The following is a 72,089-nucleotide window of genomic DNA, read 5'->3' as shown; positions in this document are numbered from 1 at the left end:
AAACGAACTTGAACTCAGTGCTGCCTCAGAAAATGCACCTTCTAATGAAGCCACTGAATCAGATAGGGGGTTTCATGAAATTCACGAAACAGAGACAAAAGAAGATGATAAAAACAGCACGAAAGAAAAAGCAGAAGTTTTTGATGTATCTCAAGGGAACAATATCAATGGGATAGCGTCTATGGAATTGGATGGCAGAGACGACTATCAGGACAGTGAAAAGGTCACGGGACATAGTGAGATATATAACTCGAAAGGAGAAGAAAAAATAGATGTTTCAGATAAGCCGGAAGTAACACTTGATCCTCTTCAAGCGATGTTGTTAAATATGATACCGAGCCTTGGAGTGAAATCTGAAGCATATCAATCTGCATCTGGAAGTGAGGTACCGGTAAGAATAGATCCAAGCATTGGAGTGAAGAAAACTGAGGCATCATCAAAACCTGCCCTCGAAGATGAGGTACCACCAGTAAGAGTAGATCCTGATGCAGGGCCTGTTCAAAAGAAGAAGAAAGTCAGTTACAAGGATGTTGCTGGCGAGCTGCTTAAGGATTGGTAACAGGTCATATCCTTCTCATGCTTTATTACATGTATTACTAGTTACTCATTCATGACTGTGAAACTGTGTTTATATATATCCCAGGCTTTTTTTGGTTTTTCTAGGTTAAGTTGCTTTCTGTACAAACCTTAGACTTTTATGTGCATATGTTCCTAACTTGTCAAGTACATACACAAAGAAGAAACATAAACACACACTAGAAAACCCTAGAAAGCGAATGGCCAGAAGGACGCTGACAATGTAAAATTTTCTTTTTACAGACATCATTACATTATTTGGTAGATTATCTGGACCTGAAAAGTTTATGCTCAACATAATCTCGCTAATCTTTTGCCATTGAGCCAAAACTTTTCAGGTAACCTGGACGAGTGGTTACTCTCCATGTTATCAAGCATTCCTATATGTCTCGAAATAAATACTTTATGATTTAAAAAAAATACTTTATGACTTGATAAAGAGACTTCTACTGAGCACATTGAGGATCTCCATTGAGATGACAAAATTGAAAGTTGTCTTAGCTGAGAAATAAGACATCTCTTTTGAGAAATAGCCTCTGTATTATTAAAGTGTTTGTGGTGTCGATAGTCTAGTGCACTTTGTTTTAGGCATATAGTTATATTAGCTTACTTTATGTCTTTCTGCTTACAGTCAATTCCTAGACAGTCTTTATTTGGAGGACAATTCTATCCTATTAGTAGTAACTGGTCTCTCTTCTAGCCTTATACATATCCCAGATTTTCCATGGAACATTTATGAGAAAACAGGTGTAGAAGTTACGCTAGCTAAAAACATTATCTTTCTTCTTTCAATAGGATTTCACCTCTAAAAGTCAGTAAGAAGGGAAATAACAATCATGCTCAAAAGCTCGACAGTAATCATGATAAGTAGTTGAATTGCGAACAACTGGTACATCTATATCGTTTGTCCAATCACTGACATCATACAATTATCAGGTTGTTGTTACTTGTTAGTGGGTAATGAGTCGATTCTTTTTCTGGATAGGGCTAGTATTTCTCTCTTACTATTCCTCCTAGATTCTCTTTTTTGATGAACCACAAAAGCAAAGAAACACAGGCAGTAACATGCTTCAAAAAAAGAAAAAAAAGAACGATTTTGTAGGGATCATAGTTTTTTTCGGGGGACCATGGTCTTATTAGGCCAACCTCCCTATATTTATAAGGGGTGTCCCAAAGTTAGGTTAATACCCATTTACCTTTTATTTTAATTTAAATTAAAACTAACTTAATAACTATATAAATCTAATCATATACATCTAATCTAAATGAATTTGTTAACCAAAATCAAAATCAAATCAAAATCAAAAGAGCAATCGAAAATTTTTAGTTTTGAAAAAAAGTTTATTCTCTTTTTCTTCTCTCTTTCCTTGACGTTCCTCGTTCGATTGAAAAACCCATCAATCTTTTTAATTCGTTTTTGGATAGGAAAATTGAGTAGAAATCATCAAAATATGGTTTAAATGGATGTTAAAGTGGCATGTTCGGTTAGGAATAGTTTTAAAAAACTAGTTTTGTAACCGAACATTCTGAAACCAAGAACACGAAGAACACTTCGGTTATCACGAATTTAATTTTTCATAACCGAACTCCGAGTTCGGTTGGTTCGCAAAAAATTCTAAAACTAGTTAGTAACCGAACTCTACCCATAATACAAAAAAAAAAAATGTAACCGAACTGTGTTATTTTTCCTACTATGTTGAGTTATGATATAACCGAACTTTACCTACCTTGTTCGGTTGGTTCGCAAAAATTTCTAAAACTATCTAGTAACTGAACTCTACTTATATTCCAAAAAGAATTTTTTTTTCCAATGTAACCGAACTGTGTTATTTTGCCTACTATGTTGAGTTTCAATTTAACCGAACTTGTTCCACTATGTTCGGTTTGTTACCAAAAAATCTTGACAAACCGAACTCTTCACTAATTGCATACATGTGGAGTTCGGTTAGATATGTTGTTGGGTTAAAGTTTGCGAACCAACCGAACATTACTCTGTAAGTCCTATAAACAAAGTTCGGTAACCTGTGTGTATGGAAAAGGTAACCGAACAACTAAAAACCTCCATTAAAGAACGAGTTCGGTAACCTGCGTATATGGAAAAGGTAACCGAACTACACTTTCAGATGAGTTCGGTAACCTGTTCTTCACATAAGGTAACCGAACAAGCCCAAATCTACCCTAAAAATTTACAGTTTTTTGAAAATTTGGAGCAATTCAACCAACATTATCTAAGTTTGAAACATACCTGGGTACCCAAATACTCTTCCTTCGGTTGTGGTTGGTAAAATCCTTTGTTTTTCATGTTTTCCTTCTTCATCTTCTCCAACTTTACTCTCTCAATAATTCTGCTTAATCATTTTACTAATCACTACGCTAACTATTATTAACACTAACACTAACCAATCATTACCAAAAAATTAATCAAGAGGGTAATTTAGGTATTAATATAAATATCTAGATAAGGGGTGACCTAGATTTACTTCTAATGTCTTTACCCAAAATAAAACCATGGTCCCCAAAAAACCGTTCAAAAAAAAAAAGCAGTGGGCTAGCCCAGATATAAAAAGAAGGTTAAAAAGCACACCCTGTGGAACTCGAACCCAAACAAAGGCTTCAAAAAAAAGGTTAACATGCTTCAAAAAAGAACCCTGATTTTGGGCAAACCTAAATCTTTCTAGGCATACAAAACAATAGTCCCATCTTGGGTGACCTTATAAGGGGTACCCTATGGGTAGTTCAATTACCTATATACCCGTAATACAAAAATCTAAAATCGGTTTTCTAAAAAATCAAAATCAGTTTCCCTTACCATCTCTTCTTCTTCCTCCTCCTCTAGCCGAACTCTTCCCCCTCCTGCGAAAAAAAAATTTCATCATCGTGATTAATTGTCGATTCGTAAAAATTTGATCGTCGGTTAAACTCAACCACATAATGACTCGTTCAAAGAAAAGCAGGGACTAGGCAAACCAAATCGTCTTCTAATCCATCAATTGAAGAAGAAGAACCAATTGAAGATGAAGGTGTAGAAACTGAAAATCAACCACCAATTGAACCAGAAATTGAACCAACTGCATCTCCAACTCCGGAAATGAGGATAAGAAAGCAAGTTTTACAAACCCAATCTTCTATTTGTTGTTTTTCATCGATTAAATGACGGTTACAGTGTTGGGTTCGGCTCAAAATTGAGTTGCGTTTTTAGCCGAGCTGTTCTTCACAAAAGCTTCCTGTAAGTGTATATGAACAGTTCGACATGAAATTTCAAGCCGAACCTAGTCACAGGTAGAGATGCATAGGGGTTCGGCGTATTCGATAATCATAATATGTGCCGAAACTAGCACATTTACGAGGTTCGGCTATTACGATATTCTCAATATGTGCCGAACCAATAACAATATTTTAACCCAAAAAATAACAAATTGATGTTCGGCTCATACGATTTTCGAAATATAAGCCGAACCAGTAATTATTTTTTTTCCGAGCTATTCAGGATGTTGTTCGGATTACTATGAAACTTTCATATAAGCCGAACTAGTGTCTAGCAAAAGGGTTGGAATTGAAAATTATAGGTTCAGCGCATGCAATAAACAGATTCAGTGAGCCGAACTGTTCATCAATTGGTAGATTCGGCTCATAGATGTGAGCCGAACCTCAACCTGTTTCGCCGAACCATGATCCAAAAAATCATCTAAACAACCTTTATAATTCTGAAAATTATCTTAATCACTAAACAAAATATTTAATCACTAATCAATATTACTAACACTAATACGTAAAGTGCAGATTTGCCATTAAAAAAATTTGAGTTAAGGGGTAATCTGATTTTGTTATTTCACACCTTTTTTTGTCTTTATGCAGTATGCCTAGTAAGATTTCAGTATGCCCAAAATCAGGGTTCTCAAAAAAAGAAAAAAAAAATAGTAGGCTAGCCCAGATATAAAAAAAAGGTTAAAAAGCACACCCGGTGGGACTCAGAACCCACAATCGCCTGATTAGAAGTCAGACGCCTTATCCATTAGGCCACGGGTGCTTGTTTGTTTTGAGAAATGAAGAAACATATCTGTACATTAATACCCTTCCGCACCTTAGCTGAGAAGCCATTTTGCGGTGAGAATGAAAGGGGATGTGTCTCAGGACCAATCAGGGCGAGAATTCTCGTCGTAATCTCCGGGCTGAGAAAATGAGTTACATGTGACCCCAGTGTGCCAAGAATCATTAGTTGAGATGCGTTACTAAAAAATAGAAAAGGTAACCTTAATATTTGGAAGAAGTCGCCAGAGGAAGGATGGATGTTGCTGGTGCAAAGTGTGAGTTCCTGAAAACGAACATCATGTGATTAGACAATTCAAATGTCCTCAAGAATCTCCATTATTTACAATCATTTTCATTCCAGTCAGATCCACGGCTGAAATATTCTTTTACTCTATTTAACATAAAATGTGAGTCATCAATGTCACTACGTACTTGACCATCAAAAGAAATGGGAAGTGCATGTTCAATGCATCTTTTGGCTGTACGGTTTGGCGTTTTATTCAAGTGGGCAATAGAAAACACAAAAACCCAAATAATGCGCTCAAATAAAACCATTGTATCAGCTCAGTGATGACACTGAATGTCGTTGCTTTCTTGATGATCAAGGAAACCAATATCATCTAGTCCTTTTTAGTCTTCCGGTCTTCTTGTCATCTTGTTTCAATAAGTGGCGTTTTCGCAAATTTGGATAAAGTTATGGGCCTGTTTAAAGAAGTAAACAAAGCCAACTTGCATATATGATACTGATAGATGAGGTTTGGCAAGGAACCATCGATTTTAGGCATACCAAAAACTTTCAAGGCATATAAAATAGTTTTCCCATCCTAGGTGACCTTATAAGGGATGTCTATTGGATAATTATCTATATACCCTTGAACCTAAAATCAAAAAATAAACTATCCTAAACATCTCTTCTTCTTTCTCTAGCCAAACCACCTTCCTTTTCTCTCGGATTTTTTTTTTTTGCATCACCGTAATTAATTATCAATTCGTGAAAATTCGATCATCAGTTAAATTGAACTATATAATAGATCGTACAAAGAAAAAAGCAAACGTCAGGTGTTCTAAATCCTCTTCCAATCCATGAATTAAAGAAGAAGAACCAATTGAAGATGAAGGTGTAAAAACTATAATTGAACAAGAAATTGAATCGGAAATTCAACCATTTGAAGCTCCAAATACTGAAATGAGGATAAGAAGGCATTCCCTACAAACCCAATCTTTTATTTGTTGTTTTTCATGGATTGAATGGGTTAAATTGCTAAAAACTTAGGGTTTTTGACGGTTACAGTAGAGGGTTCGGCTGATAATTGAGTTGAGTTTTGAGTTGAACTGTTCTTGAAATTTCACCCTGAAAGTGTCTATGAACAGTTCGGCTAAACCGCAAATGTCAATTTTTAGCCGAACCCCAAAATGTGTATTGAATACGTCCCAGAACAGTGTCAGGTTCGGCTAATACTTTGCAAACCTTCCCGGCCGAACCTGAGAAGTGAAATTTACCCCAGGTGGTTGTCAGGTTCGGCTGACTCGATTAGATCACTTTCAAGCCGAACCTCTCTCTGTAAACACTACGAAAATATTTATTTGCAGGATCTAGGTTCGGCTAGCTCGTGTTGTTGAGTTATCAGCCGAACCTTTTCTTTGCACACTCAAGTTTTTCGATCTTGTTTTGGCCATAACTTTTTCGTCCGATGTCGGAATGACCTCATTCTTTTTGCATTGTGTTTGTCTTTTCATTCTCTTGAATTTGAATATAAGATCTCATTGATTTTGATGAGTTTAATATGGACCTTGGTAATCTCCATCATTAGACTTCACTTTCTTAACACTTTTAGTAATTTCCACTTTTTTTGTTTGGTTCATCCTATGAAAAGGCTGCACAATAGAAAACATATGTAATAAAAATCCTAACCCCTAAATGTGTATGAATTTAAGTGTTTCATGGAAAATCAGTATCATGTTCGGCTGATGTGATTTTTTGAATATGAACCGAACTTGGAAAAATATATAGTTCGGCTGACACGATATTTAGAGTGAAAACCGAACCTAACTCTCAGGAATAGGTTCGGCTTGTTATTAGACTTTGATATAAGCCGAACTAGGATCTTGCAAATAGGTTGGAAGTTGGAAAATGAAGGTTCGGCGTATAATGTTAACAAATTCAGCTAGCCGAATTGTTCATCAATTTAGTGGGTTCAGCTTATATTTTTAAGCCGAACATAGTCCTGGTTCTCCGAACCATGATGAAAAATACAATTTTTTTGATGATTTCAAGCTACAAAAGTGAGATTAAACATAAAATAGAAGTGTACATGTGCGTTAGAAGCATTGGGTTCCTAATCTATGTATTCATCATCTGGATTTGGCTCATAAAAACCATCATCTTGAGTTTGAGTTTGAGTTGGAATTTGTGTAAAATCATTCTCATAATCTAAGAAATCAACCATTTCTAGATCATTGTTGTAGTTGATATGTATTTTCCTAAGTTTTTTAGATGAATGATGACCCTCCTCATCCTCCATTGAATCAAGAAGAAATTTTTTCTCACTTTTTCCTTCTCTCCTTCTCAATAAAAACTTTGATTTTTTTTCCCCAAATTTTTTCATCTAAACAAACCTTTATAATTCTGAAAATTATCTTAATCACTAAATAAAAGTTTTAATCACTAATCCAGATTACTAACACTAATACGTAAAGGGTAGATTTGCCATTAAAAAAATTGGTTAATGGGATTTCTGATTTTGTTATTTCACATCCTTTTTTTGTCTTTATTCAGTATGCCTAATAAGATTTCAGTATGCCCAAAATCATGGTTCTTGGCAAGTTTTAAGTGATAAAAGTGTGCAACTTTTAAGCTGAGAGTGGGATTCTTCACTGTGTTTGTAAGAGAGAGATCACAAGAGAGTTAAATGGAGAGCATGGTATGAACACATAAATCACGAAGCCATCCACGTGTTCACAAACAATATTCGCATACATTCTAATTCTAGAATTGTACGTCGCATGCGTAAAGGGGATGATTATATCGATTCATCGACTCGAAGCCTTCGAGCTTGTCATTGTCTAGTCGAATATTATCATAAATAATGTTCGTATAAAGGAATAAACCGAGAATCAAGTATAAATGTAAAGCACATGAAGTTCAACGCTGAATGTAAGGTGCTGAAATGTAAATAAGACAGATTTACGTGGTTCGGCACTAAGGCCTACATCCACGGGGCTGGTGTTTCACTATGTATTGAATGATTACAAAGATATTCGAATGACTTTAGAGTATATCTAGGTCCGCGGAAGTAGGGGGATTACTTACTCTTCATATTTCTCTCTCCTATATTCTCCTATAATTGCTCTGGATTGGTCAACCTCCTCTCTCTTAGTGGAGAGGGGTATTTATAGGGTTGGAACGTGGGTCCCACTTCTGAGGCGTCGTTGTAATCTTATCTTCTTGTGCTTTGTGCCCATTACGCAGATGTTTTCGGCATATGCTGCAGCTTGAATACGAAGGATTATCCTCGCCTCTTCCACGAGCTGATTGACACGTGTATATCTCTTTGGTATTTAATGCGGGTAGATGGATGTCTGCTCGTGTCAGACGAGTGTCTCTTTGTCTGGTCACATCTGTGTCAGCCAAACTTCCTCTCGGCCGTTGATCTGGGATCTTCCTCTGGATTGGGTGTATTAACACCCAAGGGGTATTATCTGGTGCTCCTCTGAGCCATCATACCTCTGTGATCCTCTGTCCCTGACCGTCAAATCTGCTGACCGGTGGCATCTTCTGATGAGATGCTTGCTATCATGTTTTGATATCTTATTTTGCATGTCTTCCACGTGTCACTTTCTGCACACGTGGTGGATGATGAAAGGTGTACATACAATTTGCCCCTCTTCTTCTGACTTGGGCGTATTTTGCAATTTAGAAGAAGAAAGGTCGTCCTACATGTTTCCCACTTTGCATTAACTTTCCCCGTAACTGCTCCTTGGTACGAGGAACAATTATTGTCTTCTCTAGCTTCATAAATAGGAAAGAGAATGTGAAAAAAAACTTTTATCATCTTCTTGTCAGTGTTCATCCTCTTCTTGTTTTCTATTCTTGTTCTTTAGTCATTTATTATCGTCATTCTTGTGAGGAAGATAACAACATTCAATTTTCTGTCTCTTTCGCTCTCGATTGTTGTTGGCCCTGTATCGCAGACAACTAGCTTTTGATATCTCCGATCCTCCTTCCTTCGACTGTGGTTGGTGCTTGTCGTCCTCTTCTATACAGGTATGGGGTTTTTCATTAGCTGCTCATCATTTATTTATCTATGTATCTACCTGTTTGTTTCCTGCTGTTGTATTCTTGGCTTTGTGATGAAGAACACACATGTCGAAGCATATATGCTTTCCCCTGTTCTTTGTTACAACGTCTGTGAGTCTGTATCTAAGTATTATCCCTGGAGTTGGATGTAGTATTTTTAGTTCTTAGGGTTTTTAATGTTTATCCGGATGAACCATCAATTATGGGTTTTTTGATCTTTAGTGATCTCCTCGTATTCTTCTCTAAACTGTTTTTGTGTTTCCTTGTAGATATGTCTGATCGTCCGCGAGCTCCTTACCAAACCCCGCCGTCTAGTCCGCCAAGATCCCCTCCGCGTCGAGATTCCGACAGATCTCCACTTGGGGAAGGTCCTTACAAGTCTTCACAATCGGATCCTCGGGGTCATAGGGTTTCATCTTCCTCTGGTGCGAAGGTTGTGCCTACTAAGAAAGGGGATGTGCCGAAGGGTCCTTCTGGATCTAGGTATGATGTTAACCGCGCCCCTTCTCGTCCTCGTGAAGATTCTAGGAGTACGCAGGCTCCTCCTCGATATGACTCTAGGAGTACGCGGTCTCCTCCTCCTCGTACCGAAACACTGGATGTTCCGCCCCTTCGTTCAATGACTCCTCTTTCAGTGCCTCCGCAGAAATCTTTACCGCCTCCTCCCTCGGTTTCTTTCAAAGGGAAGTACTCCAAGGGTACTATGTCGAGAGATGATCCGTCTAAAAAATTTCCTTCTAAAAGGAAAGCTTCGGAATTGAGTCCTACTTCTGATTCCGCAGACGAAGAAGAAACTGTCCCCGTGATACGCAACATTTCAGTTGGTAAGAAGAAGGTCACTTTCAAGCATATTGATCTTGAGATGTTCAAGGAAAAACATGAACTTCAAGCTTTTGAGGTTCGCTTCTATGCCCCTGACGATGATATCACTTACGAGCTCCTTGTTAAGTATCAGTTTGACGAGTTTCATCTGTTGACTACGGTTGGAGCCTTCGAGGAGGGTCTCATGTTTCCCCTATATAAGTCGGGTGACTCCTTTTATTATGACGTGTTGGCTAGTCGCGAAGGCTCTTCCACGAACACTCATAATCGTTCCGTGTCACAACTATCTGGGAATTATCTTCGTTCACTGAAGGAATGTTACCTGCGAAGCAAGGGAGAGACTATGATGACCTGCTATGTTCCAAATCCTGCTGAGAGAGAGTGGTACACTCCTCAGAATTTTAACAGTTCTTTTGGGGATTATGTCAACAGTAGAAACCGTAAGCCGTGGAGTGTTAGTCTTCGTAATATTGCTGCTTCCCGTGGTGAAATTCGTCTTTTGAGTGAGGTGAGTGATGCCAAGCTGAAGTATGTTCCTGGTACTGAGGGATCTGCTAAACGGAAACTCTTTCCTGCTCGTGAAAGGATTAAGCGTGACCATAATTATGAATGGCATGCTACTGTTATTGAGGTAGTTGGTCCTTGGGCTTATGGATGGATTACGGGTCCGCGCGGTTGGCGTCCTTCTGAAAATAGCAAGCCTCGTGAAACTCCTCCTGCTCGTTATGGAGATTTCTGTCCTTGGCGTCCGAATTTCGCGGGCATGAATTTTCCTTATGCTCTTGATGTCGTTGATGGAGATGAGGAGCAGGGTTCTGGTGCTACCCATCCAAAGAAGAGTGCTGCTGCTGCCAAGGTATAGTTTCTTCTTATATTCTCTATTCTATTTGCCCCTTTTTCCTTGCTTGAAATAATTTTCATTTTTGAAGTGAGGGAAAAAATGAGCCTTTGTGGGGATGTGTACTGGTTTGTAGGTGTCGAAGAAGAAGAAACTTGGACCCAACCAATCTTCTACTGTGGTTACCGGTGAGGCTGAGGTCTATGAGGAGGCTATGAGTCCTATAAACGAAGGGTATGCTGAGGATGAAGAAATGTCCGATGGAGAAGAGCGTACCGACACTTCTCACCCTGATGACGAAGGTGGTAATGGTGAAGAAGAAGTTGCCGCGGGTGGTGATGGTGAGTCTGAGGGTAATATTACCGTTGGTGGTACTGGCGGGGGTGGATCTGCCCCTGTTGGCGATGATATTGTTGGTGTGGGTACTCTGCCCGTTATTTCCCTTGAATTTTCTTTCGATAGGATATATTCCGCGGGGGAATCCTTTGATGTGAATGCTGTCATGGGTCTTGCCGAAGACTTATCATTTCTTTCCCTAAATGATGATTGGGATGTGCTTGGGGATATTGGTAAAGAAGATGCCACCGGTCAGCAGGCTGAAAACGCCGGTGGTCATACTGAGGATGGTGATGTCGAGACTTGCGTGAGTGAGGGGAGAACAGCCAAAAGGAAGTCTGCGATTGAATCTCCTTCAGATGATTTCCCTTACTCGCTAATGCCTGAAGGCAAAGATGCCATTTTGTCTTGGCTTAAGAAGAAAAATCTTATGTTCGTCCCCAACCCTGCCCCAGTGGTCCCCGGTGAGAAGAATTCTGACGCTTATACTCGTCAGATGATGCAAGTGTCTTCTGAAGTCCGCGTTGCTGAGATGTGGGAGAAGAATCTGAGAGCTTCAGAAGCTAACCTAGTGGTTGACCCTCCCTCCTCTGTTGCTGATATGATGTCCATAGCTGATGGGTATCAATACGGTTTTCCCCAGCAGCGTGTCTTAGAGGTAAATCCTTGTACTGATTCCCTCATGATGTACGAACATTGTATTCTTCGCGATATCCGATCCCTTGGGTATAATAATGTTTGTCGTTTGTGACATAGATGATGAGGAGCGAACATTGTAACCATTTTCTATACCAATTCTTTAAAGCAAAGTCTTTAAAGTTGGAGGCTAAGCTTCGTCATAGAGAAGAAGAACTATCTGCGGCTGAGATGGAAATAAGTGAACTGAAGGATCGCCTGAAGGAAAAGGAGCGGCTGGGTAATGCCGAGGAGAGTCTCCGTTCGGAACTTGCTATAGTCCACAACGAATTGGAGCAAGCTCGCATAAATGTACCGTCCCTCACAGGTTCGTATTTTTTATTGGTCTTTTACTCCTCGTGATTCCCTATTTGTACTCTGGTGTTCTGTCTCAGTCTCCCCACCCTATCTTCAGTTGGTGGAGTCCCAGAGCTCATATGGCTTCGGAAAGAAAGGGAACGATAGAAATCCCGCATTGCATAGTTGGTGGGTAAGTTGAAAAACGAAGCCGTAAAGTGGAATGCTCGTGCTGATGAGCACAACGCCTTAACAGCTGAGTGGCGTGAAAAGCGAACACTGATGGTTGATATGCAAAATAAGTACAATCATGACCGTTGTCTATTTAATGGTACGCTGCTATGGACGCGTGACAACCTGCGTGATGCTCGAGGACATGCTTCGGACTTAGAGGCTAGAGTGCGCTTTTTGGAAGGAGAGTTACAACAGGATCGTTCTTTCTTAGGCCTCGGGGTTAGGGATAGTATGCTGCGTCTTTCCGAGGAAAGAGATAATGCTAGGCCTGAGGTTGGTGCTCTTAGTAAATCCCTAGCAGCGTCTCGAGCTGATGTTGCTCGCCAAGTGGAGTCTGAAAGAGATCTTGAAGTGAATGTGTATCGACTCCATAAAAGGATGGGGGAGATGAATGACGAAGTCAACCATCTTCGTCACTTGGATTCAATGAAGCAGGTAGAATTAGACGCGAGTCAATTTGCTCTTACGAACCTTCAAACGGATTATAAGAAACTATCCGACGAATATGACTTTCTTGATGAGGCTCGGGACGCAGTTGTTAATGAGTATGAAGAGGCTTCGGATAATATCGAAGGTATAACCTCGTTTATCGAGTGTGGTTCTGTTATTTCTTCGTTTTAACCCCTTGGTATTTCTTGTTTTCAGCACTCGAGGGACAGCTTCACGCAGTAAATGATGAGCTTAAAAAAACTCAATCTGCCTTAGTGCAGCAGGAAGGACAAGCCAACTATTTCAAAGGGTTGGCCGCGTCTCGTGAGGAAGCAGCGGATATTGCCTCCAAAGAGGCGGAACGCCTATCTGCATTGCTGTCTCAGGCCAACCAGCGGACCGCTGTTATCACTTATTAAGCTCGATGTCAGTTGGCTGAAGAGACCAACAAAGTCCTAGATAATATTGAACTTGATCTTAAAGTCGAACATGGTCTTGTCAAGAATTATCCGCGTCGTTCCTTTCCCGCGCCCTTGCCTGGTTCTTCTGGGCCTTCTTCAGGTGGTAGCGTACCTTCATCTCGCAGAGACAACCCTGTTAATGGAGCTGTATCGTCCAAGTAGATTTCTTTTATTAGTCATAAAAAGTTGATCCTTGTTGATTATATAATTTCGGATCATTTTTTGATGTGTTTCCTGCTTTATCTTATTTGCTGAATCTTGTAATCAACTCTTTATGAAATGGATCCCCGCTGGCGAATCCTGGGCCAGAGGATTCCCAAACGGTGGGGGCCGAGGCAGCGTTCTAGGATATGGAATGCTTATTTGAAATATTTACATGCACCCATTCCGTCGACCCGCTGCCTTAAAATTGGTTGGGTATCTCTTTCTGCTGGGTGCCTTCTCCCTGGTCTTACACTCATAGACACTGATAGGGGAGCCCTGAGAGATTATAGATTAACTACTTTCCCCAATATTGTTAATTTATTATGTAATGTACATGCGTTCACCCAGCGGGCCTTTTGACCATTTTGTTTGCTTGAAGATTTCCCAAAAAGTTTATTTGATTGATAGGTTGAGGCCTGCTACTCCTCGTCCAGATATAGAAACATGTAAAGCGGTTATGCTGCCTTCTTCTTCTGGTATTCTTCACGCAGATGCAAAGCTGCGCTGTTCCTATGGGTAGTACGGTTTGAGCCATTTAGCATTCCAAGGGTGCCGGAGGACCTCGCCTTTTAGATTGCGAAGATAGTAGGTACCGTTTCCCGCAATGTCGTGTATTATAAAAGGTCCTCCCCATGTAGGTGCTAACTTTCCCCATTTCTTATCTCGTTGATACTGCGGGATTGTTCTTAACACATACTTCCCTTCTACAAAATTTCGAAGCTTAACCTTTTTGTTGTACTCTCTCGCTAGTCTCCTTTGATAATTTTCCATCTTTTGCAATGATGTTTCCCTCCTTTCTTCCAGGTCGTCCAGTCTCTCTAACATCATGTCTGTTGTGAGATTTTTCTCCTATGCTTCGGTCTTTGTGGTTGGCATGAGGATCTCTGTTGGGATGACTGATTCAGCTCCATAAGTGAGGAGAAATGGGGACTCCCCAGTGGCAGATCTTCGTGTTGTCCTGTATGCCCATAATAAATTGTGTAGCTGTTCACGCCATAGCCCCTTGTGTTCGTCTAATTTATTTTTGAGGATAAGGGCGAGGGTCTTGTTAGTAGCTTCCGCTTGTCCGTTGCTTTGAGGGTATATGGGAGTGGACTTGTTTTTCCTTATTTTGAAAGTATCGAAGAGCATGTCTATGTTTTTCCCCTGTAATTGTTTACCATTATCGGACACAATTTCCGCTGGTATGCCGAACCTGCAAATAATGTTTTGGAATATGAAAGTAAACACGTCCACGTCTCTGATCCTGGATAAGGCTTTGGCTTCCACCCATTTACTGAAGTAGTCCGTGGCTACTATCAAAAATCGTCTTTTCCCTGATCCTTCGATGAAAGGCCCAACGATATCTATGCCCCATTTTTCAAATGGCCACGGACTATCCACAGAATTCAACGTTGTTGCTGGTGCGTGTATCTTTTTGGCGAAACGCTGACATTCTTCACATCGTCGGGACATTCTTGCAGCATCTTGTATCATTGTGGGCCAGTAATATCCTTGCATTTTTGCTTTGTCGGCTAGTGATCTCATGCCGCTATGATTCCCTGCGTCACCATAATGGATGTCGTTTAGAATTCGATGCCCCTCTTTCCTGGATAAGCAACGTAGTAACGGTCCGAGGAAGGATTTCTTGTACAGGATCCCATCCCGAAGATCATATCTTCCTACTTTGGAGAGTATTTTCCTGGTTTGTTTGTGATCCGCGGGTAAGGTTCCATCCTTGAGAAACACATGGATCATCATTCTCCAATCATCTTCGTTGTTGAAATCTTCGTCTTGATTTGCTCTTGACAGGATATCTTCTTTGTCAAAATCGTCACGGATGTCTTCTCCCACCTGATCTTCGATATTTTCTTCCACTGTATCTTGATTTGTAGCAAAGGAAAATTGTGATGCAATCGAAGGCTCGTATACCCTTGTTATTTTGATAGCTTCGATACTTTTGTCCTTCAGCATGGATGATATATATGCTAGGGCATCCGCGTACCTGAGATCCCTTCTGCATAAGTGCCGGAACTTGATGTTCGGAATTTGTGATGCCAATGTTTGGACCAAGGCCATGTAAGCTGAGAGGGTGTCGTCGTACACATTGTATTCGAGCCCTATTTGTCGTATTACAAGCTGCGAATCACTTGTCAGTCTTACATCAGTTACCCCCATCTCTATTATTAAGCGGAGGGCATGTACGACTGCCTCGTATTTGACGATGTTGTTTGTATGCTCTTTGAATTCTAACCTGAGTGCCTGTACGATCCTTTCTCCAGTTGGGGTGGTGATGACAATGCCTATTCCTGCCCCTTCCTTATTTTTGGAACCATCAACGAAGACTTCCCATTGTCTTTGACTCGTGGGTTCGAGGACATCAACTTGATCCTTGCTTTCCTCGTCGGCTTCTGGTATTCCCCTAATCTCTTCATCGTTGTCCAGGGGGAGGTCTGCTAAGAAATCCGCCAAAACTTGGGATTTTTGGGAATGTTGAATTTCATGAATGATGTTGAATTGGTCCAGGTGGGTGTTCCACTTGGCTATTCTACCTACTTTTCCCGCGCTTTTAAGGACTGCTTCCAGTGGTGCTTTGCATGGGATGCAGATGAAGTGAGTTAGGAAATAGGTTCTCAGCTTTTGAGTAGCCCATACTAATTCCAGGATGAGTTGTTCGATCTTCGTGTAATTCCTTTCCGCAGAATTGAGGGTCTTGCTGACATAATAGATACGCTGTTCTATCTTCGTATTGGTTTTGACCAACACTGCGCTAACTGCGTCTTCTGTCGCTGCTATGTATAATGCCAAAACCTCATCAGGATCAGGATTCTGCAGGATTGGAATTGAAGCCAGGTGTTCCTTGATTCTTTGGAAGGCTTCTTCGCATTCTGCGGTCCATTCAAACTTACTCCCTTTTTTGAGAATATTGAAAAATGTTTGCATTTGTCCGAGGATCGGGCAATAAATCTGCCCAAGGATGCTAAGGACCTATTGAAATTTTGCACTTCTTTTAAATTCTTCGGAGATGGCATTTCCACTATGGCCTGAATCTTCGCGGGGTCTACCTTAATACCCCTTTTTTTTACCAGATATCCGAGGAATTTCCCTGAGGTGACACCGAAAGTGCATTTTTTTGGATTTACTTTCATGTGATGTTTCCTCATTGCTTTGAAAATATCTCTCAGGTCCTGGTGGTGATCTTTGCGCATCCTACTTTTGACGAGCATGTCATCAACGTAGACTTCTAGGGTACTACCAATCCATGGTCTGAAGATAGCATCGACCATTCTTTGGTACGTTGCCCCTGCGTTTCGAAGTCCAAAGGGCATTCTAGTGTAGAAATAAAGGCCATGCGGGGTGTAGAATGCTGTGTGTAGTTGATCTTCTTCTGTCAGGGCTACTTGGTTGTAACCAGAATATCCGTCCATGAATGACAGCTCTTCGTACCGTTCCACTGCTTCAACCAGTTGATCTATGCTCGGTAGGGGATAGCTGTCTTTTGGACATGCCTTGTTGAGGTTAGTAAAGTCGATGCATATCCTAACCCCTCCATTTTTCTTAGGAACGACGACCATGTTGGAGATCCATGTAGGGTATTTGAATTCCTTGATGAAGCCTACTTCTAGTAGTTTCCGAAGTTCTTTTTCTACTGCCTTATGATACTCTGGTGAAACTTTTCTTATTTTCTGCCTGAAAGGTGGCGTGCCTGGTTTGATGCGCAGCTCGTGTTGGATTATTTTCGGATCAATCCCCGGCATGTCTCCTAACTTCCAGGCGAATACATCCGCGTATTCGTTAAGTAATTTGGTTAAGGAATCTTCTTTTTTTTCGTCCATTATGGTCCCTACTTTGATCATCTTAGGGTTTTCTTCCGTTCCTATTTTGATTTCTTTTACGGGATCCACTGGTGTGAACACCGACTTCGGGTCCCCAAGGACTGGGACGTTCTTTAATTGCTATTTGGTATGTTTCTGTCCTTCGTTGGCTGCTGAAGTACTTGCTTATGTGTTAAGGACATTATCATCCTTTGTCAATCCCTTCCCTGTGGTTTCCTTGAGGAACAGGTCTATGGCCTTTTCTTTCGCAGCTTCTTTATTTTTGATCCTTCGGGTTTTTCGCTTCTCTTCCAGTTCGTTGTTAATACGATCCTAAGTGGTCTGGCCCTCTTTTGCAGAGACCCGATCTCCCTTGATTTCCATCGCTCCCTCGGGTGTATGGAACCTGAGATATTGGTAGTAAGTTGCTGCCACTCCCTTGAGTTTATGTACCCACTTTCGTCCAATAATGGCGTTATAGGGGGATGGAGCATCAACCACGCTGAATCGTGTTTCTACTTTCATGGGCCCGGCGTTCACCTGCAACACGATGTCTCCCAATGGCTTTGTGGGCGCTCCGTTGAACCCGTAGATGGTGTAATAAGAGGTCATTAGTTGTTCATCATGGAGCTTCATCCGTTTGAATGCGTCGTAGAATAGAACGTTCACTGAGCTTCCCCCGTCGATGAGGATCTTTTTGAGGTTACATCCGGCCACTGGTAGTGTGAGGACCAAGGGATCGTTATGGTCTTCCATATCTTCTTAGATATCTTCAGTATCGAAGATGATAGGTGCGTCCATCCACTCTTCGTGCTCGTCCACCTCTACGCCATCAATCTTATATGATTCGCAGTGGTCTTCGAATTGCTTTCGTAGCCTCTTTCCTATCTGCGCTGTAAGTGAGGGCCCTGCGGCTTCGGAACACGAGATGGTGTTGATTGTGCGGTTTCCCTATGGAAGTTGGACTTGCTTGTTTCGTTTGGATCTGTCCTTGGTGACCTCCTTTCGTATGTATTGCTTGAGTTCGCCAGCATCAATCAATTTTTGGATCATTATTTTGAGGTTTTTGCATTTCTCGGTCTGGTGTCCATTGAAGCAATGATACTCACAGTAATCTTTAGACTTCTCGGTTCTTGGGGGCTGTTTTCCCTTAGACCACGGCCACTCCAAATTTTCCCTTCCTTTGATCTCTCGCAAGATCCGAGCGTAGCTAGCATTGAGCTTCGTGTAAACCTGATCTTCGAATTTTCGATCGTCTTTTCATCGTTCATCTCTTCGTTCCTTCCTATCTTCGTGAGGTCGTTCCACTGAGCTATTTCTTTTGGCCCCGCTGGTTTGTTCTGCGGAATTGGTACGGTGAGACCTCTGCGTTTGTGCCCTCGGGTTCTCACGCTGGATTTCTTCAAGACGAGCACTTCTCAATAATTATTCGAAGATCTCCTTCTGTCTTAGGTACGCTTCCGTGGATCTCAACAAATAGTGGACTCATTCGGTCTAATCCCCACTTGTAGCAGTTGATGCTTACTACGGGATCCACACTCCCTATGGCTTGGCAGATCTTGTGCCATCTGTTGGTGTATTCCCTCGTGTTCTCCTTGTAACCAATTGCCAGAGAAAAAAGTTTATCCATTCCGGTGTTGACAGCTTTGTTGTACATGTAGGTTCTCAAGAATTTCTCTGCGAGTTGATCGTAGGAGTTGATGGAATCAGGTGGCAGGTTGTCAAACCAAGACAAAGCCGATCCCTTCAGACTTGATGGGAAATACTACAGAGGACGGCGTCGTTTTGACTCCATCGGGCTAAGATACGATTATAATACCGGATATGTGCCGCGGGATCACTGGATCCGTCATAGCATTCAAAAGTTGGGACAGGGCACTTTAACGGAATGGGGGTATTTGCCAGGCGATGAGTTAGGGGCGTGGAGTTAGCTTCTTTCATCACCTCTTCAAGCCTTCCTCCGCCTTGTCTGGCTTTTAACTGCCTGATCTCAGCCATCATCTCATCACGCAGCTCCTCCATTGCGCGGTAATATCCCACGTTCTCATGCTCAGTTGAGCGTTTCTTTCTTCGAACTTCACTGTCATAATAGTCTAAGTCTTCGGCGGCATATTCCGGATCGGATGCACTGCTTCCCCTGGCGGCGTTTGCTAGGATGATTCTTCGGTCTCGATTAGGCTCTGGTGCTTTAGAATTTGCTTCGTCCAGTTGTTGGCTAGTCTTCGTGCTTTGGGCAATCCTATCTTTCAAGTCTTGGTTCTCCCTGGCCAGAAGAGCTACGGCATCTGCGTAGACCTGCTGGCTCTTTTTCAATTCTTCGAGCTCTACCATCAGTCGGTGGGACTGGTTTGATCCCTGATTGGGAGTTCCGGCTTGTACCCCTACGGCCATAGTTCCCCCTTCGTCTACTGTGTGTATTAAGGGTGGCCGAGGATCAGCTTCAATTGTTGGTATCTCCAAGTTTGGTCCCCTCGGTTGAGCTTCCACCCGCGGTACTAAAACCACTGGTATGGTTTGATTCTGACCGTTGGTTGACGGCATTCCGAAGACTGGTGGATGTGCGGGCTGATGTGTGTAGATTCTGCCACCCCTTCTCTTTGTTGATGGATTTGGTTTGAAACCAAAGTCTTGTTAGCTTCTGTAGCCTGGAGGGCCGCAACAGTTGCGTTGTTCTTTGGCTGCTGCTTTGAGAGCCGCGGCTGCAATGGAGTTAGTGTTCATAGGTGAGGTGATTTCCGCAGCATCCTGCCTCTGAGTAGCTGTTTTAGCTTTGTCTCCTTTCTGCTTGCTTCGGGTCATGACCGGGGTAATCCTCGGTGTCTCCTTTGATGAGGCTTTGGTTTTTCCTGCCTCTAGTATCTTTTCCATTTTTAATCTTTTCTGCATAGGGGAATAAATAAAGAGAACCAAAGATATCCACGAGGATCGGGTTAGTGCCATTCGTATCCGCAAATTATTGGAATAGAAGGAAATGAGCTGCCCAAGGGCCTTAATAAAAGAGAAACATAAAGACTCCATCGGTCTAGTTTTTGCAATACAAATCCTCTAATAAACAATCATGGACCTTGTTTTCAGACTACTTTTGAAAAAAAACTCTTGAAAAGGCAGATCCGTCGCGAGAACTCATGAATCTGGATTATTAAGTCTTAGTTTTAAAAGAAAAACGCCTCACGTGCAAATCTGTGATAGATAGCCGTGGATTTGTCTGCTTTGAAATGGTGTTTGTGAAAATGAAGACCATGAACCCAGAATAAAAAAGGTTTTGAAAGCACGCTGGACCCAGAATAAAAAAGGTTTTGAAAGCACGCTGAACCCAGAATAGGGCACAACCATAATGCACGTTTAAGGTGAAATCACAGGATAAGATAAATCTTTTACCGGGACAAAGTCCCTGTTTCTAGCGCCAGATTGTGAACATATAAATCATGAAGCCATCCACGTGTTCACAAAAAATATTCGCTTACATTCTAATTCTAGAATTGTACGTCGTATGCGTAAAGGGGATGATTATATCGATTCATCGACTCGAAGCCTTCGAGCTTGTCATTGTCTAGTCGAATATTATCATAAATAATGTTCGTATAAAGGAATAAACCGAGAATCAAGTATAAATGTAAAGCACATGAAGTTCAACGCTGAATGTAAGGTGCTGAAATGTAAATAAGACAGATTTACGTGGTTCGTCACTAAGGCCTACATCCACGGGGCTGGTGTTTCACTATGTATTGAATGATTACAAAGATAGTCGAATGACTTTAGAGTATATCTAGGTCTGCGGAAGTAGGGGGATTACTTACTCTTCCTATTTCTCTCTCCTATATTCTCCTATAATTGCTCTGGATTGGTCGACCTCCTCTCTCTTAGTGGAGAGGGGTATTTATAGGGTTGGAACGTGGGTCCCACTTCTGAGGCGCCGTTGTAATCTCATCTTCTTGTGCTTTGTGCCCATTACGCAGAGGTCTTCGGCATATGCTGCGGCCTGAGCTTGAATACGAAGGATTATCCTCGCCTCTTCCACGAGCTGATTGACACGTGTATATCTCTTTGGTATTTAATGCGGGTAGATGGATGTCTGCTCGTGTCAGACAAGTGTCTCTTTGTCTGGTCACATCTGTGTCAGCCAAACTTCCTCTCGGCCGTTGATCTGGGATCTTCCTCGGGATTGGGTGTATTAACACCCAAGGGGTATTATCTGGTGCTCCTCTGAGCCATCATACCTCTGTGATCCTCTGTCCCTGACCGTCAGATCTGCTGACTGGTGGCATCTTCTGATGAGATGCTTGCTATCATGTTTTGATATCTTGTTTTGCATGCCTTCCACGTGTCTCTTTCTGTACACGTGGTGGATGATGAAAGGTGTACATACACATGGCAAAAAAGTTCGACGTGATTGTTGTAGGTGCCGGAATCATGGGCAGCTGCACCGCGTATCAACTCGCAAAGCGTGGCAAAAAGGTCTTACTTCTTGAACAGTTTGATTTCTTGCACCACCGTGGATCATCTCATGGTGAATCTCGAACTATAAGTTGCACATACCCTGAGGATTATTACTCAGAAATGGTATTAGAATCATCAAAGTTGTGGGAAGAAGCCGAAGCCGAAATTGGGTACCGGGTTTACTTCAAGACCCGTCATTTAGATATGGGTGTGCCAGACGACAAGTAATCGCGAGCTGTGAGTTGAACTCGATTCCTCATCGCGTTCTTAATAGAGAGCAAGTCATTCATGAAATTTCAGGTGTGTTCGAAATACCCAAGAACAGGATCGAGTTAGAGGGAATGTCAAAGAACATGAAGACCATATAATTCGGTTATAATTCCTAAGTTATTAATCAGCCAACTAAGGTCAAACAAGTGTGGACACATCTTCCCATATCTGTGATTAGACATTTTAATGTTCATCTGTGTAGTGAATCCTGGAATTCTCCTCTAGTTTGTCTTTCATTTTAACAGTTGATCTTATTACAACTTTTAAAATTGGTAGTACACTTTCATTCGTTTTGGATTGTTAAAGCTAGGCTAAAAGCTTCATTAACTGAACAGCAGACAAACAAAAACTCACAAGTAAAAGGGGCAGTCTAAAATGAGGTCATTAATTAAAAATAACAGACTGAAATACACCGTGGAATTTCTTTAATTAACCACAAAATTTGGTAAATAGAAACCAACACAAATCAGAGTTGTTATTCTGTTCATCCACACCACCATTAACGTAGAAACTTCAAACTCGCTTAGTAGGTCTAAAGTTAAACATGTAAATCCGCTTTCGCTGTAGCAAGCACACATCCACCTACATTCATCATACACAAGTAGTATCATTGAAATGTGCAAATGCCATGCATAATATGACTCTGAAGTTAAAACTCTAACAAAAGTTAATTATTTGGAAAAGAAAATACTTACATCTGATAGTTTGGGCGCCATTGGAACCAAGACCTATTTGCGCTTTAATAAAACCCTGTCGTGCGAGTTCGTACGCCTCCTTAATTTCCATACTCGGATCAAACAATTTCTCATTCTTCACAACTAGATCGGCATATGGTGTTCCTCCCTCTCCAATACACATTACATTTTCCCGACTAATTCCGCCCTTATTAACATACCATAGCTGAGGTGAGGAACTTTTGGTCTCGCAGCCACCTACAAGAACCCATAAATGGGTATCTCGGGTGATCTCCAAGGACCTAATGTGTGATAAAACAATTGTCGCATACTCCTCTGATACATTACACCCACCATCAAGATCTTCTTGTAACTTTACTAACAACTGGTCCACTAGATGAAGATGCGACCCTGCCACTCCTAAAATGATGTTTCCCTCTGTGATGCAATATCAATATATAAGCACCATAAAAGATATTATTTCCCTTATTGGCCCGATTTCCGGTCAAGATATTATTCTCTGTAGTTAATGACTTTCATATGATAATAATATATATTGAGAATCCGGTTAAGGGATTACTCAAGGAAGTTTATCCTTCCATCATGGTATCATCCTAAAAGAGATCCTCCTTCTTCTTCAAACCCTATTTTCTTCTAAAAAAAAAAAAAAATCCATGGCAGGTGATAAAAAATCCCTGCATCCAGCTTTTACTGTCAATAACATAAAAACCCTAATCCTCATTCTTCTTGATATAAAACAAGATGAATACTCATCGTGGGTTTTCTCTTCGAACTCCATCTCCAGGCTCACGGACTCCTTTTCCTCATCGACGGATCAGCAACACCAACAGAAATTGACGCCAATACCTCGAAACAACTAGATGCTCTCTGCCGTCAATGGATGTTCTCCACCATGGCCAAGGATCTAATGCTCACGGTTCTAAAATCGGGAAAAACTGCTAAAGAACTTTGGGATCACCTTCAGAAGCTTTTTCAAGATAACAAAGGTAATCGTGCTGCGACCCTTGAAAGTAAATTTGTCAATCTAAAGTTTGTTGATTGTGCTAGCGTCGATGACTATTGCGATAAACTAAATCGTTGTCGGATCGACTGACCGATCTTGATTTCCCCATGAACGACAAACGATTGGTTATCCAACTTGTCAATGGACTCCCGGAGGAATACAACACTGTTGCATCCTTTATACAACAGTCCATGCCTACTTTTGACGCTGCTCGTTCTCAATTGCGCACTGAGGAGATTCGTCGTGCACAACAAACTAGTCTGTCGTCATCAGCTGCTCTTGCTGCCACAGCCTCATCGAATGATCGTGGGACTCACCGTAGCCACCGTTCAGGATCAGGCAAATGCGGACCTCGACAACCACAGCCTGTTCATACAGTAGCCTCTCGTCGATGGATCCACCCCTACTGCCAACACCGCAGCAATTCTGCCAAGCATACAGACCTCCAGCAGCGTATTACCCTCAATGGAACTCTTACTGGGAAGCTCCTCCGTGTCCTTACCCAACAGCTCCTCATTGGCAGTCATCTTTCTCCCCACGTGGATCAACACATGGTCGCTCTTCTGCTGCTCGGAGTCGTCCTAGGCCCCCTGTTTACGACCAGCCTCAAGCCTACCTTGCTCCATCCAACGAGCTGCTACAGCAACTGCCAGACTTTGCTCAAGCATACAACTCGATGACCTTACAGCCACCTGATGATACATTCTATATGGATACTGGTGCGACTTCTCATATCACTGCGGATTCAGGTACGCTACACACTGTTTTTAACACTAGTAATGTACAATCCATCTTAGTTGGCAATGGCAACTCCATCCCAGTTACAGCCAGAGGCACTAAATCTATAAATCTCCCTTCCCGAACTCTCCACCTAAAAAAACCCTTGTTGTCCGTGATATAATCAAAAATCTTGTTTCCGTTCGTAAATTCACCACTGATAATCATGTGTCCGTTGAATTTGATCCATCTGGTTTTTCTGTGAAGGATTTGAGTTCGAGGGCGATCCTTCTTCGATGTAATAGCTCTGGGGATCTTTATCCTCTCAACATCTCTGCCGTGTCACCTTCAAAATCATCCGCATCTCCTCCCCTGTCTCTTGCTGTGTGCTCGTCTGATATCTGGCATGCACGCCTCGGCCATCCCGGCCATGCTATTCTAGATAATTTACGTTCCAATTCTTATATTCAGTGTAATAAGAAACAGTCTACCAAACTTTGTCATTCTTGTCAAGTTAGTAAACATGTTCGTCTCCCATTTTTTGAATCAAATTCCATGAATTTTTCTCCTTTTTCTCTTATTCATAGTGATTTATGGACTTGTCCCGTACATGTTGAGACTGGTTTTCGCTATTACCTTATCTTGTTGGATGACTATACAAATTATCTATGGGTATATCCTTTAAAACTAAAATCTCAAGTCTATACCAAGTTCTTAGAATTTCGCTCTTTTGTCAAAACTCAATTTGAGCGGGATATAAAATGTTTTCAATCCGACAAGGGTCGTGAATTTGATAATTCCTCTTTTCTTAATTTTTCTCAAACAAATGGCTTGGTTTTTCGATTCTCTTGTCCTCACACTTCATCTCAAAATGGGAAGGCGGAACGAATGATTCGTCGTATTAATGACATCACTCGCACCCTCATGTCGCATGCTTCCGTACCCTCTAAATATTAGGCCGATTCTCTTCATATGGCTGTCTATCTCCACAACATTCTCCCCTAAAGTGCTCATCACTTCCTTCCCCCGTTTCTATTCTTTACCAACGCCAACCAACCTATGACCATCTTCGTACGTTTGGTTGTCTCTGCTATCCCAATCTTTCCGCTACTATCCCACACAAACTGGCTCCTCGTTCATCTAGATGTGTCTTCCTTGGCTTTCCTCTTCACCATCGTGGTTATCGTTGCCTCGACCTATCCACCAACAAAATTATTTTATCTCGCCATGTAACGTTTGACGAAAACGTTTTTTCCGTTTAGTGAATCTTCTCTTAGTAATCCTTCCACTGCCGATAATTCTCTATCACCTACTTCGCCCTTAATTCCGGCATCTCTGGCCTACCCATCCTCCACCTCTTCTGGACCTCATTCTCCCACTACTCAACAGTTGTATACTCCCCCATATCGTCGTTTTCCAACTACTTCCGCTGCATCATCTCCTAACTACAGCACCCTCCAATCTCCTGCTGTCACTCCGTCTCTGCTCCCTACAGCACAGCAAATTCAGCACCTACCACTACAACTTCTCCTGCATCACCTACATCATCTTCTCCTGTATCACCTACATCATCTTCCCTGTCCTACCTACAGCATCTACCTCTCCTCCTTCTCGTCCAGTGACACGCTCTACCACTACTCCTATCTTACCTACAACACCTACCTCTACTCCTTCTCGTCCAGTAACACGAGCTTCTCGTGGTATCTTCCGACCAACTCAAAAACTAAATCTTCACATTCAAACGAACATATCCAGTCTACCTAGGTCTCATCTCTATGCCCTTAGGGATCCTAACTGGAGTCAAGCCATGCAAGATGAGTACAGTGCTATGTTAAAAACAAACACTTGGGATCTAGTACCGAGACCTCTTGGTGCTCACATTATTCGCTCCATGTGGCTTTTTCGCCACAAATTTCATGTTGATGGTTCCCTGCAACGATATAAGGCTAGACTTGTTGCTAATGGTAAATCTCAACAGGTTGGGGTTGATTGTTTTGAGACTTTTAGTCCGGAGGTTAAACCTGCAACTATTCGCACTATTCTCACCATAGCTACTTCGCGATCTTGGCCCATACACCAATTGGATGTCAAGAATGCTTTTCTCCATGGGGATTTGACCGAGACAGTGTATATGCATCAGCCTCCAGGTTTTGTTGACCCAACTCGCCCTGACCATGTTTGTCGTCTTCGCAGATCCCTTTATGGTCTCAAACAGGCGCCTCGGGCGTGGTTCCAGAGATTTGCGAGCTTCATCACTCGCTGTGGTTTTCGTGGTAGTATATGCGATCCCTCACTTTTTATTTATCAGTCAGGATTGGACACCGCGTACTTACTGTTATACGTTGATGATATTGTCCTCACTGCTTCCACTGATGCTGTTCTGTGCCGTTTTATTGACATGATGAAACGAGAATTTTCTATGACTGATCTTGGTCCGTTAGGTCATTTTCTGGGTATCTCTGCTACTCGCTCATCCTCAGGATATTTTTATCTCAGTCATTATATACGAAGGACATCATTGCTCGTGCATCCATGACGAATTGCAATTCGGTATCTACTCCGGTCGACACTCAATCCAAGCTCAGTGCTGCATCTGGTCCTTCAGTTGCGGATCCTACGTTATACAGAAGCTTAGCCGGGGCATTACAATATCTCACTTTCACTCGACCAGATATATCTTATGCAGTTCAGCAGGTTTGTCTATTCATGCACGATCCTAGAGAGCCTCACATGCACGCTCTCAAGCGCATACTTCGTTATCTTCAAGGTACTATTGATCACGGTTTGTTTCTCTCCGTTTCCAATATTTCCGGCTTAACTGCATACTCTGATGCTGATTGGGCGGGCTGTCCAGATTCACGTCGGTCTACCTCTGGTTATTGTATCTTTCTTGGAGACAACCTAGTCTCTTGGTCCTCCAAGCGTCAGGCAACAGTTTCCCGCTCTAGTGCTGAAGCAGAATATCGAGGGGTTGCCAATGTTGTTGCTGAAACAACCTGGCTTCGGAATCTTCTTCTTGAGTTACAAATACCACTACGGCGTGCCACCTTGGTTTATTGTGACAATGTGAGTGCTATATACATGTCTGGTGATCCGGTTCAGCATCAACGTACTAAACATGTGGAAATTGACATACATTTTGTTCGTGAGCGCGTTCGTATTGGTGATATTCGTGTCTTGCACATTCCCTCTGAGAATCAATATGCCGATATCTTCACCAAGGGTCTCCCTAGACAACTCTTTATTCGCTTTCGTTCTAGTCTAAGCGTTTGCTCCTCTCACGCTAAGACTAAGGGGGTGTAAAAGATATTATTTCCCTTATTGGCCTGATTTCCGGTCAAGATATTATTCTCTGTAGTTAATGACTTTCATATGATAATAATATATATTGAGAATCCGGTTAAGGGATTACTCAAGGAAGTTTATCCTTCCATCATGGTATCATCCTAAAAGAGATCCTCCTTCTTCTTCAAACCCTATTTTCTTCTAAAAAAAAAAAAAAAAAATCCATGGCAGGTGATAAAAAATCCCTGCATCCAGCTTTTACTGTCAATAACATAAAAACCCTAATCCTCATTCTTCTTGATATAAAACAAGATGAATACTCATCGTGGGTTTTCTCTTCGAACTCCATCTCCAGGCTCACGGACTCCTTTTCCTCATCGACGGATCAGCAACACCAACAGAAATTGACGCCAATACCTCGAAACAACTAGACGCTCTCTGCCGTCAATGGATGTTCTCCACCATGGCCAAGGATCTAATGCTCACGGTTCTAAAATCGGGAAAAACTGCTAAAGAACTTTGGGATCACCTTCAGAAGCTTTTTCAAGATAACAAAGGTAATCGTGCTGCGACCCTTGAAAGTAAATTTGTCAATCTAAAGTTTGTTGATTGTGCTAGCGTCGATGACTATTGCGATAAACTAAAATCGTTGTCGGATCGACTGACCGATCTTGATTTCCCCATGAACGACAAACGATTGGTTATCCAACTTGTCAATGGACTCCCGGAGGAATACAACACTGTTGCATCCTTTATACAACAGTCCATGCCTATTTTGACGCTGCTCGTTCTCAATTGCGCACTGAGGAGATTCGTCGTGCACAACAAACTAGTCTGTCGTCATCAGCTGCTCTTGCTGCCACAGCCTCATCGAATGATCGTGGACTCACCGTAGCCACCGTTCAGGATCAGGCAAATGCGGACCTCGACAACCACAGCCTGTTCATACAGTAGCCTCTCCGTCGATGGATCCACCCCTACTGCCAACACCGCAGCAATTCCGCCAAGCATACAGACCTCCAGCAGCGTACCCTCAATGGAACTCTTACTGGGAAGCTCCCCGTGTCCTTACCCAACAGCTCCTCATTGGCAGTCATCTTTCTCCCCACGTGGATCAACACATGGTCGCTCTTCTGCTGCTCGGAGTCGTCCTAGGCCCCCTGTTTACGACCAGCCTCAAGCCTACCTTGCTCCATCCAACGAGCTGCTACAGCCAACTGACTTTGCTCAAGCATACAACTCGATGACCTTACAGCCACCTGATGATACATTCTATATGGATACTGGTGCGACTTCTCATATCACTGCGGATTCAGGTACGCTACACACTGTTTTTAACACTAGTAATGTACAATCCATCTTAGTTGGCAATGGCAACTCCATCCCAGTTACAGCCAGAGGCACTAAATCTATAAATCTCCCTTCCCGAACTCTCCACCTAAAAAATACCCTTGTTGTCCGTGATATAATCAAAAATCTTGTTTCCGTTCGTAAATTCACCACTGATAATCATGTGTCCGTTGAATTTGATCCATCATCTGGTTTTTTGTGAAGGATTTGAGTTCGAGGGCGATCCTTCTTCGATGTAATAGCTCTGGGGATCTTTATCCTCTCAACATCTCTGCCGTGTCACCTTCAAAATCATCCGCATCTCCTCCCCTGTCTCTTGCTGTGTGCTCGTCTGATATCTGGCATGCACGCCTCGGCCATCCCGGCCATGCTATTCTAGATAATTTACGTTCCAATTCTTATATTCAGTGTAATAAGAAACAGTCTACCAAACTTTGTCATTCTTGTCAAGTTAGTAAACATGTTCGTCTCCCATTTTTGAATCAAATTCCATGAATTTTTCTCCTTTTTCTCTTATTCATAGTGATTTATGGACTTGTCCCGTACATGTTGAGACTGGTTTTCGCTATTACCTTATCTTGTTGGATGACTATACAAATTATCTATGGGTATATCCTTTAAAACTAAAATCTCAAGTCTATACCAAGTTCTTAGAATTTCGCTCTTTTGTCAAAACTCAATTTGAGCGGGATATAAAATGTTTTCAATCCGACAAGGGTCGTGAATTTGATAATTCCTCTTTTCTTAATTTTTCTCAAACAAATGGCTTGGTTTTTCGATTCTCTTGTCCTCACACTTCATCTCAAAATGGGAAGGCGGAACGAATGATTCGTCGTATTAATGACATCACTCGCACCCTCATGTCGCATGCTTCCGTACCCTCTAAATATTAGGCCGATTCTCTTCATATGGCTGTCTATCTCCACAACATTCTCCCCTCTAAAGTGCTCAACTTCACTTCCCCCGTTTCTATTCTTTACCAACGCCAACCAACCTATGACCATCTTCGTACGTTTGGTTGTCTCTGCTATCCCAATCTTTCCGCTACTATCCCACACAAACTGGCTCCTCGTTCATCTAGATGTGTCTTCCTTGGCTTTCCTCTTCACCATCGTGGTTATCGTTGCCTCGACCTATCCACCAACAAAATTATTTTATCTCGCCATGTAACGTTTGACGAAAACGTTTTTCCGTTTAGTGAATCTTCTCTTAGTAATCCTTCCACTGCCGATAATTCTCTATCACCTACTTCGCCCTTAATTCCGGCATCTCTGGCCTACCCATCCTCCACCTCTTCTGGACCTCATTCTCCCACTACTCAACAGTTGTATACTCCCCCATATCGTCGTTTTCCAACTACTTCCGCTGCATCATCTCCTAACTACAGCACCCTCCAATCTCCTGCTGTCACTCCGTCTCTGCTCCCTACAGCAAATTCAGCACCTACCACTACAACTTCTCCTGCATCACCTACATCATCTTCTCCTGTATCACCTACATCATCTTCTCCTGTCCTACCTACAGCATCTACCTCTCCTCCTTCTCGTCCAGTGACACGCTCTACCACTACTCCTATCTTACCTACAACACCTACCTCTACTCCTTCTCGTCCAGTAACACGAGCTTCTCGTGGTATCTTCCGACCAACTCAAAAACTAAATCTTCACATTCAAACGAACATATCCAGTCTACCTAGGTCTCATCTCTATGCCCTTAGGGATCCTAACTGGAGTCAAGCCATGCAAGATGAGTACAGTGCTATGTTAAAAACAAACACTTGGGATCTAGTACCGAGACCTCTTGGTGCTCACATTATTCGCTCCATGTGGCTTTTTCGCCACAAATTTCATGTTGATGGTTCCCTGCAACGATATAAGGCTAGACTTGTTGCTAATGGTAAATCTCAACAGGTTGGGGTTGATTGTTTTGAGACTTTTAGTCCGGAGATTAAACCTGCAACTATTCGCACTATTCTCACCATAGCTACTTCGCGATCTTGGCCCATACACCAATTGGATGTCAAGAATGCTTTTCTCCATGGGGATTTGACCGAGACAGTGTATATGCATCAGCCTCCAGGTTTTGTTGACCCAACTCGCCCTGACCATGTTTGTCGTCTTCGCAGATCCCTTTATGGTCTCAAACAGGCGCCTCGGGCGTGGTTCCAGAGATTTGCGAGCTTCATCACTCGCTGTGGTTTTCGTGGTAGTATATGCGATCCCTCACTTTTTATTTATCAGTCAGGATTGGACACCGCGTACTTACTGTTATACGTTGATGATATTGTCCTCACTGCTTCCACTGATGCTGTTCTGTGCCGTTTTATTGACATGATGAAACGAGAATTTTCTATGACTGATCTTGGTCCGTTAGGTCATTTTCTGGGTATCTCTGCTACTCGCTCATCCTCAGGAATATTTTTATCTCAGTCATTATATACGAAGGACATCATTGCTCGTGCATCCATGACGAATTGCAATTCGGTATCTACTCCGGTCGACACTCAATCCAAGCTCAGTGCTGCATCTGGTCCTTCAGTTGCGGATCCTACGTTATACAGAAGCTTAGCCGGGGCATTACAATATCTCACTTTCACTCGACCAGATATATCTTATGCAGTTCAGCAGGTTTGTCTATTCATGCACGATCCTAGAGAGCCTCACATGCACGCTCTCAAGCGCATACTTCGTTATCTTCAAGGTACTATTGATCACGGTTTGTTTCTCTCCGTTTCCAATATTTCCGGCTTAACTGCATACTCTGATGCTGATTGGGCGGGCTGTCCAGATTCACGTCGGTCTACCTCTGGTTATTGTATCTTTCTTGGAGACAACCTAGTCTCTTGGTCCTCCAAGCGTCAGGCAACAGTTTCCCGCTCTAGTGCTGAAGCAGAATATCGAGGGGTTGCCAATGTTGTTGCTGAAACAACCTGGCTTCGGAATCTTCTTCTTGAGTTACAAATACCACTACGGCGTGCCACCTTGGTTTATTGTGACAATGTGAGTGCTATATACATGTCTGGTGATCCGGTTCAGCATCAACGTACTAAACATGTGGAAATTGACATACATTTTGTTCGTGAGCGCGTTCGTATTGGTGATATTCGTGTCTTGCACATTCCCTCTGAGAATCAATATGCCGATATCTTCACCAAGGGTCTCCCTAGACAACTCTTTATTCGCTTTCGTTCTAGTCTAAGCGTTTGCTCCTCTCACGCTAAGACTAAGGGGGTGTAAAAGATATTATTTCCCTTATTGGCCTGATTTCCGGTCAAGATATTATTCTCTGTAGTTAATGACTTTCATATGATAATAATATATATTGAGAATCCGGTTAAGGGATTACTCAAGGAAGTTTATCCTTCCATCATGGTATCATCCTAAAAGAGATCCTCCTTCTTCTTCAAACCCTATTTTCTTCTAAAAAAAAAAAAAAAAATCCATGGCAGGTGATAAAAAATCCCTGCATCCAGCTTTTACTGTCAATAACATAAAAACCCTAATCCTCATTCTTCTTGATATAAAACAAGATGAATACTCATCGTGGGTTTTCTCTTCGAACTCCATCTCCAGGCTCACGGACTCCTTTTCCTCATCGACGGATCAGCAACACCAACAGAAATTGACGCCAATACCTCGAAACAACTAGACGCTCTCTGCCGTCAATGGATGTTCTCCACCATGGCCAAGGATCTAATGCTCACGGTTCTAAAATCGGGAAAAACTGCTAAAGAACTTTGGGATCACCTTCAGAAGCTTTTTCAAGATAACAAAGGTAATCGTGCTGCGACCCTTGAAAGTAAATTTGTCAATCTAAAGTTTGTTGATTGTGCTAGCGTCGATGACTATTGCGATAAACTAAAATCGTTGTCGGATCGACTGACCGATCTTGATTTCCCCATGAACGACAAACGATTGGTTATCCAACTTGTCAATGGACTCCCGGAGGAATACAACACTGTTGCATCCTTTATACAACAGTCCATGCCTACTTTTGACGCTGCTCGTTCTCAATTGCGCACTGAGGAGATTCGTCGTGCACAACAAACTAGTCTGTCGTCATCAGCTGCTCTTGCTGCCACAGCCTCATCGAATGATCGTGGGACTCACCGTAGCCACCGTTCAGGATCAGGCAAATGCGGACCTCGACAACCACAGCCTGTTCATACAGTAGCCTCTCCGTCGATGGATCCACCCCTACTGCCAACACCGCAGCAATTCCGCCAAGCATACAGACCTCCAGCAGCGTATTACCCTCAATGGAACTCTTACTGGGAAGCTCCTCCGTGTCCTTACCCAACAGCTCCTCATTGGCAGTCATCTTTCTCCCCACGTGGATCAACACATGGTCGCTCTTCTGCTGCTCGGAGTCGTCCTAGGCCCCCTGTTTACGACCAGCCTCAAGCCTACCTTGCTCCATCCAACGAGCTGCTACAGCCAACTGACTTTGCTCAAGCATACAACTCGATGACCTTACAGCCACCTGATGATACATTCTATATGGATACTGGTGCGACTTCTCATATCACTGCGGATTCAGGTACGCTACACACTGTTTTTAACACTAGTAATGTACAATCCATCTTAGTTGGCAATGGCAACTCCATCCCAGTTACAGCCAGAGGCACTAAATCTATAAATCTCCCTTCCCGAACTCTCCACCTAAAAAATACCCTTGTTGTCCGTGATATAATCAAAAATCTTGTTTCCGTTCGTAAATTCACCACTGATAATCATGTGTCCGTTGAATTTGATCCATCTGGTTTTTCTGTGAAGGATTTGAGTTCGAGGGCGATCCTTCTTCGATGTAATAGCTCTGGGGATCTTTATCCTCTCAACATCTCTGCCGTGTCACCTTCAAAATCATCCGCATCTCCTCCCCTGTCTCTTGCTGTGTGCTCGTCTGATATCTGGCATGCACGCCTCGGCCATCCCGGCCATGCTATTCTAGATAATTTACGTTCCAATTCTTATATTCAGTGTAATAAGAAACAGTCTACCAAACTTTGTCATTCTTGTCAAGTTAGTAAACATGTTCGTCTCCCATTTTTTGAATCAAATTCCATGAATTTTTCTCCTTTTTCTCTTATTCATAGTGATTTATGGACTTGTCCCGTACATGTTGAGACTGGTTTTCGCTATTACCTTATCTTGTTGGATGACTATACAAATTATCTATGGGTATATCCTTTAAAACTAAAATCTCAAGTCTATACCAAGTTCTTAGAATTTCGCTCTTTTGTCAAAACTCAATTTGAGCGGGATATAAAATGTTTTCAATCCGACAAGGGTCGTGAATTTGATAATTCCTCTTTTCTTAATTTTTCTCAAACAAATGGCTTGGTTTTTCGATTCTCTTGTCCTCACACTTCATCTCAAAATGGGAAGGCGGAACGAATGATTCGTCGTATTAATGACATCACTCGCACCCTCATGTCGCATGCTTCCGTACCCTCTAAATATTAGGCCGATTCTCTTCATATGGCTGTCTATCTCCACAACATTCTCCCCTCTAAAGTGCTCAACTTCACTTCCCCCGTTTCTATTCTTTACCAACGCCAACCAACCTATGACCATCTTCGTACGTTTGGTTGTCTCTGCTATCCCAATCTTTCCGCTACTATCCCACACAAACTGGCTCCTCGTTCATCTAGATGTGTCTTCCTTGGCTTTCCTCTTCACCATCGTGGTTATCGTTGCCTCGACCTATCCACCAACAAAATTATTTTATCTCGCCATGTAACGTTTGACGAAAACGTTTTTCCGTTTAGTGAATCTTCTCTTAGTAATCCTTCCACTGCCGATAATTCTCTATCACCTACTTCGCCCTTAATTCCGGCATCTCTGGCCTACCCATCCTCCACCTCTTCTGGACCTCATTCTCCCACTACTCAACAGTTGTATACTCCCCCATATCGTCGTTTTCCAACTACTTCCGCTGCATCATCTCCTAACTACAGCACCCTCCAATCTCCTGCTGTCACTCCGTCTCTGCTCCCTACAGCAAATTCAGCACCTACCACTACAACTTCTCCTGCATCACCTACATCATCTTCTCCTGTATCACCTACATCATCTTCTCCTGTCCTACCTACAGCATCTACCTCTCCTCCTTCTCGTCCAGTGACACGCTCTACCACTACTCCTATCTTACCTACAACACCTACCTCTACTCCTTCTCGTCCAGTAACACGAGCTTCTCGTGGTATCTTCCGACCAACTCAAAAACTAAATCTTCACATTCAAACGAACATATCCAGTCTACCTAGGTCTCATCTCTATGCCCTTAGGGATCCTAACTGGAGTCAAGCCATGCAAGATGAGTACAGTGCTATGTTAAAAACAAACACTTGGGATCTAGTACCGAGACCTCTTGGTGCTCACATTATTCGCTCCATGTGGCTTTTTCGCCACAAATTTCATGTTGATGGTTCCCTGCAACGATATAAGGCTAGACTTGTTGCTAATGGTAAATCTCAACAGGTGGGGTTGATTGTTTTGAGACTTTTAGTCCGGAGATTAAACCTGCAACTATTCGCACTATTCTCACCATAGCTACTTCGCGATCTTGGCCCATACACCAATTGGATGTCAAGAATGCTTTTCTCCATGGGGATTTGACCGAGACAGTGTATATGCATCAGCCTCCAGGTTTTGTTGACCCAACTCGCCCTGACCATGTTTGTCGTCTTCGCAGATCCCTTTATGGTCTCAAACAGGCGCCTCGGGCGTGGTTCCAGAGATTTGCGAGCTTCATCACTCGCTGTGGTTTTCGTGGTAGTATATGCGATCCCTCACTTTTTATTTATCAGTCAGGATTGGACACCGCGTACTTACTGTTATACGTTGATGATATTGTCCTCACTGCTTCCACTGATGCTGTTCTGTGCCGTTTTTTGACATGATGAAACGAGAATTTTCTATGACTGATCTTGGTCCGTTAGGTCATTTTCTGGGTATCTCTGCTACTCGCTCATCCTCAGGAATATTTTTATCTCAGTCATTATATACGAAGGACATCATTGCTCGTGCATCCATGACGAATTGCAATTCGGTATCTACTCCGGTCGACACTCAATCCAAGCTCAGTGCTGCATCTGGTCCTTCAGTTGCGGATCCTACGTTATACAGAAGCTTAGCCGGGCATTACAATATCTCACTTTCACTCGACCAGATATATCTTATGCAGTTCAGCAGGTTTGTCTATTCATGCACGATCCTAGAGAGCCTCACATGCACGCTCTCAAGCGCATACTTCGTTATCTTCAAGGTACTATTGATCACGGTTTGTTTCTCTCCGTTTCCAATATTTCCGGCTTAACTGCATACTCTGATGCTGATTGGGCGGCTGTCCAGATTCACGTCGGTCTACCTCTGGTTATTGTATCTTTCTTGGAGACAACCTAGTCTCTTGGTCCTCCAAGCGTCAGGCAACAGTTTCCCGCTCTAGTGCTGAAGCAGAATATCGAGGGGTTGCCAATGTTGTTGCTGAAACAACCTGGCTTCGGAATCTTCTTCTTGAGTTACAAATACCACTACGGCGTGCCACCTTGGTTTATTGTGACAATGTGAGTGCTATATACATGTCTGGTGATCCGGTTCAGCATCAACGTACTAAACATGTGGAAATTGACATACATTTTGTTCGTGAGCGCGTTCGTATTGGTGATATTCGTGTCTTGCACATTCCCTCTGAGAATCAATATGCCGATATCTTCACCAAGGGTCTCCCTAGACAACTCTTTATTCGCTTTCGTTCTAGTCTAAGCGTTTGCTCCTCTCACGCTAAGACTAAGGGGGTGTAAAAGATATTATTTCCCTTATTGGCCTGATTTCCGGTCAAGATATTATTCTCTGTAGTTAATGACTTTCATATGATAATAATATATATTGAGAATCCGGTTAAGGGATTACTCAAGGAAGTTTATCCTTCCATCATGGTATCATCCTAAAAAGATCCTCCTTCTTCTTCAAACCCTATTTTCTTCTAAAAAAAAAAAAAAAATCCATGGCAGGTGATAAAAAATCCCTGCATCCAGCTTTTACTGTCAATAACATAAAAACCCTAATCCTCATTCTTCTTGATATAAAACAAGATGATACTCATCGTGGGTTTTCTCTTCGAACTCCATCTCCAGGCTCACGGACTCCTTTTCCTCATCGACGGATCAGCAACACCAACAGAAATTGACGCCAATACCTCGAAACAACTAGACGCTCTCTGCCGTCAATGGATGTTCTCCACCATGGCCAAGGATCTAATGCTCACGGTTCTAAAATCGGGAAAAACTGCTAAAGAACTTTGGGATCACCTTCAGAAGCTTTTTCAAGATAACAAAGGTAATCGTGCTGCGACCCTTGAAAGTAAATTTGTCAATCTAAAGTTTGTTGATTGTGCTAGCGTCGATGACTATTGCGATAAACTAAAATCGTTGTCGGATCGACTGACCGATCTTGATTTCCCCATGAACGACAAACGATTGGTTATCCAACTTGTCAATGGACTCCCGGAGGAATACAACACTGTTGCATCCTTTATACAACAGTCCATGCCTACTTTTGACGCTGCTCGTTCTCAATTGCGCACTGAGGAGATTCGTCGTGCACAACAAACTAGTCTGTCGTCATCAGCTGCTCTTGCTGCCACAGCCTCATCGAATGATCGTGGGACTCACCGTAGCCACCGTTCAGGATCAGGCAAATGCGGACCTCGACAACCACAGCCTGTTCATACAGTAGCCTCTCCGTCGATGGATCCACCCCTACTGCCAACACCGCAGCAATTCCGCCAAGCATACAGACCTCCAGCAGCGTATTACCCTCAATGGAACTCTTACTGGGAAGCTCCTCCGTGTCCTTACCCAACAGCTCCTCATTGGCAGTCATCTTTCTCCCCACGTGGATCAACACATGGTCGCTCTTCTGCTGCTCGGAGTCGTCCTAGGCCCCCTGTTTACGACCAGCCTCAAGCCTACCTTGCTCCATCCAACGAGCTGCTACAGCCAACTGACTTTGCTCAAGCATACAACTCGATGACCTTACAGCCACCTGATGATACATTCTATATGGATACTGGTGCGACTTCTCATATCACTGCGGATTCAGGTACGCTACACACTGTTTTTAACACTAGTAATGTACAATCCATCTTAGTTGGCAATGGCAACTCCATCCCAGTTACAGCCAGAGGCACTAAATCTATAAATCTCCCTTCCCGAACTCTCCACCTAAAAAATACCCTTGTTGTCCGTGATATAATCAAAAATCTTGTTTCCGTTCGTAAATTCACCACTGATAATCATGTGTCCGTTGAATTTGATCCATCTGGTTTTTCTGTGAAGGATTTGAGTTCGAGGGCGATCCTTCTTCGATGTAATAGCTCTGGGGATCTTTATCCTCTCAACATCTCTGCCGTGTCACCTTCAAAATCATCCGCATCTCCTCCCCTGTCTCTTGCTGTGTGCTCGTCTGATATCTGGCATGCACGCCTCGGCCATCCCGGCCATGCTATTCTAGATAATTTACGTTCCAATTCTTATATTCAGTGTAATAAGAAACAGTCTACCAAACTTTGTCATTCTTGTCAAGTTAGTAAACTGTTCGTCTCCCATTTTTTGAATCAAATTCCATGAATTTTTCTCCTTTTTCTCTTATTCATAGTGATTTATGGACTTGTCCCGTACATGTTGAGACTGGTTTTCGCTATTACCTTATCTTGTTGGATGACTATACAAATTATCTATGGGTATATCCTTTAAAACTAAAATCTCAAGTCTATACCAAGTTCTTAGAATTTCGCTCTTTTGTCAAAACTCATTTGAGCGGGATATAAAAATGTTTTCAATCCGACAAGGGTCGTGAATTTGATAATTCCTCTTTTCTTAATTTTTCTCAAACAAATGGCTTGGTTTTTCGATTCTCTTGTCCTCACACTTCATCTCAAAATGGGAAGGCGGAACGAATGATTCGTCGTATTAATGACATCACTCGCACCCTCATGTCGCATGCTTCCGTACCCTCTAAATATTAGGCCGATTCTCTTCATATGGCTGTCTATCTCCACAACATTCTCCCCTCTAAAGTGCTCAACTTCACTTCCCCCGTTTCTATTCTTTACCAACGCCAACCAACCTATGACCATCTTACGTTTGGTTGTTCTGCTGCTATCCCAATCTTTCCGCTACTATCCCACACAAACTGGCTCCTCGTTCATCTAGATGTGTCTTCCTTGGCTTTCCTCTTCACCATCGTGGTTATCGTTGCCTCGACCTATCCACCAACAAATTATTTATCTCGCCATGTAACGTTTGACGAAAACGTTTTTCCGTTTAGTGAATCTTCTCTTAGTAATCCTTCCACTGCCGATAATTCTCTATCACCTACTTCGCCCTTAATTCCGGCATCTCTGGCCTACCCATCCTCCACCTCTTCTGGACCTCATTCTCCCTACTCAACAGTTGTATACTCCCCCATATCGTCGTTTTCCAACTACTTCCGCTATCATCTCCTAACTACAGCACCCTCCAATCTCCTGCGTCACTCCGTCTCTGCTCCCTACAGCAAATTCAGCACCTACCACTACAACTTCTCCTGCATCACCTACATCATCTTCTCCTGTTCACCTACATCATCTTCTCCTGTCCTACCTACAGCATCTACCTCTCCTCCTTCTCGTCCAGTGACACGCTCTACCACTACTCCTATCTTACCTACAACACCTACCTCTACTCCTTCTCGTCCAGTAACACGAGCTTCTCGTGGTATCTTCCGACCAACTCAAAAACTAAATCTTCACATTCAAACGAACATATCCAGTCTACCTAGGTCTCATCTCTATGCCCTTAGGGATCCTAACTGGAGTCAAGCCATGCAAGATGAGTACAGTGCTATGTTAAAAACAAACACTTGGGATCTAGTACCGAGACCTCTTGGTGCTCACATTATTCGCTCCATGTGGCTTTTTCGCCACAAATTTCATGTTGATGGTTCCCTGCAACGATATAAGGCTAGACTTGTTGCTAATGGTAAATCTCAACAGGTTGGGGTTGATTGTTTTGAGACTTTTAGTCCGGAGGTTAAACCTGCAACTATTCGCACTATTCTCACCATAGCTACTTCGCGATCTTGGCCCATACACCAATTGGATGTCAAGAATGCTTTTCTCCATGGGGATTTGACCGAGACAGTGTATATGCATCAGCCTCCAGGTTTTGTTGACCCAACTCGCCCTGACCATGTTTGTCGTCTTCGCAGATCCCTTTATGGTCTCAAACAGGCGCCTCGGGCGTGGTTCCAGAGATTTGCGAGCTTCATCACTCGCTGTGGTTTTCGTGGTAGTATATGCGATCCCTCACTTTTTATTTATCAGTCAGGATTGGACACCGCGTACTTACTGTTATACGTTGATGATATTGTCCTCACTGCTTCCACTGATGCTGTTCTGTGCCGTTTTATTGACATGATGAAACGAGAATTTTCTATGACTGATCTTGGTCCGTTAGGTCATTTTCTGGGCATCTCTGCTACTCGCTCATCCTCAGGAATATTTTTATCTCAGTCATTATATACGAAGGACATCATTGCTCGTGCATCCATGACGAATTGCAATTCGATATCTACTCCGGTCGACACTCAATCCAAGCTCAGTGCTGCATCTGGTCCTTCAGTTGCGGATCCTACGTTATACAGAAGCTTAGCCGGGGCATTACAATATCTCACTTTCACTCGACCAGATATATCTTATGCAGTTCAGCAGGTTTGTCTATTCATGCACGATCCTAGAGAGCCTCACATGCACGCTCTCAAGCGCATACTTCGTTATCTTCAAGGTACTATTGATCACGGTTTGTTTCTCTCCGTTTCCAATATTTCCGGCTTAACTGCATACTCTGATGCTGATTGGGCGGGCTGTCCAGATTCACGTCGGTCTACCTCTGGTTATTGTATCTTTCTTGGAGACAACCTAGTCTCTTGGTCCTCCAAGCGTCAGGCAACAGTTTCCCGCTCTAGTGCTGAAGCAGAATATCGAGGGGTTGCCAATGTTGTTGCTGAAACAACCTGGCTTCGGAATCTTCTTCTTGAGTTACAAATACCACTACGGCGTGCCACCTTGGTTTATTGTGACAATGTGAGTGCTATATACATGTCTGGTGATCCGGTTCAGCATCAACGTACTAAACATGTGGAAATTGACATACATTTTGTTCGTGAGCGCGTTCGTATTGGTGATATTCGTGTCTTGCACATTCCCTCTGAGAATCAATATGCCGATATCTTCACCAAGGGTCTCCCTAGACAACTCTTTATTCGCTTTCGTTCTAGTCTAAGCGTTTGCTCCTCTCACGCTAAGACTAAGGGGGTGTAAAAGATATTATTTCCCTTATTGGCCTGATTTCCGGTCAAGATATTATTCTCTGTAGTTAATGACTTTCATATGATAATAATATATATTGAGAATCCGGTTAAGGGATTACTCAAGGAAGTTTATCCTTCCATCACACCATATGCAAATAAAATTAAACAGAAGATACAAATAAACCTAACTTCTATGTTTCCTACCTTTTAGTATGCGATCAGGATCCCCTGTCATGACTACAGCATTGTCCAAAACAAATCCTATAACCATATCAAATCTACCGCTCCCTTGTGTTGACTGCAATCATCGACAATTATATATTGTTATTAAACATTTGGATATAAAGATAAAAGGTAAAAAAGAAAAAACCGGAAATTTACTTGTTGCAATAAACATCAAGCACTTACAAGAGCTGCTGGTGGAGTACCAAAATCAGTTAAAACCTTTTCCTTTGATTTTTTCTTTGCTGCTTTTCTGTATTTGCATATTTATAGTTAGGGTCGTAAATAGATATTCCGGGGTACACAGAATACAAATAAACAAATAATTAACCTCGAGGTTTCTTGAAAGCGAATGTCTTATGCCAACAACTTAATCTACATACCTATCTTATTTCAGGTTTACCATCACAATTGACAAAGTGCACAGAACTTAAAACACTATGAACTTAAAAACAATGGTGGCAGATAAGGATTTACCTTTTCATGACCACACTTCTGGGGAGGCCATTATTAATGATATCAGTATAATATTGAGTAAAAGGAGTCATATAGTTCACTTTGCTATGCATAATAATCATTCAAGACACCAAGTAAGCATGCGAGTATGTTCTTAATTTAAAGAAGAAAAGAAAATGCAAGAAAGACGCTCAACCTCCGGATTAAACGAGGCAGCAGATTCCTCATCCTTGAATGGAAAGGCAACTTTTTTTCTTTTCTTATCCACAAACTCAACATTCTGCTCAACCTGTGCATTACCATAAACTTATCCAATGAATATTGTCATGAGGCTAAACCCTAGAAAGTTAAATTAGAACCGAACCTGAGGAGAACTTTTGGAATTTTTTTTTAATTTTTTTTTCCGTTTTTGGAATAATATTGACTAGTGCTTCAAGTAGGGAGATATACCATTTTCATTAGACATTCTACGCGAGATCGCAGACTTTCAACAGTAATTTTCTCATGGAACTTTCTAAGACGAAATAGGGCAATATGTGCCAGCCCTGGAAATGCTGTCTGGTAGCTCCACTGAGCAAAGTGAGCTGAAAGCAGCTCAATTACAGATAAAACACACTCTTCCTGGAAGAGACGTGAATTCACCCACTGCTTTCGGACCTACATCAAAACTGGATTTTATCAGCCTACCATAAGTTCAACAAACAACATTGAAAAATCGAACTTTTGAATCATATAACCTTTAGTGCATATGACACGTGAAAGGGTTTTGCAGATTTTGGATCTGGCTTGCCAGTTCCAATGTACTCCATACAGCCAAGCACCAAGTGTATCACGGGGATGAATTGCCTAGAAAAACTTGAAAGCTCATTGAGCATTTGAACACATTTTACTCTCAGAGGCAAGTGTTGTGGCTCAGGAAAAAGCTCTGCCACTGCATTAATAATTTGAACAATTAAGAACACCAACTTCCGAACGTTGTCATCTCCAACATTTGCGCAGACAAACTTAACCCACAAATCCACACAATTGATGTATTGCCAGCTACATATCTTCTGCTTTGCTTCCTGAAGACACAAACATTTGGGTGTTAGCAAGACGTAACTTAAAAGAACCTGGTTTCATAACAAATGACCTTCAAAATTTCAAAAGAAGGAATGTAACAGAAAATAACAAATCTTTGGTAGTCTCACTGATATATGAGATGGGTACCTCAGGTGGGAAATTTTTAAATGGAAAAGATTACCGCTATGATCTATGTCTTAGCTTATGGAAGAAAAATTGGAAGATCATCTACCTTTTTCTTTGTCTGAAGGCCCTGCTTTGCTATTTCGGCTAATTGCTGGATAGACACCAATGCCTTGCTATATGATCTCGAAACATCTAGAGAATAAAGCTTGACAAGGGAGTCGACACGAGATTTTATGTGTAACGAATAAGTGAGCCCCAACTTGTTATTTGCAATAAAGGCCTTGTACGCTTTTATCAAACAAGACTGGCGGCAGTTTAAACTTAACTGAGGGGCAGTATCGCTTATGATAAGAAATGACGCTGATGGAACTTTTCCTTCCCCAGTCGCCAAGAAATAAACTGTCACCTGCACTCAATTGTAAGTATCATAAGGAACAGCAGAAAGATGAAAGTTTTTGCATGTCAAATAGCCTTAGTAAGGCTAGGGGGTCAAATTTAAACCACCGGAAAGACGCTCAAGCCTATAGGGTTCACCCCAGCCTTTACCCCACTGTAAATATCTAGCCACAACAAAAGGTTGAATCAGTTCTGACGGTGATTTTGAAGCAACCTTTGCTGGTGCTATAAGACCTTTAACGATTAGGTAATTTCTGGTGAAGAGATCTACATGGTGAGGTATTTCACACCATGGACCACTGCCTTCCTGGGTTTCTAAGAGATTCCTCTTAGCATTACAACCCACCACTAGTTTGGTAAAATATTCTCAGCCATTAATGAATAGAAACAGAACTATACTGAGTTTCAACAAATAAATAACCAAAGAAAACAGAACCTTAGAAGTACCTTGATGAGTTTCTGTAGTAGTGACGGAAATGCAGCAAAGAACATGGCTGAGGCTCTCAATCGGGTTAGAGAAAATGCAACTATCTCAGAGTCAGTAACTTGGTCGAGAAATTTAATTGTACTACTAAGATAAGACCGAATCAGAGGCTTTATATCTTTCCATTTTTGAGAATTTTGCAACTCCAAAACAGTATGTTGATTACAGTCAGAGAGCGAGATTCCTAAATGTGATCGAAATATGTTATCGGCTTCGCGAAGGGTAAAGTTCACTATCTTACAAAACACCTTGCTACTCTGAATTCTCCGTGAGTTTGCATCATCAGGATCATATTGACAGGCACCCCGGTATGCATTCAAGAGATTAGGAAGAACAGACAAGCTCTTTCCCTCCAAAACCATTTGACACCAAGAATTTATTATCGAAGTGGTCAAAGCCTTGCCATTGCTGGAGTCAGCTTCCACCTTGTCCTGATCACTAGTTCCAGCATCTTCATCAAAATCCTGCCACAAACAAACCCAGAAAATATAGAAAAACAGTCTAAAGAGGACCACAAAGATTCCATTACTCTCGCTGGTGAAGCTAACCAAGTGACAGATTATGTGTAACCCGGGCATTTTGATAAAAAGTAAATAAATTCTTTTGGTAAAAATCTCACTCCAAACAACTTACACCATAATCACTGTCTTGCTCAAGTTCATCAGCATGAGCTTCCGAGAGTTCTGAAAGTTCTGGATCCTGAAACAGAAAAACAAACAAACACAGAAATCAAACTCCGTAGATAATCCACATGCATGAGAATAGTACAATTGAATTAAGAACATGATCACTAGTTCCAGCATCTTCATAAAAATCCTTCCACGAACAAACCCAGAAAATATTGAAAAGCAGTTTATCAAGGACCACAAAGATTCCACTACTCTCGCTGGTGAAGTGAACCAAGTGAAGTGACAGATTATGTGTAACCCCGGCATTTTGATGCAAAATAAATAAAGTCTTTTGGTAAAAGTCTCATTCCAAACAACTCAATGGTTAGTGCGACAAAAAGATGGCATGAGAGCTCAAACAACTTACATGACAATAACTGTCTTGATCAAGTTTATCAGCATGAGCTTCCAAGTATTCTGCAAATTCTGGATCCTGAAACAAAAAAGAAAACACAGAAATCAAACTCCGTAGATAATTTACAAAAAATTACTGGTGTCTCCACGTATAAGAGAAGTACAATTGAATCAAGAACATAGGAAACTAAATGAACAAACACGAAGTTACAAATGGGGAAACAGTAATGCACCATTACCTTTTCCAATAGACGATCCAATTTCATCTTTTGCACGGCAAGTTGCAAACGAAGTTCCTTGTTTGTCTTCTGCAAATCCGTTTCAATTCCCTCATCTGCAAAAAATAATTCATTCTTTAGTAATTTATAAACATAAAAATCACTAACACGCAATTACGCTATTTACAAACTACAAATCAACCGCTCCATCATCACTGCCACTTCCACACTAGACATGGCATTCTTACCTGAATCACCGTCGCTGTCACTTTCACTTGCAGCATCATATGCACCCTCCTCCAAGTTCTGCTTAGTAATTAACAAAAGCCATTTCAGTCAATCGCGAACAACTAAAGTGAATGAAAATAAAAACAAATCATAAAATTGTAAAAGGTGCAGAAGCTATCCCAACCTCTGGGAGGTATCCATCACTATCAGAACCCTCTTCCATCGAATCACTTTCACAATCACTGAATACGGGCTCGAGTGAAATATCATCGCCATGCGTTCCTCTACATTAACAATAACAATTCTGTGAGACCACAAAAACGTTTCGCTCAAAATCAGAATTACAATCATTTAAAAAAAATTCAATTGGAGTTCTCTTTAAACATCACTGCCACTTGCACATTAGCCATGACATTCTAACCTGAATCACTATCGCTTTCCCTTGCAGCAGCATCACCCTCCAAGATCTAGGTAATCCATAGAAGCCAGTATTAGTCAAACAAGAACAATTTAAGTGAAAGAATAAAAAAATCATCAAATTGTTCAGAAGCTACCCCAACCTCTGGACCATCAATATCAGAACTGTCTGTTGAATCACTTTCATGAACACTGAATACAGGCTCAAGTGAAAAGCCTTCAATAGATAAATCTTCAAAGGAATCGTAATTATCTAAACCCTCTTTAGAATCGGCGCCATATTTCATATCCTCCGCTACATTAACAATAGCATTTCTTCTATTAGACAAACAAAAAATTAGACTCAAAAATAGAATTACAATAATTTTCTTAGAATTCGTAATTGGAGTTTTCTTTTTAAACATAGGTTTTTGCTTTCACCCTTTTCAGGGTTCCAGATTGAAGATGCTACTTAGCGACTTACTAGGTTTCGACGTTTTTGCTTTAAGTCTCCATTCCTTTTTACGAATTTTTGCTCTCAATTTCCTCGCCTTTTTACCGTGTTTTTGCTCTCAGAGAGAAAACGAAGAAGAACAAAGAGGGGTTTACCTAGGGTTTCAGAGATAACGAAGAAGAACAACTATAAGCTTTTAGGGGTTGAAGGGAGAAGGCCTAAATCAAAAACAAAAAAGTGAAGAGGGTGGTATTGTTAGTGTAGTGATCAAATGACTTAACATAAACTTTCTCGTGATGTGAAATAAGAAAGGACAAGGATGAAAGAGGAAAGAAGACGGATGATAAGAGAGAAAAGGGAAGGATTGTATTACTCTTTTCAGAAACAAAATGGTATCTGAGGACACAAACTTTACGTGAAAGAAAATAGGACAGCTAATAAATATTATTCTAACGGCTAAACACCGACTTAAAAGAGTTGGGTGCCACAAGAGGGCGTGCGGCGGGTGCCCATAAGGGAGACGACAAATAGGGAGAATTTTTTTGAACTCGCAGCCTCCAGAACCGTTAGATGTACTAGATATGACATAAGCAAACTGGAACTTAACCCCAGTTATCTAAAAATACGCGTCCTTTTCCAAATACCGGATTTTCATCTTCTTCCTTTATTTTTGGCGCCAATAAGGTCATTCTCTTAATAAGACCACCTGTATTACAGGTATTAAGAGGCAGTGAATCACCAAAAAAAAAAAAGAGGAAAAGAAACACAACAAAATATTTCATCTTCATTTCTTTAATCTCCAACGATCAAAGATGGAGATGATGAAATAAACTTACAACCTAAATACCTACGCAATTCGATGCATTACTGTGGATAAGCAGATACTTGTCCATCCTCACTAATACATTACGAGCTAGCGAAAAATAAAATGATGTTACCTTATAAGTAGATACTTGTCCATCCTCACTAATAATTTCCGCAATCAAATCCAAAGTATGAACAATCTCCTTCTGACGTTAATTGTTCGTACTTCCTCCGGATTCACCAATTTTGCTTGACAACTTGTTCTGGAATGCAAACGTGGTTTCAAAGGGGATCCCCTTGGATGTTTTTTATACATTCCTGCATTTGAACATTGAAGAACTCTTCTAGAGATTATTTTATCTTTGCGATGAGTGCTTGAACTTCTACTTATACTAAACCCAACACCTCTAGCGTACCGAATATAATAATCATACGCCTGCTGTTCTGAATCAAATTCCATACCGATTTTCGGTACTCCATCCGTTGTGTCGACCTTTTCTGGGACATCATCAACAGTAAAAGAATCATCATTGTCTTCCGGAAAATAATAACTTTCAATAAGAACCATGACATGACCTGATTCATCAATAACAGTTAAAATACAAGTTAAAATGTTTGTTTCATAGAACTCAATTATATAGAGAATTCGGTGGAAAAAACAAAAGATCATTTTGAATTCAAAGCACATGAAAAATAAGAATCAGGAAATAAACTAATGTTAACAAGTATTCTTTTTTATTGTAATCTTGATTGGAATGGACGAATAATTGTATCTCAATGGTTGCACACAACCAGAAGTCGTTTACATGGTATACTAATTTATCACAAACGAGAACGGAATGCAGTAAGTGAAATTAAGATGCAATTATCATCTATAGGAAAAAGATTACCAGTAGTACGAGCTTCGTTCTTGTGATTTTATTTCTACAACTCCAAATTTTTATTTCGGATAGATAGAAGGGAATGTTAAGTCTGCCAAAAGAATAAAATATTTAGGTTTTCCAAAATATTACGAGCCAAAGATCCCGCCAAAAATAAGGATATACCAAAAGATATACCAAAGATCCCGCCAAAAATAAGGATTGCGAGCCAAATTCTGGTATAGAATATATGGTATATCTTGGAAAATATGTGAAATATACTGGAAAATATACGCGTATATTTAGAAATCCGGCTAGATAACTGGGGTTAAGTTTCCAGTTTTCTTATGTCATATCTAGCACATGTAACGGTTCTGGAGGCTACGAATTCAATTTTGAACTCGCGATGCGAGTTCAAAATTTTTTCCCAAATACGGGCCACTCTGCATGGCTACTCTCCAGATAATCCTTATCCTCAAGGATCAAGTCAAGAAGTGTATTTTTCTACTCACATGGAGTAAAAAATCATCCATATATCTTATGGATTAAAATGTGCTACTATGGATGATTTTAACATCCATCCATATCTTATGGATTAAGAACCTGGCGAGATTGGGGTATACCCGGATTAATTGGGATATACCCACATTTAAATGGACCTAGTGCCCTTACTAAGGGCAATTCCTATGGCAATGGCCAAATCCATTTTTTTGTTGAGCCAGATGAATGGCCAAACTGCCTTTTCCACTATGGTAAAGCACTGGGCGTTAGATAACTAAACTCGCGTGCTTGATACAAACGATGGAGTTTAAAGAAAAAACGCGGGCGTTGAACACACAAACTCAGGCGTTGGACAGACAAACGCTGGAGTTGGTCCTATCAACACGCGTTGATCCTTTTAACACTGGCGTGAGATACAAAATCTCCAACGTTCATATCTCCAACGGCCATAATTCCAACGTTCATATTTTCAAAACCTATAAATTGGAGTAAACTCAGTTCATTTCTATCACACCACTACTATTTCCTTCTTCTAAATCAAAATTTTTTGATAAAATATGAGCGGCCTTTTTAGAAAAGCGATCAATACTGTAAAGAAGAAAAGAGATCGAAGAAGTGAACCGACACCGCGGCCTGCCACAGGTGTAGATTTTGAACAAAATCGGGAAGCAGAGTTTGCTGCGCCGAGTGTCATTGTTGGTCCATCAGTAGTCCAAGGTCATGTCTCGGGGCATCAAGATCGGTCTGAAAATTATTTTTATATGAGAGGTGGATTTCCAGACTTAAAGGCTATTTATGAAGTTTTACCCCCTCCAGTCCGAGAAAGGGTTGACAGATATCCCTGGCGTACGTTTTATAGTGTGATGCCTAGAAGACACAACAACAAAATTCCGACAACAGTGGTAGAAAGGTGGTGGGCGACGACATACACATTCCATTTCACTGATTTTGAAATTGGTAAGCTTGTTTAATTAACTTAACTTAAATTATATTTTTTAAATAATTATTAAATAATCAAAAGAATTAATCATAGTTAATATTATACTTGTAATAGGAATTACGCCCCTTGATTTGCATTTCATTTGTGGGATCCCAAGTGGAATAGGAGAGCCGCCACCGTTCAACCAAGACGAATGGATATCAAATAGTAAATGGGAGACGCTTTTTCCCTCGTTTATATATTCAGAAATATCTGAAGATTATGAACAATTGAAAGGAAGTGGGATGAAATGTTCAGCGTTGGAGTTTTTCCTTAACCAACCCAGAAACCCAGAACATGTAGATGACTATCCTGAACTCGAAAGGATGTTTATCTTATGGGTACTGGGTCAGACATTATTTTCAAACTCAACTTTTGTTGCTCGTGTTGGTTGGCTTCAAGCGTTAGAAGATCTTGACAAAACACCAGATTATGACTGGGGATCTGCAATTTTAGCAGAATTGTACAGTGGGCTGGATCATGCGTCTACGGGCGGAGATAACTTCACTGGTTTCTGGGGCATCATAAAGGTAAATATCAAAATTATTATTTTTAAATTTAAATAAATTTTATGAGAAAATGTAGATTAAATCAAAATACTAAATTATGGAGTAATTTGTAGTATTGGCGTTATGCCTACTTCCATGTTGGTAAAACAATCCTTAACGACGATACCTAAAGATTTCCAATGTTGAATATGTACATCCCGACCAACTTAGCGAAGGGCACTGGCAGTGACATCTCGGGTTCCAGTTTTGTTTAGAGGTTTCATCAGATGACTCGGAGCCACAACAACGTCATTATTCACCCTTACATTGATTTTCCTGAATATGGTGGTAATGTTGGACAACGTATTCCTGATTATTCTCTGCGTAGAGTTGTTTTTTACACTCCACCATTGGATAGAGGGGTTTGGTACCTGGGAGAAAGATTGCAGTACCAAATGCAAGGTATATATGCAATTGCAATTAACCCTCCATAACAGATGCAAACCTTTGGATCAGATTTTGGACGACTGAGAAGAACTAATTGGGCGAGGTATGAACTAAATACACAGACGAATATTAGTGAAGTGGATAATGTCAAATGGTACGCGTCCATTTTGCATCTCGTAATTGGGACACAAAACATCCACTTCTATGGGTTTGATATCCTAGCATTATCACGCATGTCCCATTATGCAAATATCGTTCCTATTCAGCCACCTCCAAAAGAGCCATGCTTTATGACTTACCCCACCACGGGTGCAAGTTCTTCATCATCTTCGTCAAATTTGCCCGAAATTCATTGGGATATGCCAAGTATTACTTCACAAGGTGAGCCAACCACGATCCCCATTGTTTCCCAAGGTATGGAACGTGATTATCGTTACAACAATGTGACTGCCACTGAGGTCGAGATGAGGAACCAATCGAACGATTTGCATTGGCTGACTCGGCAAATGGGGGATACACACTTGGATGTGTGTCAGAAATGACACGAGAATACAATGTTTGGATTAAGTCCAACTGTAATTGATGATAGGCGGTGGTCATAGTCTTCCGATTCCACCAGGAGAAACAAATCATGGCACGAAAGTGATGATACAGTGGTGGGAGAAATACAAGTACGACAAAGTTCTTCTTTACCACACATACGGCACAATACTTCTTCACCACAAACTGTGCAAGCATCTCAGCCTCAAGTATTTCGGTTAGATCTTAGGCGCATTTCATCATCATTCTCGCCCTACAACCCAAATGATTGCTACAATATTACACCACCACCACAACAACAACAACAACAAACATCTTATATGCTCGGAGGATAGAGTCCACCGAGTGCTTTCCAACAATCGCCTAATACTTTCCAATCACCTAATGTTGGTCAACCAGGTCTATCCCCAAGTTTATCAACATATGGAAATTTATTTAATACGTTGGCAAGTGGGGATGTCTCAGGTCTATCCCCAGGTCTTGCATAATTCTGGACTCCAGAAAATAACAATGGGGGGGCTAGCGATGAGCGACGTTAGAGAGATTGTAATTTTTAATTCTGCTACATATGTAATTTTAGTTTTAAAAGTACGACGGTCTTAATTAAATAAAACTATATATGTTTAAAATTAAGTGTTTTACATTAGCTTCACTGAATTACAACGGACTACATTAGCTTTAAAATTAAGCGTTTTACATTAGCTTCACTGAATTACGACGGAATACATTAGCTTCAAAGAACAGGTTGAAACTGTTCAACACCTTAAGGATTTCGAAACATTTTTCGAATGGAAAAGCCATATTTTTCCATCTTCGCCATTCAGCCAAAGATCTTGTCACCATCTCAGCATCAGTTTCACCTCTTAGTCTATATCGATTGGCTTGTATGGTTAAAGGTACAAACTCACTTACTTCTTTATTAATTATACGAAAACGATTTTCTATGTCGCATATAGCACGACGACTCGGATTACGGGTGTCACTGCAGAACCCGTCGTGAATAACCGCCCAGAAATTCACCCATGGATAGTTTGCTGAAGCAAGCTGAGTAAATAAAAAAACATAGTTTCTGCAAATAGATTCATCTTCTTCTTTAGTATACGGAGCGCACCGAACTAACAAGGGCCGAGACATGTTGAAGTTGAAGAATTTTTTTAAGCTCAGAGAAGAGTAAAGAAGACTAGATGTGTGAATGTGAATTTGAAGTTGAAATGAGGAGTATTATAGAACTCAAAAATTATAGCCATTAGATCATAAGAGTTTTCAGCCGTCCAGATTCAGCCGTCGGTGCTTGTACGAAAAACGCGGCGCTGGGAGGACAAACGCTGACACTTTAATTAAGAGCGCGCACTGGAAAGGAAAGAGCCAGCGCTTTTGGCTCAAACGCCAGCGCTTGAGAAACGCTCGCCCGACCTATCATCAAGCGCGAGCTACATCTTCCAACTCAATGAATAAACCAACAAATTTGTTGGTTTGAACATCCATATTTCATGTTTGTTGAGTCTATATTGGGATCAAAATGAACAAACTTGAAGTTTGTTCATTCCGTAGGAACTGCTCTAAGGGGAGGTCAAATATGGGTGAGTTTACGTTGATACCCTTGAACTAATTAAACTTAAAAAATTAAACCCAATTAATTGGTTAACCCTAAAATTAAAAACTAAACCAATTCTTAATCTTCTCTTCCTCCTTCATCTTCCATTAACCTCTCTGCAAATCGTGAAGTTTGATTTTCCACAAAAATGGTTGATTCTAAATGATCAAGCAACAATAAAGATTCAATAGGTAATATCAAAAGATCCAAATCAGATGGAAAAGGTAAGAAAAAAGTTGGAACTAGTGAAATCAGTAAACCCGAGAATGCAATCCCCGAGAATGTTGAAAAGAACCCTCCATCGGTGAAAAGAAGACTGTAAGTGATGTCTAAACTCAAAACCGTTATTGTGTTGTGTGTTTTGATTGTTATATTAGATTAAAAATCGAATATGATGATTTCAGGGTCTTTAGTCGGCAGTTTTTTTTTTTGAAAAATAGGATGCCGGCCTTAGGATGTAAGTGGTAGTCGGCAAGGTCGTAACATGGATATTATGCCAGCTTTTCGTAACTTCCATGGCGACTGTGAAAAATTAACCAGGGCCGACATGATAATCAATAACCAACCCCACCGACTTTTTTCTAGTCGACATCTTCTTAGACTTGTACCGTCACGACTTTATGTCACAAAAACTTAATTTTCCTGAGTTAATAGTCATCATCTTTCTTGAATAGGACCTTACTGACTGTGTTTTAGTTGGCGTTGTAGATGAATACAACCTTGCCGACTAATTAGTCGGCAGTGTTTAGATTATCGACCATGCCGACTAGGTGACCAGAACCTTGTTTCAATGTGTAAAATTTTCATATCTTTTATTTGTGTATTGTTTAGGTTCACAGAGTAAAACATAGAAATATCCCTTGTCCTAAAAATCCAGCAGAGCTTTTAGAATGGATTGACAAGATTCATCCTTCTTTAGAAAATCCTGCTGATGAAACCTGTAAGACAGTTACTTCTGATGGGTAAGAAAGATCATGAATAATTTCTAAGGTTTAAGAACATTCATAGCAATCCCCTCAACTATGTTGAATGCACATCATCAGAGGAAGAAGAAGAGGAATTTGATCCAAGAACTTTTTTCAATGCATCTGACTTTTCTGGAGTGAACCCCTACTACAATGAGGCTGGTGACTACATAGGTCCAATAAAGGGAAAATCAAAAGTTGATGCTGGTGAAATAACTAGTGATGGTGAAAAGTTAGTAATGTGGAGGAAGATAACAACAATGAGAAGGATCCATGAAACTCTTAAACTTTTTACGTTTGCGTTATTATGTTTCCAATATTATGTTTTGAACTCTTAGATTGTGGTTTTAGACTTGTCAGTAACTCTTAAACTTATGTTAATTTTCAGTTTCACTTGCTTTAGAAACTTATTCTTTTTTCTGCATGTTTAAAAAATATTAGAGTTGCAGTAAGTCGGGATGGTTTAAATGCTCGACCTTGCCGACCATCCCAGGCTTTCTTCTATATTGCTGACAGGGATATGTAGTCGGCATGGTTTGAAATGCTCGACCTTTCCGACTTACTATAACATGTTAATGTTAGTAGTATAAAAATATTGCTTTTAGGTACAAAGTACAACCCATTGAATGCTCAACGGCTATAATTTTCAAAATCAAGACATTAAGTGTGTTGTTATTATAAAAGCACTTTCAACTTCATCTTCAACCTTGCATAAAGAATGGAAGTTTCAAGTGCAACACAACCAAATATTTATAGTCTTTGTACACTAAGTGGTCATTTTGCAAATGATTGTCTCTTTGAATAAAGCAAATGCACCATTGATCGTTGTAAAGGGTTCTTATATCTCATGAAAGTTGCAATAAGAGATGTATATCAGCCGTATGCTTCAAAATGCACCTGCTGTGGGTTTTTCTATTGGATAGATGAGCGCCTAGCTCCGTATGAAGATGAAGTTGCTAAATCAACCTTCTATCATGCACAAATCCATGTTGCGACGGTAAGATGAAGCTAATTACCTCTCCTAAAAAATTGTGTACCGGAAAAATATACTATCTATATCCTAAATGTGTTAGGGTTAAGTTTTTAAGGTTTGTATGCTCTAATTAAGTATTGAGTGCATCTCCATGTACTAAGAATGTTACAGTCGACATATTTTAGTTTATAAAAAATGAAGACTTCTTCATAGTCGTCAAGTTTGATCCATATTACTACAAGTTATTTAATTCGAATCTAGTCGGCATTATACAAAATTCAAGGCATGCTGACGGCTTAACAGTCGGCATTTAACATATTATCAAGCTTGCCGATGGACGTACAATCGGTAATGTATTTATATAATACAATGCCGACTATAATGTGAAGAACATCCAGGGAAAATATCTTTTTTGTCCCTTTTGGTTGGCAAGGTTGTCCTCATAAACCCTTCCGACTAACAATTAGTCGGCATTGTAGGAGGACAACAACCATGCCGACCATCCCACGCCTTTTTTCATGTGTTGTCATGCACATGCAGTCGTAACCTGGAAAAAATATAATCTGCCGACCCTGGTACGGTCGGCAAGGTCGTGTGATAAATACAATGTCGACGAAAGGAGTAAACACCAAAAAAAAACACATCCATTTCATTCATTTGTAGTACTCCGAAGTACATTACACAAAACACGAATGCGATTACAAAAAGATTCCTTATTTCCTAATCATAATCACCCATCACTCAAATCTATTGGAGGGAGTTCATTCAAATCTATTGAACCTCCTTTAGTGGAATCTATGGGACCTTTGATAGACTCATCTAAAGCATTCCAAAGGTGCATATTGTCCTCATAAAGCTTCACCCATTCCTTGCTCTTGTTGTTTATGAACTTTTCCAAAAAACTAAACCTATAAAGAGGAGGTAATGGACATTCCTTGTTTAGTTGTAGACCAATAAAATGATTGTTATCCACCAAATCCATAACAATTCTTATACGCTTGAGCTTCTCCACACAAACCGCATGTTTCGGTGCAAATGCTACACATAGTCCGTTACCAAAAGATGTACTATGCATGACCACATATCCGCCAATAGATGGCTACACTCCGACATTCTCATCCAATGCTCCCATTTGGTCGGTGCATTTCCCACCGGGCCTTTAACACTAGTAAGCAATTCTTTAAAAGTCATTTCTTTTCCTCCATCGAACCTTCTAGCATCATTGAGATATAAAACTCATTGTCTTTTTCTAGTCGGGAAGTCATATTCTTCTTATGTATTGTCATTGGGTGAGATTCTTCTCAACCGCTCCACCTAGGTGTCCCAATTGTTGGGAGGCAACGTGAAACCCACAATTTCCATCCTTTGGGACGTCGTCGGTACCAATAACGAACTCTCAAATAATTTGAGGGAGTTGTACGTGTTAGAGCACTGCTCGGTCGAACTCGCAAGCGTTGTTATCTCAAGCTTGTTTGTCAATGTTAGTGATCAAAACTATAAGTCTTGATTTTTAGTCTACTTATATTAATGTCTCGGACTAGGATATATTTTGTAGTTGAGCATTAGACTTCACGGGGTTCATCAATTGAAGATGAAAAACTACTAAGGAGAGCTTGTGGAACTTCATCAACAAAAGGTATGTGGAGACTGAAACTCATCTATCACTTGGAAAGTCTATTTCTACTCTATCTCCTATATTGAGACAAAAGTCATAAAACTATATAGTTGTCGATTATACACATTTGAGATTTCGAGCTGAGTTTAACTCGCTTACACATTTCTCGGAATATGTGTTGGTAAGATTTCGCTTCAACCAAGTTCATCTTTTCATGTGAAAATCGCTGAGTAACACTTTACATGGTTTGTGTCATACAATCATTTGATGTAGACTTGGAATATTTCGTTATGATTATTTCAATAACTTGAAAATTGCTTTGATGCTAATAGTGTGTGAAAACGGCTATTTTCATCCTCTAAGAAAGTTTCAATGATTTAAATAAAGAGTTTAGAATACTTAACCATCATTGGATTATAAACATAGTGTGCATTCTTGCATGTATGTGATCTATGACCAGAACTAAAGTATGCATACCCGTATGCGTACTTGTAGTTGTGAAATTCCGTGTACCAAGTACACATACCGGTACACATACTTGAGTGAGGTATAGGTGTGGGAATTTCTGCTGGGTTTTGGAAGTGAACTAAGTATGCATACCCGTTTGCATACTGGCGAACTCAAACCTAGACCGGCTACTTAAGTATGCGTACCCGTTTGCATACTTGAGTGGTTAAAGTTTTAAAACCGGTTGGATACTGAACTAATACATTTATATATTAAGGAATGCATTCTTTGCAAACCGTGGATATAATGTTCATGAATTGATTCGAGTGAATCAAACCGATTTTGCTTCAGTTGTGTTCTTGTATACTTCTATGAGAATATAACAATTGAACAAATTTTTAACTAGTTTCATTTGAGTCATTTGAACTAGTTGTGGTTAAGATGAATAAGCTTGATATGAGAGTGTTCATATATCTAACCTCGGTTAACTACGGTTGACACATAACCTGTCAAGACTGGTAACAGGATTCTGGCTTGGGCCTTTGCACAAGCCAAAGAACTCCAATGCACAATCATGGTGCAACACATAACCTGTCAAGACTAGAATGATGCAATCAATACAATTATCAATTCAATTTCTAAACAAACTCCGAATTCCAATTACAATAAAAAACTATGCCTACCTGCAATTGCAGCTTTTCCAAGCTTTCACAACAATTACCATCTACAACTCTTTGATCACCATTCTTCATGAACTGAACTTCAGAAACACCACAACCAAAACCAACCATTACATACACATCATTCTCAACAACTTCCACACCAGCATCAATACCACCAGACTCCATTTATTCACATCTAAACTTCAGTTACCCTTAAACATTACCACCTGCCATGTCTTCACCAGATTCAACAACAACATCACTACATCAACCTGCAACACCAGTTCAACTTACATACTCATTCATCCTACCTACACCTCTATCCATACAATACATTCATAAACACCAATACAACTTCAGTTCATTCATACTTCACCAAATTTACAACACTTTTGTCTCATCCTTGGTTTCTTATTCAGTTCCAACCACATAAACACTTCCAGACTTTACTTGAGAGTCTCATTTAGCACCTCTGCTTCTCTTTCTTGTCACACCTACACATTTAGATTCCCAACAATTGTAACTACAATATGACTGCCTCAATTCATATCAGTTCAACACCACCAGTTGGAGTTCAAACCAAAACTGTATCAACTTCCTGTAATACTGCATCGGTTATAATCACTCTACTAGTTCCATTAACTGAACCTATAACAAGAATTTAACTTCATTCATCATAATCAATTCCAATAAACTTGTTGCACATCCAAGTATAATTCTATTTGTACTTGCAGTTCAATATAACACCACCAGCCAGAAAATTACATTCATCCTCCACCATTCATTTCATTACAATTTAATCAAACTCAGACCTAACTTGTAACTTACTCAAGACCATCAAACTCATATATCATTTGTAATTCTACCAAATTATAGCTATAATTTTCATTACTGAATTCATTACATGTTTAGCTTTACCTGTAGTCAGTCTAACTTCAGCTGCAGCTACCATTCTTCTCAGAATCCTTTTCCTCTAATCAATCTGAGGAATACCAACACTGGAACTTTAATTCACTGATCCATAACCAATCTCATCCCCTTAGTTGTTTCCGTAGAAGTAACTCAACCCCCTTATCGGATTGAACTTCTGAAAATACCTCAATCAAAATATAGAACCCTAATTCCCAAATCAATATCCTACAGAAACTGGGATTGAACCTAATACATCTAGCCATTTTTCAATTAATAACAAACCCATCTTCTATTTTCTCAATCATCATTTAAATCGAACTCCAAATGAATTCACAGAAACCATAGCTCATTGATTCTTCGTTTCATCTTCAAAACAACTTCATATCATCAATACAACATCAACCCATTCGATCTTCATCCATTATCAATTAAACATAAACCCCTCTCAATTACTTGATTTCATCCTCGATTCCTTAGTAAACTTCAATCAATAACGAAACTCAGAAACCCTAACTTCTAATTCACTTCCTTCTTCGAGTTTGAACCAACAACAAACATCAACACCACCACTAACAACTACACCATGATCTTCTCCACCTCCTATTGATCACAAAGCTTCCGTTTGATCTCTCAACACTCACAAAAGAAGAAGAACAAGAGAAGAGAAGAAACAAAGAAGAAAGATAAAAAGAAGAAAAATGAAGAAGAAAACACGAGTTTATCTTCTCGGTTGACTAGGGATAAGGACGACCAAATTACTAAGGCACCCACATATTGGATAAGGGATGTCATAGAATCTATCATCTAAATGACTATTTTACCCTCCGTAAACAAACTGATAAATTTTTTTTATTCGATATCCGAATGACATGTTCGAGTAGTCCATTCCTCGTAACTTTTTGAGATCTATCTAACGATGCTAGTTTCGTATCTAGGTCGTTGTTATATTAATTCCTATTAATTAAAATCTATAAACTAATCGAGTCATTTACGACTAAATCGTCTCTTGACTAGTCTAATAGCGTTGACAAGCTTGCGGGTCTTTACAAACTCTATTCATTCTCCACATGTTATCGGTGTCTTTGCTCTTCCAAAAAATAATCTTGAATGGGAATCCACACTTCTTTGACTTCGTCTTGTACACCCTAGTCGTCTTCATATCATACACATAACCCTTTTCTCTTGTGACTTGCATCCGATGACCCACTATACTCGCATACCATTTCAAACCTCGAATCTTTTTGTTGGGTGTTTTTCACTAGAACGCACATCTTATCTTTTGCTTTATCAATAAACCACTTGATCGCGTCGTCTTTTTCCTTCAATTCCAAATTATTAGCATAATATGCGGAAGTATCAGGACCCCTAACACTGTGAGATTGAGGCTGATCCGTCATCAGTACCAATACAATCTGAAAAATATCACAAGTTAGTTGATATGTACTACAATAGTCGTCAAGGTCGTAATATAAAACAACAACGACCAAAGCACAGCCGACACTGTCGAAGGATAAAACAGTGCTGACCAAACTATAGTCGACAGGGTTGACGTATCCACAACAATGCCGTCTTAAGCATGTTTCAAATTACGTCTCCTGAGGTGCAAAAATCTTATAGTCGGCAAGGTTCATATTTTCAACCTTTCCGACTAAACACTGCTCATGAAAAGTCGTGGCATTTGGTAATAAAAACCAAAAGCGTCGACAGGGTCGATAACCGCCGACCTTGCCGATACTGAGCAGCAAAAGTGAAAAAAATCGATCATTTGCATGGAATAATCACAATTTTCACCACGTAAGTTGTGTACCTTATTACTTGCAGCTCCCTTCTCTTCTTTTGTGTCATTGGATTCTACGTTTGACTCAAGACATTCATCACTTCCATATCCATCTTGAGTTTGAGGAAAATAAAAGTGAGGATCATGCATATAATCCATTTGATCATGATTTTGTAGATCATCATACATGTACTCATTTGTAGGAGGAAAATTAGAAGACTCCCCCACTTCAAAATCAGGATTTGAATCACTCATCTCACTTATATCACAAATTTCTCAAAAACCCTAACTTTTCCCCCCCAAAACTTCCTCTACTACTTCATACTCTTTCTTACTCTCAATTATTTTCAAATACACTCATATAAATCAACTAACTAATCTAATCATATCAATTAAATTAGTGTTAATCATTGCTAGGGCAATTTAGCTATTTAGAAAACACATGGTTAAGGGGTGACCTGTTTTACTTCAAAATGACCCAGGTTTTGTCTCATTAGGTATACCCCAATTAATCTGGGTATACCCCAATTAATCTGGGTATACCCCAATCTCGTCAGGATTAAAAAGTGCTACTATGGATGATTTTAACATCCATATATTTGTGAAGTCCAGAGGGAACTCCCCAAATATGTGGAGGATGCTATGGAGAGTCCACCCGATCAAAGGGTAACCGGATACACCATCCGGACATTAAGTGTTCAGGTATTTTTTTTTTCTTATTTTTTCCTCGTCCGGTCATTTAATGGAGTTTTTTTTCTTCCAAATCCGCTACATCTCCCAACCGTCGTAAATTTTATTTTCTCCAAACCGGTCACTTGCTAACCAGATGGATCAACTTTTTTTCATCTTTTGCCATAATGGGTTTTTGCTCCACTCTTTGCTAAAAGTCCACATATATGTGGATACTCCTTAAGTTATGGATGATTTTATCTCCATACCATAGGAGTTGCTCCTATGTTATGGAGGTAAAAACATCCATAAGTTAGAGACCATTCATATACTTGCGGATCATCAGCAATAAATGGAGTCAAAACCTATCGTGGGAAAAAACTAAAAAGTTAATTTACCCAGCCACTTATAATCCAGATATTTTAGAAAAAGCCCATCCGGCTCTTGAACGACCGGATGAAATTCTACCGTAAGGCATTTCAAAAACTTTAAATTAGGAAAATTATTGCTAAGTCAGAAACAAACCGTTGCACTTTGAAGAAAACCGTGGCTATACGTTATCTTTTACTAACGAAATCAATTCAAAAAGAATTAAGCTTCATCCGGTCACTTATGGCCTGATGGAAATAAATTGTTTGTCGTGTCCGGTCATCAAGTGACTGGATGGGAATAAAAAAAAAAATATACATCCGGACGTTGAGTGTCCGGATAGGGTATCCAGTTAGCATATGACCAAATGGACTACTCCATGGCGACCTCCTCAAATTTGAGGGGTAGCATATTGACTTCACAAACATATGGATGAAAAATTCACCCGTAATAGCATTTTTAGTCCATCAAATGTGGATCATCACAAAGATGTGGATATATTTTCTCCTCATAGAAGTTTCCCTAAGCAGCTTTTCAAGGGTTGATAGTGTGTTCAATGAACTAGCACTTGAGCTATATAAATTGACGTACGAAGCTAGAACATGTCTGGGGTTCACCTTCGTACAACCCTTTTTTTCCATAATAGGATAGGAAGAGTAAGTGGTGACAAACATGTATTATCATATGCCTTGAATATGCATGTGTATTCTGTTTTGGGCTTGTCCTTATAAAATACATCCCATTAAGTCTGTTTTGTAACCTATAGCTAAAAGGCACCATGAGAAATCAGAATTAGTAAGAGAAACTGATTGTTAGAGAGTGTAAGGGAGAATGAGGTTGTGATATTGAGAAGGGGGTTTGAATCATGTCCTCGTAATCTTGTTTGATTGTGTCAGATCATTTCGTTGTCTTTGCGAGTGGATATCTTGATCGAACCACTTTAAATCCTTGTGTTGTGTGCTTTTGGTTTTATTTTATTTTCTATCTTCATCTTGATTGATTGTGTTAGCTTGTGCCATTTGTTCCAACAAATTGGTACCACATCTCAAAGTGCGAGCGGTCTCTGATAGCGGAAAAGCATGAGATTGGGAAATTTGATGGAAGAAATGATTTATGGAGGCTAAAGATGAGGGTTGTGTTGGTGAAACAAGGTTCGACGAAACTTTGAAAGGGAAAACGGCTCTTGCAATAATATTCAAGGATGAGGAAACGGAAGAACTCATGGATTATTTTGTGTGTTTGAGCAATAACGTCTAGAGAAAAGACGACAAAAACGACTCCCAATGAGCTATAGAAAAGTTGGAGAAAAAGAATATTACTAAATTCGTGACTAATTTTCTTTACCTTAAGAAGAAATTACATATTCTTAGAACGGATGAAGGAATGCCTATTATAGATCATATTAATATTATTGCGTAAATTGAAGATGAAGACCAAGCATTAGGTTTGCTTTGTGAAAACGTGGGTGGTATAATAACCACGCCTAATATTTCGTTCGTAAATATATATGGACTGAACTCCAATATAATTCCGAGAGCGCCAAATTAAAAGTGAGACTCAATCAATAAAGATATCAAAGAGCTTTATCTCTTTTTCAGTAAAATCAGTAAATCAACTAGATAGAAATCCGTGAGACCGATTAATATGTGAATAACTCAGATGGTACCAAGGACCAATGTCCGAGTGTCAATCAAGTTCTATCCAACAAACAAGGTCGGATTTATCAACTGTGATTGAACTACGCACAACCTGTGATATTTCAATTATAGAAACAAATATAGTATGGAAAAGAAATAACACAGACACTAGAAATTTTGTTAACGAGGAAACCGCAAATGCATAAAAACCCCGGGACCTAGTCCAGATTTGAACACCACACTGTATTAAGCCGCTACAGACTCTAGCCTATTACAAATTAACTTCTGACTGGAATGCAGTTGATCCATAACCAAGTCTCACACCAATTAAGGTACAGTCGCGTTCCTTACGCCTCTTGAATCCCAAAGGACTCTGCGCACTCGATTGCCTTAGCTGATCTCACCACAACGAAGAGTTGCTACGACCCAAAGTCGAAGACTTGTAAACCAATTTTTTTCCCACATATATGTCTATTCTGGTTTTGTTTCCGTCTTTAGATAAATCAAGGTGAACAGGAAACTCAACTAATAATCCGGTCTTATACCCTCGAAGAGCAGCCTAGAAATATTAGTCACCTTACAATAACCTAACTGATTAACAAAAGAAGTTATTGCGAAATCACAAGAGCCTGAGACGAAGAACTGTTGTGATTACTTTTTATATCTTATCTACCGGAGATAAATCTCGATTAAATCTTAGTGAAGATAAAACTCAATACGATGGAACAAGTAAGATCCGAATACACAACTACAGAGAAAATAGTTGGATCTGGCTTCACGAATCCCAAATGAAGTCTTCAAGTCATTAACCTAATAATGGTTTTAGAAAACCTAGGTTAAAGGAGAATCGACTCTAGTTTGCAACTAGGATACACGAGAGCGTCGGGATTAGGTTCCCCAGATGCTAGAAATCTCCCTTATATAGTCTTTCAAATCAGGGTTGCTTACAATGAAAGCTAAGATAACTTAGTAACACAGCAATTGATATTCACCGTTAGATGTACTTCTGATTTAATATTCAAGCTAAGCATGCTTAGAAACTAAGGAATCATTCCCCACCGTTAGATGGTATTAGATTGATACACACAAATGAAGTATGCCTATATTTAGATATGGATGAACCGCACCCAAACTTGTATACCTTGTTGGTTCAATAATAGTTAACCGAAGTTAGCCACATGAATACTTATAGTTTACCCACATTCATCTAATACTTCTAGATCAAATATGATGATCAATCAATCATGATAGATAATCAAATGAATCTACTTGTGTTTCAAGAGAGTTGTTCAAATGTTCACTATATCATAGAAATATATATGAACCATTTGAAACAAAATCGGTTTGGTTTGTAATTGTAAAAAGTACTTATACAAGAACCAATTCATGAACATAAATCCACGGTTTGTAAAACTAGTTCACGTACCTGATTTCATTAAATTTTCAGGGACTTTAGTTCGCAAACGAACTTGAGTTCATGAGTACGTATTTCATACTTACCGATTTTTGAACTTAACCACTGTGTTCACAAACAGAGTAAGCGAACCACAGTTTCGGACTTTGGCCTTTCCGTGTCGTTGGTAAACAGAGTACGCGAACAATAGTTCCAGACTCAGCCTTGTCTAGCCGTTCGTAAATAGAGTACGTGAACAACAACTCCAGACCTTTTCACAGGTAAACCCGTTCGCAAACATAGTTCGCAAACAAGAGTTCAAGACCTGAAATAGAGCATCACAGTGCACATACAAAGTATCCAGGCATTCATAGTCGTTCTAAACTCTCATTTAATCATTGAAACATCCTTAGAAGACAACAATGGTAATCTTACACATACCACTAGCTTCAAGTTATTTCCAAGTGATTAATCGATCAATACGAAACTTCCCAAGTTAACATCAAATGATTGTCTCACACAAATCATGTAAGATGTTCAAGGTAATTTTCACATATCATCTTGACTTAATATTTAGTTTCCAACAAATGAATTGTCTACAACTAAACTCGTCAAGTAGATGATGAACTTTAGCTAAAGCTAAAAGCTTCCAACATGTATTTCAAGAAATATATAAATGAGATAAACTTGGATCGATATATCAAATGTGTATAACGTAAAAGAATATATAGCTATACGACTTAGTCTCTTTAGAAGATAAAATAGAGTAAACTTCTAAGTGATAGATAAGTTTTAGTCTCCACAAATCCTACTCTAACCTATCAAGAAACTCTCCAACTTATGGTAACTCGCAACTGTTTACACTTGGTTTCAGCTGCGACCAGTAGTTTTGGAACATGGATATCTCACTCAATACTAAACCAAACAGGACAATATTTATATGTGCAGAATCCTCACCCGACGTACTAAAAATTTCTATTTATAGAGCTATAACCGATTAAGTCTCTAAGATACCTAAAAACGTATCTACATATAGGCAAGGGAATATAAAACCATACATGAAATCATAGTTTTTCATAAACAAGAACATGATTGATTCTAATATATTTAACATCTAAGAAATACCCAATTCATAACTAACCTACTAGCATCAAATATAAGGTTACCGTGATTTATTTTGTAAGTTTCCGTCATCAATAAATCATCTTCAAATCAAACATTATGATCATCAATATTTATCATTTTCATAAAACACGATCATCCTTCCTCTACTACAATCTCTCTGATTTCCGTCTTACTCTTTTATCAAATCCTTTATATTACCAAAGGTTAATATCATCATGCTAATCCTAAAATCATTACACTCAATAAGATTTTGTTCTCTTTCCTTCTAATTATTCTTTTTACATGATCATCGACGTCATAACTATATATCATTCTCTCACTTCATGTTTTCTTTTAAAACAAATAACACCCACTAACTAATCGTACGACTCAACCCTTATTTCACCCACACTCAATAGCTCCACCTAAACAAAAAAAAGATAGGTTTTCTTTAAAAAGCAAGGTTTCTCATTTGAATTTTATTTACACCAAAAGCATTTTATTATTACTAACTCGTAGAAAATGACAAGGGATAACCTTTCTAATCATAAATCCAACTCGAGGTCAAAGGTGCTGGTCAAGGGTTCCGGTCACTGGTAGTTTGACTTTCCGAATTCATCTTCCGAATCTTGTATCTTCTTCGTCCAACGTCCAATTGACGCGTTCTTATATTCCATTTCGCGTAATTTTTCGAGGTCTATCTAATGGTACTATTTTTGTCAATATTATTATTTTATTTATTTCCAAAATTTAAGATAAATTTTCATTAACTAAAATTAATACGCGACAAGGATGTTACTTGACTAGTCAATAGTCACTGACCTACTTAGGGTTATTACATTCTACCCACATTATAGAAATTTTCGTCATTGAAAATAAAAACGATCTACCTATGAATGTGAGTACTAAGTACAACTCATACTTACAAACGCGCAAATCCAACTCATTTCGAATGAGTTTGAAACAGATGAAATACAAGTCTTTATATCTTTCTACAACTAAGATTCAAAATTTGTAACTTTAAGTTCAACTATACTAATTTAAATTCTAACAAACTCAGACTAACTTTCTGTTAGAGCACTGCTCGGTCGAACTCGCAAGCATTGCTATCTCAAGCTTTCTTTTCAAGTTTAGTTGTCAAAACTATAAGTCTTGATTTCTACTCTACTTATGGCTAAGTCTCGGATTAGGATAGTAAGTGTAGTTGAGCTTTAGACTTCACGATGTTCATTGATTGAATACGAAGAGCTACTAAGGGGAGCTTGTGGAACTTCATCACCAAAAGGTATGTGGAGACTTGAACTTATCTATCACTCAAAAGTCTATCCACTGTATCTCCTATTTGAGACAAAATACGTATAGCTATATAGACTTCGACTATACACATTTGATATTTCGAGTTGAGTTTAACTCGATTACATATTTATGGAAATCTGTGTTGGTAAGCTTTCGTTTTAACCAAGTTCATCTTATATTCTTTACGAAAGTCAAATGATGATCATGTGAAAATCACCTGGTAACATCTTACATGATTTGTGTGAGGCAATCATTTGATGTATACTTGGAATGTTTCGTATTGATCATTCGATCACTTGAAAATTGTTTTGAAGCTAATAGTTTGTGTGAGACAGCTATTCCTGTCTTCCGAGAATGTTTCAATGATTGAAATAGGAGTTTAGAACAAATAACCATGATTGGATATAGCACAATATGCGTACTTGTATGCTAACTGTTGCAAGTTATTCCAAGTCCGGGAACCATGGTATGCATACCCGTGTGCGTACTGATTGGTTTAGTAGAGGTCCGTGAACTAAGTACGCATATCGGTACGTAAAATGGCGTGAGGTTCAAGTTCCGGGACTTTACTGAGTTTGGTGGTATGCGTAGCCGTTCGCGTACTGGCACTAGTGGAAAATGGACTTTTTAAGTCTGATCAGGATTTATAAGAACGATTTTTTGGGGACCATAGTGTTTTTTGGGGGACCATGGTTTTATTTTGGGTAAAGGCATTAGAAGCAATTGTAGGTCACCCCATATCTAGTTATATATTTAATACCTAATCTACCCTCTTAACTAATTTTAGGTTATGATTAGTGAATGATTTAGTTAAAAACAATTAGTGAGATTAAATTAAAAGATGGGTTTATTATTAGTTGAGTAGAATTTTTGAGAGAGTAGAGTTAGAGAAGATGAAGGAGAAAAACATGGAAAATAATTTTTTTTTCCAATTCACTAAGTTTGAGTATTCAAATGATGAAAACTCATCTGATTATTCATCTCCATCCTCTCCTAGAATATTTGTTAATCTTCAAAATGATCCGGATTTGGAATGGATTTTGAACAGTTCGGTTACTTTATATGAAGAACAAGTAACCAAACTCATCTGAAGATGTAGTTCGGTTGCCTCGTGAGATGAACAAGTAACCGAACTCATTTGAAAGTGTAGTTCGGTTACTTGTTCCAAACACGCAGGTTACCGAACTCTCTAATAATAGAATTTCTAGGAGTTACAACGTTATGTTCGGTTGGTTCTCAACTAACCGAACTTTGGTGTACAAAGTTCGGTTGGTTCGCAAACTGCATGCACTTTTGATCTAACCGAACTTTACGTAATATAAGAGTATATAAGTTTACAAAGTTCGGTTCTTTCGCAAACTTGAACCTAACAGCTAACCAACCGAACTTTGAGTTCGGTTTCTGCGATAAAATTGTGAAGTTCCAGCGTCTATTGGCTAAGTTCAGTTACTTTGTAGTTTTAAAATTTTTTGCGAACAAACCGAACTCTATTGGCTAAGTTCGGTTATTTTGGAACTCAACATCGTGGCCACAACAACACAGTTCGGTTAGACTGGATTTGTTTTTTTTTTCCGATTCTAAGGGTGGAGTTCGGTTACTTTGTAATTTTAAATTTTTTTGCGAAACTACCGAACAGAGAGTTCGGTGACTTAGTTTTAAATCCAATAGAACCGAATTGTTCTTCGTGTTCTTCATTTTCAAGAAGTTCGGTTAGTAAACTAGGGTTTTTTGGAAAATCGACCTAACCGAACATGGCTCTGTAACTCCTATTAAAACTCTATTTTGATGATTTCTATTCGATTGAAGCAATCAAAATCAAATTAAAGCGAAGGGTTTGTTGGAAAATACTTCCGGAATGGTCCCATGGCAGAATCAGGTTGCGGCTGGCGTCTTTTATACCGATAAAATTATTATGTAACCGAACTTAATTGTGATTGCATTGATGTTGTTACATTTCTTAAATAGGCGGTGGTGGTGGTGGTGGGAGGAGGTGGTGGTGGTAATCGGTGGTTGGTGGTGGTGATAACCGGAGGTGGTGGTGGTGGTAATCGGCGGTGGTGGGCGGTGGTGGTGGTGGTAATCGGTGGTTGGTGGTGGTGATAATCAGAGGTGGTGGTGGTGGTAATCGGCGGTGGTGGTGGGAGGAGGTGGTGGTTATATATATAGGTGGTTATTAGGTTGGTTTTAAATTAAATTAGGTTAAGGGTAGGTTAGTCATTTCAACGTTTTAGGATACCCCTTATCACTATAGGGAAGGTGGCCTAATAAAATCATGGTGCCCTCAAAAAAAATCATGCTCCCTAAAAAAATCATTCATTTATAATTAAGACTTCCGGGGCCTTATTTTATTTTTTGGGCTTCCAAAGGTAGTCCTATTAATGACCCAAAGTAAAACAAGCTATCATGGAAGACGTTTCTATAGTCCCAGTTTCCCAGATTTGGTTCCTTACCTCAGTCTTCCTTTACTTCTCTCTCAGATATCTTACAACATCTGAGTTTTTACTCCAAAACGAATGAAAATCTAAATTGTAGACTCTCTTCATCTTCTCTCCTACTCAGATTCATCATTGAAACCCTAAGTTTTTTACATCATAACTAACCTGAAATCATTTGTTACTCCATGAAAACTCTGTCACTATGTACATCGATGGAAGATTTTAATCTGCCAACTCCAATTGCAAACTGAAAATACTGTTGGTAATGAAAGAGCAGATCAAGTGAGATTCAATCAGATGTTCTATGAACTTTTAGATCTAAATCAAAGGTTTTTTGGGTTTAATGATTAAGCTACAGAACCAGATGGTGAAGGAGGAGTAATTAGTAGTCTTAGAGATCGAAATCTAAGAGGTGGGTTTTTTTCCTAGTTAATTTTTTTTTTTGCAAATCATAATTGTTCCTTATAAATTTTGTGTAGATTGTTACTGAAGTGTTGTTTTGTGTTTTATCACCGTAGGTTAAAGGATATCTTATCTATCTGTAAGGAGAATTCTAAGAAGTACAGTTTGGATGGTGGTGAAACGGATTGGATGAACAGATTCAACAACTTCATGAGAAACAAATTTTAAGGTATAAAAACATTATTACTTCCTCTGATTTCAATTTCTCAAATTAGGTTTTCCTTAATTTTAATTGATTTTGCTTAGTTACGGTTTAAATATGTGGATTTGGGATATTTTTGATTGATTTGAATTGTTTAGGCTGTTAGTAGTTATTCAATTTTTGTATCGGTTCTCAATTTTTATACTCGGGTTTTCATGAGTGGATGAACTTTGTGCCTGAGAGGGGTTTTTCTTCCATTTTATTTGTACTCCTATGTTTTTGTTACTGTGCTGGTGCTTTTTGTTAGGTTGGTTGTAGTTATATTGTAATGGTTTGCTCTGTGGTGCAGGGCTTATGACTGAAGAGTTGAGAAATTTTTTGGAGTTTTACCTAAGTTTAGTTACTAAGCCGAAGATTAATTGGGTCAGATATCTTTGAAGAAACTAAGATTCCCCGCCAAAGCAATGAACTTATTTTTGTACCTCTCTGCGGTGTCTGCTTCTGAATTTGATGTCATGTTTCCAGTTAATCTAGTGACACTGGGTAGCTAAAATGTCCCGGTTAATCTATTTGTACTGCATTTTACTTGCTTTTTCTAAAGTTCATTTATGATATTGCATATTTTTTGTAATTATTATTTGAGATTTGAGGCAGTTATCTGTTGTTGATCCAGGATGGTTCGCCTTATTTAAAAAATCCAATTTTAAGCCTGTTAGGATTATAATATCCTGCGCACTTGCATCTGGAAAAGGAGCACAATGCAAACTCAGAAAGTAAAATTTCGATTTTAAAACTCTTCCATGATGTTCCCATTTTGTACACATTGTTTGATTTCTTTTAACACTCTCATTGCAGGCAAATATGAAGTTGCTCAAGCACTAATAACGCCATTGTTCGACATTTGTTAAGGTAATATTCTGAGGAGAGATAGTCTATTAATACATGAGGAACCTGGCAAATGGTTTCGTCTCGTATAAGATTTATGAGAACAGTGCGTGCTTTTAAAAATGTGTCCACCGATTTTTATAGATGTAACAAACTAAACAATAGCTACCATCTTATCTAGTACAGTGCGTCCTTCATTTATCCAAATAGAATACTTAGTTTTGTGTATATGAATTTGGCTCGCAGATTTTATATCTTTGGAGGACTGGTTACAGTATTTGATAGAAATAATTTTACTAAAACTATATGAGAACATAAGCTACCATGCATGTTACTCATTTTGATACTTTTGTAGGTAAGCATGAACTTCACTTGCTTTAATTTTACCAGTTGTTGATCTGCAGAACGCTCACTAGCTTTGGTGTGATTCCGATGATGACGGGGATAAGGTATTTCAATCTCACAGGCCCATTTATATTTTAGTGTATTATTGATTACATTTACAACGTATTTATGTTCTGAAATCTTCTGATTCACACTCTTTTTAACTTTCAACCTCTTTTTTTGCAGCTATAACATTAACTAGTTGGCATCTAATGGTTGCATTTTGCACACTTCATGGGGCACAAAGATTCAGTGTTTTTGAGACCAAGGCAATTGATACCCAAACTGTAATGCTATTGGGTATCATAAATGGCGTGTCTACTGGACTTCTCAATTTATGTCTTGGGTTCAATTCCACTGGATTCTACCACGTTAACTATTTTGATTTCATCTTATGGTCATTTTTAAGAGAATTAAGGATCTGATTAGTTTAGTTTGGTTGTAGTAGCGAAAGTTTAATCCGGATGAAATGATTTTTCTGTACAGACGACAAACATGCAATATACCCTTTACAGTACTGTCGGGGACCCTGTTCCTTAACAAGGTGAGTTTGTCTATTGTTCAAGTTTGTATAAGCAATTGCATTTGTTTTGTCAAAGTTTATATTTATCTAATCCATACGTAGTTAACCAGATATGTTTGACTAAGTTCATGGGTAATAAGTACACATTGGCTCCAATATTTTCTTATGTTTGTCTTAAGAACCTGCACCTCTTATTTCTCCACATAAAGGATCCTCAAGTAGTTGAAACCTCGGAATGAATTAATGGTTGGTGGACATTTGAATTGTACAAACTTCTAGTTGAATTTGTTTATGAATCAAGTTGTTCTGAAATCTTAAAGAGTAATCCCTTGTTAGCATGCCCTAGCATCTCTTGTATTAGTCTTATACACAATCCTTTTATGTGTAGGTCAAGCTACGTATGGCGAATGAATTGCAGATTGTTTTCTATATTATCTCTGAACAGTCCATTCTTGTCATGTTGAAATTAGTTTGTAAACTAATGCACAAGCTTATTTTTGCTACAGGTATGCGATTCTGAGTTGCGCAGCTCAGTTCTTCATCAGATAGTTTATCATTTTGTTAGTTTGTACTTATCTTTTAAGAAAACTTAGAACTTGTATTGGTGCTCATTTTGTTAGTTTGTACTTATCTTTAAGAAAATTTAGAACTTGTATTGGTGCTGATTCAGGTTTTGTTTACAATTTTTGGTTATTCTGAATCCACGCTATAATCAGTGTGTTATTCATTCGTATAATGAATTGTAAGCTTAATTGAATGGGAATGATTTACTTAAGAATTCAGGTTGTATTTGAATGTAAATTGAACTTTAGTTTCTTGTTCGTTGCAATTTTATTTGATTCAGCTAGGTCAGTTTTGGAATCTAGCTGAATCAATTTCATTTTTTTTTATAAATTATAATCCAGTAAACTGACTGTGTTTCTCAGTTTTATCATTCATGCTGTTAAAGGGAGACGTAATTTGAAAACTTATAGGGCTCCCAGGATCAGTCATTTTGAGAATAATAGGGCTCCCGAAAGCAGTCCTTTTTGATGATTTTAAGTGTATTTTTCGCAGACTT

General features: G+C 39.9%; 3 protein-coding genes and 1 long non-coding RNA gene across 7 annotated transcripts in view; 3 read left to right on the top strand and 1 right to left on the bottom strand.

Moving 5' to 3' along the window:
• LOC113298887 (DNA ligase 4-like) overlaps positions 1 to 851 on the top strand; it is a 10,497-nt gene extending 9,646 nt beyond the window's left edge. For both annotated transcript variants that reach the window (XM_026547753.1, XM_026547752.1), the window contains one exon: positions 1 to 851. This exon is cut by the window's left edge and continues 375 nt beyond it. In XM_026547753.1, the coding sequence (XP_026403538.1) occupies positions 1 to 559 (559 nt within the window). In that variant the 3' untranslated portion in view covers positions 560 to 851.
• Positions 852 to 22,065: 21,214 nt separating this feature from the next.
• LOC113298885 (nucleolar complex protein 2 homolog) lies at positions 22,066 to 46,561 on the bottom strand. The gene is made up of 17 exons (XM_026547751.1): positions 46,197 to 46,561; positions 45,877 to 46,051; positions 45,738 to 45,783; positions 45,501 to 45,600; positions 45,337 to 45,394; positions 45,110 to 45,204; positions 44,884 to 44,949; positions 44,482 to 44,547; positions 43,812 to 44,312; positions 43,075 to 43,374; positions 42,518 to 42,844; positions 42,231 to 42,437; positions 41,977 to 42,069; positions 41,511 to 41,577; positions 41,307 to 41,400; positions 22,395 to 22,811; positions 22,066 to 22,281 (listed from the first exon to the last, which is right to left on the bottom strand). The coding sequence occupies exons 4-14, from the start codon at positions 45,537 to 45,539 to the stop codon at positions 41,536 to 41,538; spliced, it is 1,794 nt and encodes a 597-aa protein (XP_026403536.1). The 5' UTR covers positions 45,540 to 45,600; positions 45,738 to 45,783; positions 45,877 to 46,051; positions 46,197 to 46,561; the 3' UTR covers positions 22,066 to 22,281; positions 22,395 to 22,811; positions 41,307 to 41,400; positions 41,511 to 41,535.
• Positions 36,845 to 38,316, top strand: LOC113295434. Its single transcript, XM_026543774.1, has 2 exons — positions 36,845 to 37,853; positions 38,090 to 38,316. Exons 1-2 carry the CDS (start codon positions 36,845 to 36,847, stop codon positions 38,122 to 38,124), a joined length of 1,044 nt encoding a protein of 347 aa, XP_026399559.1. The 3' UTR covers positions 38,125 to 38,316.
• A 22,029-nt stretch (positions 46,562 to 68,590) lies between the features above and the next one.
• LOC113298884 lies at positions 68,591 to 71,843 on the top strand. 3 transcript variants are annotated; one of them, XR_003334450.1, is made up of 8 exons: positions 68,591 to 69,045; positions 69,152 to 69,264; positions 69,587 to 69,780; positions 69,911 to 70,010; positions 70,093 to 70,146; positions 70,527 to 70,571; positions 70,693 to 71,050; positions 71,536 to 71,843. It is a non-coding gene; the product is annotated as an uncharacterized LOC113298884 (long non-coding RNA). The 3 variants fall into 3 exon arrangements; XR_003334451.1 differs by having other exon boundaries at positions 69,587 to 69,809; XR_003334452.1 differs by lacking the exon at positions 69,587 to 69,780.
• Positions 71,844 to 72,089: the final 246 nt, after the last annotated feature.

Source organism: Papaver somniferum, chromosome 7 (genome assembly GCF_003573695.1).
Source record: "Papaver somniferum cultivar HN1 chromosome 7, ASM357369v1, whole genome shotgun sequence".
Lineage (NCBI taxonomy): Eukaryota > Viridiplantae > Streptophyta > Magnoliopsida > Ranunculales > Papaveraceae > Papaver > Papaver somniferum.
This window is presented reverse-complemented; position numbering and strand designations above follow the sequence as displayed.

Excerpts from the sequence above, each read along its gene's own strand:
- LOC113298885 (XM_026547751.1), bottom strand. The coding sequence starts at position 45,539 with ATGGAAGAGGGTTCTGATAGTGATGGATACCTCCCAGAG. Across the intron at positions 45,395-45,500 it reads GTGATGGATACCTCCCAGAG|AACTTGGAGGAGGGTGCATA; the intron begins GTTGGGATAGCT and ends ATTACTAAGCAG. Across the intron at positions 43,375-43,811 it reads TACTACAGAAACTCATCAAG|GTGACAGTTTATTTCTTGGC; the intron begins GTACTTCTAAGG and ends AATTGAGTGCAG.
- LOC113295434 (XM_026543774.1), top strand. The coding sequence starts at position 36,845 with ATGATACTCATCGTGGGTTTTCTCTTCGAACTCCATCTCCAGGCTCAC. Across the intron at positions 37,854-38,089 it reads TCATATCACTGCGGATTCAG|GATTTGAGTTCGAGGGCGAT; the intron begins GTACGCTACACA and ends TTTTCTGTGAAG.